The following is a 72,089-nucleotide window of genomic DNA, read 5'->3' as shown; positions in this document are numbered from 1 at the left end:
TTGAGGACGGAAATTTTATAAGAACAGGAGTTTGTAACAACCGGGCCCAATAATGCTAAGGTCGAAATAGTGATTGGGTGTAAATTTGATATAATGGGTTATATTGGATAGGCTTACGAGCTATAAATTTTTAAGGTTGATTAGGAATTTTTAATTAAGTTCAATAACTAGGTTAAATTTTATTTATTATTTATTAAATGAGATAGGCTTCTTTTAGAATTTAAAGACAGCAATTAGAAATTTATTTCAATTTAAAATATCACTGTTTGAAGTTCCCTATATAGTCTCAGTCACTCCCAATCCTACATTAAATGAATTAGAGTATGTTTTTAATTTCAAGCACACTAGGATTACAATTATAAAATCCTTTAAACCTCATATATCCTAAACTCAACCCATACCATCACTCGCATGGTATAAAATCCTATAAATAGAGTCTCATGCACTATACGTGCACCTACCTCTTCAACCTTAGGCTTTTTTGTCTTTAGCTCTCTTTTTACCTTCAGCATGCTGCAACCTCATCTCCCTCACCATGAAACATAGCAAGGCCACCATCATCTCTTCCTTCCTCCTACTCACAGCCACCGTCGTCCCTCCATCGCACTGTGAGCGATTTTATGTCAAAAATTTTAGAAAACAACACTACAAGATAAGTAGCTTAATCATAAATTAGGATTAATATACGTCAGCTAATTATATATATTATTATTAAAGCTAGTTATTTGAAAGCCAATATTAATATACCAAGCATGTCATGATGTTTGCATGCACGTCATTCATCATGTTTTGTTTTGTATAATATAGTCATATATGTATTATGTATCTCATGCAGCTTAGGTTACGTAAGAAACAGAAGTTTTCATAAGATCAAATGTAAGATAAGTTCTGAGTAATTAATAAGATGATCATTTAGATGTATAGTACCAATGTAAATTATGGGTGGATGTGCAAGCCACGGATCTAAGCGTGGTCCATCGTAGTATGCTAGAATATTATTAGTAGTTTCCCTTGTGGCTACATGATGTAGGGTCAGTGCACAACCTTACACACATGGTTAAGTGTGTGGGCTAGTATGATAAGTAAGATAAGTTAGATAAGCCAAGATAAGTTATGCATGTCATAAACATACGTATGAATGATCAATTATTTCAATTCTGAGGATGAAATATTTTATGAAAAACCTTATATTAAGTATGTTAACGTTATAATGGGTTTCTTACTAAATTTTTTATTCATTATAGTTATTTTTATATTTTTAAACTACCTCGGATCAGAATATTATGAAGGTAGAGTTGAAGGACGAGACTTGGTCAAGGAAGGCGTGACCTAGATCATGTGCAGAGATTTTAAGTTATGATTTTTATGGAACGAACTTTGAGAAACTTTTAATAAATACTTCAGTGCACTCTCACTTATGCTTTTAGTATTTTAATACAAAACGACTCTATTTATTATAAGGAATCTTTGTACTTGACGCTTCCTTTAAAATAAAAGAAAATAAGTTTAAGTCTGGTTCAGTGGTAGCCCTCTAACTTCCATGATTTTCTAAAAAATGACGTCTTTGTTAACTGTGGGGAGCAGGGTGTTACAATTGCTCGACGAGTTCCAAGTTGTCCAGGTGTACGCTGGATTGAGGGAAGTGACATTTAAGCCCAGTTTGGAACTTGGACTGAACTAAGATCAATCTAATTTTAAGCTGAGTCTAACATTCAAACACTCATCTCTCAAATTACTAAATTTATCTCAACTCAAAACTTCTTTACACGTGGGACCTACAACCTTTTTCAACTTAACACCTCTTTACACTCATGATCCACAACCTTTTTCAATTTTTCATAAATACATCTAAACTCATCTAAATATTCAAACACATATAAACTCATCTTAGGTGGGCCCAATAAAAATACTCAACCATCTTAGCTCACTACTATACATAAAGAACTCAACTCATTTGAACTCAACTTAACTCTTTAGTGTAATGATGTGTCCTGCCGTGTTCCAAAAGCTCAACCAAGGAGAGAGGGGCACCTCAAGTGGGGTTGGTTCTTTAGTCTGCCACTTGTGAATGTAGCACACGTGGCAAAAAAGTCTCTGCATATGGTTGGACATAATGTGAGTCTAAGATCTTGCCTGCAACAGTGTCGTATTTGCAGAATTAAGGAATGCATGAAAGCATTTGATTGGGAGGTCAGTTCTGAGCACTCATATGGTTTTCGAGCATTCCAATAATTTTGGTACGCTTCACTTGACTCATATCTAAGCATGAGGAAGATGTGTGAATACTAGCTCAAACTTGCAATCAAGCGGGGAAACCATTTCTAAGAATTGATCGAACTCGTTCCACTTTGCTCAATTGATATCACCCGACTTAACTAAATCCTTTGCCTACCCATCTTACCGTGCATTGCTTGCCCAGTGTCCTGTCCCCCCATTCTTCATTCGTACCACAATATGTTCGTCCATTCTTTGCTCGCCCTTGTTGGTTCTCACCCAAATGCAATATTGCTTACTCCTCTTGCCCAATGCTTTGTCTGCCTACCTTTGCTCACCTTATCTGCCCAATACGACTTTCATGAGATTACAATGTTAGGCAGGGTCCTTACAATTTTCATAATTTTGAATTTCCCTAGGCTATTTAAGTCTTGCTTGTGGGCTTAATTTCATAACTTTGATTAAGAGAACTAAACAATATTTTAGAGTTATTTCTATGTTCTTTGGGTTGTCTAGATCATTCTCAGTTCTATTTGTAATTTTTCTGCTTGAAGTTTATTGAGTTATGGAACATCATGCACACAAACTGTTTGACAAAGGTCTAAAAAGAAAATCTTTAAAATATATTTCTCTGCACTGCACTATCGTGACTTTACAATCTGTTTATATAGAAGAAATTACAACAACTTATTCCATGAGTTTCGAATCTCTTGCCATCTATCCTTCTAGATTCTATTTCTTGTTACTCAAATATTCTCTAGTGCTCTGCTATGTATTTCTAGAGTCTTGTGACACTGTTGTGGCCCTTGCCTTGCTATTACTATTCTCCCCTTGTATAACAGACTGATTCCATGAGGATTCTTTATCCTTAACAGCCTCCCCTGCGATTCAAGCAGCACCTGATTAATGGTGAGGCTTGAACGAAGAAAAGTGAAGCGTGCAGTGGATAGTGGTTTTGTTAAAATGTATGCCAACTGATCTTTGCTAGACAAAAATGAAACATTAAGTGTTTTGGCTGCAACTTGATCCCTTACAAAATGATAATCTAATTCTATATGCTTTGTACAAGTATGTAGAATTGGATTTACAGTCAAATATGTCGTCCCTAAGTTGTCACACCATAATTTTGGTGGATCTTTTAAAAAAAATTTCAATTCACTCAAAAGGGATTGAATCCACAACACCCCACAAATAGTGTTAGCAATGGCTTTATATTCAGCCTTAATTGAAGATGACTTAGAGAAAAATAGAATAAAGTTGGAAGTGAGTCTAAGATACCTAAGGATTCTTTTGATTGCTTGCCAGTGTGAAATTTTGGAATTGTGCATATATTGACACATTTTGTTAATAGCAAAGGATATGTCACGACGAGTAAATGAGAAATACTATAAGATACCAACTATACTTCTATATGTAAAAGGATCCTCAAATGAAGAACTATCAAAGGCAAAAATTTTAGTGGAGACAAACATTGGAGTAGACACAGATTTCTCATGATGCATATTTGTTCTATGAGGCGGATCTGAAATGTATTTGGATTGACAAAGAAACAGACCCTCATTACTTTGACAAATTTCAATACCTAGGAAATAATGTAACTGACCTAGGTGCTTAACAGGAAAGTATGTGCTAAATGTAGAAATAAATTCTGAAATTAAACTTGAATTGGAACCAGTAATTATAATGTCATCTACATAAATGAATACAAAAATTACATGGGAAGCATTTCTATAAATGAACAATGATGTATCAGATTTAGACTCTTGAAGACCTAAAGAAAAAAGCTTGTTGCTAAGTTTTGAAACTAGGCTTGTGGGGCCTAGTTTAGGCCATAAATAGCATTTTTCAGCTTACACATATATGAAGGATACTTGGGACACACAAACCGAGTGGGTTGTTGCATATAAACGACTTCTTCGAGATCACCATACAGGAAGGTGTTTTGTATGTCCAATTGCTGTAAAGACCAATTAGATGAAACTGCTAGAGAGATGAGCATTCGGATCGTGGTGGGTTTGACCATTGGAGAGAAAGTCCAGTGTAGTCAACCCCAGGTTGTTGGTGAAATCATTTGGCTACAACGCGAGCCTTGAGCCTTTCAAGGGTTCCATCAGCCATCCTCTTAGTTTTGAGTATCCATTTGGGACCCAAAACATTGAAGGAGTCAAATGGAGGTACAAGGTCCCACGTGTGATTATGTAACAAGGCTTGGAACTCAGTTTGCATAGGCTCATGCCACTTAGGAAATTTCGTGGCTTCTGTGTACGAGGTGGGTTCCTCAAGAACCAATGTGGCTGCTAAAGTGGTAACTGAAAGTGAGGGATTTTTAGCAGCAGGCCAACGTAATATGCCATCCATACGAATGAGAGGTTTGTGAGTATTTACCTTGCTCCGAGTGATCATGGGATGGACAGAGCACGAGGAGGGAGCAACTGGTGGAAACGACTCCAGCTGCGCTGAGGAAGACATGGGTTCAACATAGGATGAATCAAGAAGCTGTGTAGAGACATCTGGAGCCCTAGAGTAAGAAGAGGAGTGAATGTGAAATGAGTTGGGTTTGACGTGTGGCTGAGAATGTGTAGAGTTAATGGTTGAGCTAAAGAGAAGCGGGCTTGAGCTAGAGTCATTAGAAATTGATTGCATTGGGGCCGTGTATGTTGTGCGCGAAGAGTGAGATGGACTGAGTGTATTGAGCAGAGATGAGTGAATGGAGGGAATTTTAGAAAGGGAATTGGAAAGGTGTAGGCCCGAGGAGTTGAGGGCCAAAATAGGTGACTTAGAATCTTTAATGGGCTGAGTGGCAAACGGAAAATGGGTTTCGTTGAATTAAACATCTCTAGAAATATAGGTTCAGCTTGAGGATGGATGAAGACAAATATATCCCTTATGATCTGGGCTATAGCCCATGAAGACACAAAGTTTGGATCGAAGATCCATTTTATGTCTATTAAATGGACATAAATTGGGTTAACACGTGGATCCAAAAATACGAAGAAATTTGTAATCTGGAACTTTTTGAAATAAAGCTTGAAAGGGGTAAATGTTTTGTAAAACTGGTGTAGGCATTCTATTGATAAAAAAAATCGAGGTTTGAAAAGCCTCTGACCAATATTTAAAAGACATGGAAGAGTCCACAAGCAGGGAAAGACCTGTTTCAACTATGTGCTTATGACGTCGCTTAACTGTTCCATTTTGAGCATGCAAATAGGGACAAGTAATGTGGTGAATAATTCTATGAGCATGAATAAGTTTTTGAAGTGATCTAAATTCACCCCCAAATTGGGATTGGACAGCTTTAATTTTAGTTGAAAAATCATTGTGAATAAACTGAATGATTGCAAGAAAAATGGAGGACACATCAGATTTAGACTGACTTGGAAACAACCAAATATATTTTGTATGATCATCTATAATAGAAAAGTAAAATTACAATCATTGGAAGATAACATTGGGGCCGGACCCCATACATCAAGAAACATTAACTCAAACGATTGCTTAGACTTAAAGAGTGAAGAGGGGTACAAAAGAACATGTAACTTGGATTGAAAACATGCAGAGCATGGCTGGACAGAGTTATTGGAATTTACTGGAAGCTGGAAACGCCTAAAGATGAGGATGGTGATGTGGGGTGAGGGGTGGCCTAGACGGTGGTGCCAGTGATTAGTGGATGTGCGCTCACCAATATATACTTGAAGAGGAACTGAGTGAGAGGCGAGGCTTGTCGAGCAGCCAAGACATACAATATGGCTCTAACAATGCCCCGAAGAAGAACAGCCCGAGTGTAAGAATCCTTCAAAGAAAAAAAAAAGAAATGGAATGAAATTCAAAGAATACACTATTATCTTCACAAAACTGATGACTGAGAGTAAATTTCTAGTAAGAGAAGGAACATGTAAAAGTTGAGAGAGTAAGAAGTTTCCAGAAGAAGTATGAAGATGAGCAGAACCTGTGTTGAATCGGCATGGTGGAGCCATCTCTAATGCTTACTTGATTGAAGCCCTGATAAGATATAGAATCCAAATTGTGTTATGGAAGATCGTGCACACAAACTGTTTGACAAAAGTCTAAAAAGAAAACCTTCAAAACATATTTCTCTGCATTGCACTACCATGACTTTACAATCTGTTTATATAGAAGAAATTACAACAACTTATTCCATGAACTTCGGATCGCTTACCATCTGTCCTTCTAGATTCCATTTCTTGTTACTTAAATATTCTCTAGTGCTCTGCTATGTATTTCTAGAGTCTTCTGGCACTGTTGTGGTCCTTGCCTTGCTGTTATCCTCCCCTTGTATAATAGACTGATTCCATGAGGATTCTCTATCCTTGACAAAGTTCGACCTTATTGTTTCAATCATATGTTTTCTATTATTAACTTGCCATCAAAATAACTCTATTTCTACATTGCCTATAGTCACTAAAACATTGGCTGACATTATGTGGTACAAAAATAGTTTATCCTATATATTCACTGATCATAAGGCACTAATTAATACATCAACAGTCACCAAACATACCAAGTGGTTTGCTTATCTGTAAGAGATGAAGCTGACTAAGGATGCGAAATGATATTTGAAGAAATGCTTCACTTGCTAGAGGTCGAGGGCAGACTCTACAGTTTGTTACTTGTACTTGATGCCCCATCTTCACTCCTTCCTTGCAAAAATGTTTGTCTCATGTGGTCTTTATAATAACTAGAATAGGGAGAGCCAGCTAGAATAAAAAGAAAAGAAGTGTCATCTGGATGGAGTATAAAATGATCTTTAATTTCTTCATCCAGATGGAGTATGCATGCATCCTCGGTTCAAGGAAGTAGTCATGTCCTTGCCTACAATAGTGGTGCTTAAGAAACATTACCAAAAATGGGAAAAAATAGAGTGGGAAAAAAAAAATACCTTGCACCAGCGGCCTGAAACTGATATTGAATTTGCAATGTACTGATACTCAAACTATATCTTAAAGTACCTACGTTAAGTTATATATATATATATATATATATATCGCGCCCGGCCCCCAACCACCACTTTTTGTCAAATGTTATTCTTCTTATATCATACCCAATAATTCATTGATGATCATCTTCTATTTGCAACTAGTTTTCATTGCAAAACACTACTGATCATTATTAAAACAATAATTAGTATTTGCGGCAAATTCATGTCGTCCCAAATAATAGTCAACCATAATTATGTCTACATAAATAATTCATCTAAATTATGGGACTTTTAGATTCAATCAAATATTCATAGGCACGTATATATATGTAATTAGAAGCCCCAACTGTTGACGCCTTAATTTGAAGAATTAAATAACGCATGATATATATATATATATATATATATATATATATATATATATATATTGCATGCAGTACTAAGACCAGCCATATATGCATGTAATCTGCAGATCGAGTTTCGATCCGCCAAGTTTGCATGTGCATGGTAGCTTATGATCTAAGTGAAAATCAAACTAATTCGAATCTGAAAAATATGATCTCGATCTGCATATATAAATCCAAATATTTCAATATTAAGAGAGTACTCAATAATATTAACTAAACGAGTTACAATTAATAAGCTGTCATGCACTAATAGTATCAAAACATCCTTAAATGATCAATTGTCGAATTGGGAGCCAGTAATATATGGTAGGTAAATTAAACTCGACAAAGCCTCTTGAAGCCAGTCGTCCTCATGATCAGCTTTTATCTGCAAAATAATACGTCCAAAAATAGATTAAAAAAATATAGTATGAAATGGTCAACAACATTTAATTTCTCCAGATTATAGTATCAAGCATAAAACTCAGTACTATTCGACAGATTATATATATATATATATATATATATATATATATATATATATATATATAGTACAAGCTGTACCTGGATAGCATCACTATAACACAACTCCTCGTCCATGTAAGAATTGTTGGTATTTTTCATTGCCCTTTCTTCTTCACCTAGTTTCCTGTTCCTTGCAAATCTCCCCCGTACTCTAACTCTCCTGTCAGCTAGGGTCTTCCGACATGCGTACTGCAATAAATGATTACAATATATTAAAATGTGCCAAAAAAAAATCCAGAGGGTCTCTCAAGGAACATGAATTGATAAATTTACATTTATCTTGTCACACATGCACAGGTCTAGCTAGAGAGAGAGAGAGACCTTGATGGTTTTGTTGAAGTTCCTTTGGTTTCTCTTATGCAAATATCTTAGAATCCTTTCCTTCTTTTCTTCCTTGGAGTACCGGCCAACCTTGATATTGGATTCTTGATCAATTGCATGTTGATTACCTTGGATTAATGATCCCTATATGATGAAAAGTTCACAACAATGAATCGAGATCAATTAGAATATTTCTTGAGACAGTAACTAGCTAGCTATCTAAATCATTTCCCGGCAACATTTAACCTTAATAAATCAAAATAATGTGCTCAGAATTAAGTTTCAAGTTCTAATATAATTATCTTGTTGCTGGTTACCATCTGATCATTTTTCTAGTCAAGTACTAGCTGCTTATCCTCGATTCTTAAGCAAAATTGTGGCTTTAATTAAGACTGATGCTATGACAGAAATCAGATCTTTCTCAAACTGTTCAGCATTTTAGCTTATTTTTTCCATAAATATATATTTTGTTCGGATTATTCACAGTACATATACGTATGCATGATAATGTCGGAGAGAACAGACCCTATTTTCTCTGAATAAAAACACAATGTGTTAATTTTACAGAAGCATACCCGATTTTCTCTAGCGGCTGGATAAACAGATAATCCATAATCATCCGAAAATCCACAGCATTCATCCCTAAAAGAGCACATGACATCCGGCAGCTGGTACCCGACACCAAAATTCTGATCAATCCCAACCAGGTGGCCACACAAATCCATTTTAGAGTCGAACAATGTTGGAATGGCTAATTCCGACGTCTGATCTAGCTGTCCGGGGAACGATGACATGCCATCCGATGATGAGATGTTAGATTGTGACAAGACATCATCAGGAAAACCTTTCTGATCAAATACTGGATTAATAATGCTTTCTTGACTACTCCACATTGGACCACAATAAATTGTATCAGTAGTACCACTTACACCAGCCAGGAATGGGGCGTTAGTGAAGTCAGAAAGGTCAGAAGGAAATGTAGAGTCGGAGTAGAATTGAGGAAAGGACGCCATTGCAGAGGTAGAATGGAGCTTGGTGATGATGACGGATATGGGGTACGTAGATGTTTTCGCCTGTATTAATTGTGACATTCAACCTTTTCACTTATGAGCCTTAAATATATAGCATTAATGTTGTGGTAGTGCGCGCACTAGGCTTGGGCATGCAAGTTGGTCTGCAGCTTATCATACATTCTTTGTAAGGTCAATAAACCATGCATCAATACCTTGACGTTTTGAATCTATGCCAGTCTAGATCATTAATCCACTTGTATGTTGAAGATCAGCCGGAAATTAAAAAGGTACATTAATATTACTAAAGTAATACTCTTTGTTTTGTTAATGAGACTACGATTCATTCCTATCATGATACTACGGTTATAACTTTTTTTTGTTTTTTTCCTCGTTTAGTTTTTATCTCCCCAGCTTTCAATTAATTCTGAGGGAATATTTACAACGAAAACATATTTATTTTAACAGAAAATAGTCATTTTAACAAGAAATAATTGACCACAAATAATAAATAATTTTCTTGTAGTGTAAATACTCGGGGTAATTTTTTTTCCAAATCTCTATTGAATTTTGTGATCTACCCTTTTCAAAATCAAAATGATCAAGAAAATTAATAGATATTTTAGTAAATTCATGTCTTTATATATAGGGTTTGTGTGTGTAGAACTAATTGCATGTGATAATGATTGTACTTTATTGAACAAATATTGAGCCCTATATTCAAGTAATAGCAATATTATTCGATCTTTTGCAATATTATTCTTTTTCATCAGTACTGAATGATTTCAGATGAACGAGATCCATAAGATGCCATGATAGTGCTATGATAATGCTCTACTGTTGATATGATTGATTTGATTTGAAGACGTAGTTAGAGATAATTTGTTGCGTTTTCCCGGCAGGCATGTAAACCCGGCCCTTTTTTATAATCTACGCGGTCCTGTTTCACGTACAGTCCGCGACTCGTATATAATTAGAAGGAGGAAAATGATTTACGCTTAATAGTTTTTATAATATTTTACATAATTATGCTTTAAATGAAAGTATAAAAATATTCTTATTTTATAATATTATTATATAATATGTTATGTATATATCATTACTCTTAGAAGAACTCGATCGATGATTTTTTTTTTCATATAATTTCAATATTTTCCTTTATAATTATCTTTCATGTATGTATGGTATGGCCCACATTATACATATCCATGCTCCAACAAGGTCACGTTGCAGGTACGTTGCAAGAGTCTTGCATGTTGGCTAGAGTGAATCTAGGCGAGTTTGAGCTTTTCCTCATTTATGCCATCATTTGCCATATAAGATGGAATTATTCTTATTCTTATATATGTAGTACGCTGTGCCTCCTTTTGCTTTTACCAGTAATCTGAAGAGATAGACTTGTTTCGATTTTTATGATCTACATATACATGATGATCATCTTCCCTATTGTCCTAACGCGATCAGTTCGCAATCTTTTGAAGGACGATATATATATATATATATATATATATATATATATATATATATATATTATAGGCATTTACAAGAAGGACAATGCTAAGTTGCAGATCAAATGTGCACTCTAAATATGCACGTACACTAGTGTAAATATGCACATCCTTAATCATTAAGAAAATAAATAAATAAATATATAAATTCACTAATAGTCATTTCCTCATTAGCCATTAAAAAAATAAAAATAAAAATAAAATATATAAGTTGGCACATTTTGAAGTCATATGAACATTTTTTTTTATAAGAATCTAAAGGCGAGATCGAGGCTCAACTTGAGGCCGATTCTTCGCTTAATTTGTGGATATGATCTTTCAACCCTGGCCCTCCCTCTAAAATGAATTATTTTTTGTTTTTATAAAAAAATATTAATTACTTTCCTCAACTGATCAGATAATTAAGGAAAACAATGTTATCGTACAAGTGTCGATCCAGAGAAATGCTAAGTAGTCTGTCTCTATAAAGAAAATTAGTATTTTATTATAAAATAGATCTAACATCTCATATCATCAAATTACGTTAGGTTATAAATTTACTTTTATAAAATCTCTATGCACATAGACCTAGCATGATTTCTAGTGACCCAAATGACTTAAAAGCGCAAGCTTGCGCTTAACATGTGTCATGTAAACTCTCGGCCACAGAAAATGATACCAAATGATCAGATGCAAACCCTCAATAAAGAACTGATCGTCTTTGAAAATTGACTTGCTCTTAATATATAACACATACATATTAGGCTCCGTTTAGGTAGTGAATGTGTTTCATCTTATTATTACAGTTTTTTCTAATTTTTACACAAAATATAATAAACAATTCACTTTTTTCAAATCCCAAAATAATAAAAATATTAAAAAATAATATTCTAATAATATTTTATTCAACTTTCATATCAACTCATCTTATCTCAATTCACTATCCAAACCTCTCCTTAAGTTATATATTATTGAAACCCAAATAATTAAATGAGACTAGCTAGATAGCTAAGAAAATCGCACATGCACGTACATGCATGTAAGCATGCAAACAAATATTACATCTACTAGCTAGATATATAGTGAATGACTGGAAAGATTAAAAAGGTGTAATTAATGGACATGAAAGAAGCTAACACAATATCCATGCAGGAGAATTATTTCCGTTACAGCATTATTATATAATATATATATATAGGAATTAATTAATCTTATTATAATTTCTCTTTCTTATTATTCTTAATTTCATATCTCTATTTCTCTATCATTTGTCTTTCTATATGATCTTTTCATTTCTCTATTTCAATAACCAAATAGAAAGAAGATTGGGATAAGTTTTTGCATGGATGGTAACATTTAAAAAAAAAATTAATTAATTAATTAATTAATTAGCTATTTTAGATGGAAATATAGATAAATTAACCAACGTGGAATGTTGTGCTGTAAAAAGCAAATGTTTCGGGGGTGATGTTGCACATCTAGCTGGTCTGGTACTACTGGTGTATAAGTAGTACCGAAGAATTACTAGCAAGCTAAGGCAATGTCTAAACTCACAAGGAAAAGCTGAAGATAAAGGGAAAATATACATGAGGGCCGGGACGCCTGATCATGTGAATATTATTCTCTTTTACTTTTCAAAGCTGTAAATTGACCCATATATAAGTACTACTTTGCAAAGATCTGACCTACTTATAGACCAAGAATCTAACACATGCATGAGCTTGTTTTTAAGATTTATTCATCCACAAAATCATCAAGTTCTACTAGTACTACTACATGCAACATGCAGTTTACATGTATATATCCCGCAGAAATTTCTATTCCTTTCACATTTCTCATACCAATCCCACTGTGATATATATATATAGGAAAATTCTATACATCACACCACCATCTGATCACTTTTATCTCACTATACATGATGTGGCACATTTATCACCATTAAATGATCATTTATTAGATGATTCTTTATCATCTAATAGTGATAAATATGACTCATCTTATATATATAGTAGGATGAAAGTAAGATGGTGGTGTGGTGTATAACATTATTTATTTATATATATATATGCCACCTCCTAATTAATATATATATATATATATATATATATATATATATATATATATATACACGACCAATATTGACATTTGTACCCTCCAACAAAGTGCCCTCGTGAAAATGGAACACATATAGTACTGCATGATGATCTGTTATCCATTCCTCTTACCAGCTAATTAAACATGATGAACATGATCAGCTCATTAAACATGCTGTATTACTACGTTAATTTTTGGTCCGCGAGCTAGCATGTGTGCGTGCCTGTGATTCCGGAATAAAGCTGGTCAATATATATATATGAGATTTTATGATGATCAGGAAGCAGATTCTAATAGGTTCAGTACGTAGCATTAATGTTTTTATCTTTATCGAAGCTAGCTAGCTAGCTAGCAGCTTTCTTCAGATCATGATCTGATCAATGGGTATCTGGTACCTCAGGGTAAAAAGCGAAGATATTAACATATTTGGTACCATCTTTTCTTATCACGAAAGATTCCTAGGTTTCTGCATGGTCTCACCAAATACACAGCGTGGTTTGTTTTCTCAAAACTTTTCAATTTATTATATTTCATCTTATTTTATGTTATCTTATTTAATTTTTATAATTTTTTTAAAATTTATATATAAAATAAAATAATTAATTCAATTTTTTCAAATCTTAAAATAAAAATAATATTAAAAAAATATATTCTAACAATATTTTATTTAATTTTCAACTTTTATTTCATCTGATCTACGAAAAGAAACTGAATTTCTAACCACAAAATATGCATATATATTTAGATCAGTACTTCCCAATTCTTGGCAATATTGCTCGCAGTTAAAAGTTATTCTTGGTCAGTGATTTAATTATCATATTTTAAGTAATTTTCATGTAGGTCATCGATCCACTTAAATAAAAAAATAATTTAATATATATATTTATATATACATAGCATCGTACATAAGCTAATGTGACTAAAAGGGACAAAAATTGAGAGGAATAAAGCATTTCTCAAAGCTATTTTGATATGCATGGCCGGGAAGCTTCTGGCGCAAATTTAAAACATTCTGATCTGGCTATTTGCCACAAAAAGCAAAATAAAAGATCATGGGCGAGAGACTTGAAGATTTCTTTTGTCTTGCAGACAGTGAATAGTATCAGGTCCTTCTGGTTTAGGCTTTCCATCCCATCAAGCAACCTAACCATATGTGCATATAGATAGCTATAGGCCGGCAGCCAGCCTGACATTAATACCCACTTGCACGCATGCATGCCTCCCAAACCTCAAGTACTCTTCTTGTTAAAAATATGCATGGGCCATGCTTGTCGTATTCCAGCCAACTATTGGTAACATCAAGCTTTGCCAAGCTAAATTAGAAGGGTCTTCGATCTTTAACATCACTTACAAAGTCTAGTCAGATCGATATTAATATATATACCTCCAAATTAAAGAAATTAATTAATAGTCAGTCAAGTTGAAGCTTCAACTTGTAATAATTAACTCCATTATCACCTATAAGTAGTAAAGTAACCAATGTGGAATTCAACACCCATCAATATCATGATTATTTTGATTATTATTTTATTTGTTTTGTCAATATATATGGCTAGGAGCGTTAATAATACGATAAAAAATAACATATTTAATTTAAAAATTACAAAAGTACTTCGACTTTGATTTGTTTTGGTGGATCAGCTTGATAGTTTTTTTTTTTTTTTTTCTTTCTTCTTTTTAAAAGTATATATGATTTACTTCATGAGTACTGATCACCAGTGGTTGAGGAAAACCCTATACACCCAAAGATTAGTAGTGGAGCCAGGCTGAGAATTGATGCACTGGCGATCATGATCAGACTGCTACACATGATCATTGTTGTTGACTTAGCTAGATAGATATTCCAAGACCTGGGATTCTTGGAAAATGAAAGTACATTTTCTAGAGGTGAGGTTAAAAAGACTTTTATTATCTTCCTACCTCATGTGATGATTGATCCGCATTTTGGGACCTGTTTTTTACTAGTCATGTACTGCATGGCTAATTAATTTCAACGCACATATATAAGTTAATTAATTAGTATCTATATATAGTACTGATCTATATAAAAAGATCAGAGAATTGATCCATGGCCGCTATGAATATATATACATATATTAGTAGTAAATTTTGTCGCTTTTATTCTTCCTAAGGACTTGAATTTTATGCCTTTCATTGATAACAACCACTTGCAACAGCATAAAAAGAATCTCTCATTAATCCTTTTTCATTTGAATTAAGTTCCACAAAACATGTATATAGAACCGGTCTAGTTTTCAAGGGTATCTCAGGACAATCTTGCTTTGCAATTAAGTTTCTTATCTTGATCTTTTTTCCTTTTCGCTATCTTTGTTTTTTTAATTGGTCAAATCTTAGTCAAACGATTCTTAAGCCTTTTCCCCAAAAAATACCATTCTCGTCTCAAAAGAGTTTTAGAGAAGAAATTTATTCGTCTCTAACTTGTCTTAAAAAAAATTTTGTAGATAAAATACTCTATTGATCCTAAAAAATTACTTTTAGGGACGAAGTCTAGTCGACATGTTTGAACCTTTTCAAATGAAAATTCCTTTTGAGAATAAAACGTTTTCGTCCCAAAATACTGTTTGAACCGAAGAAATACTAATGGAACGGTTGGGTAGCTTTTTGGATGTTATGGAAATTTTATTCGAATGATACGAATTTATTTAATCCTGTTCAAATGAAGCCAGTGTTCGAACTCTTTATTTGTGATCGAACACATCGATTAGTGTTCGAACAAAAAGAATCTGATTGAACATCCTTGAAAAATGTTCGAATTAAAAAAATATGTTCAAATGTTTAGTCTGATAATCTTTGTTTGAACAGTTTATTGTTCATTCGAATGATGACAAATTGGTTCGAACATAATATTATGTGTTCGAATGATCAAACATGCAGAGTGTTCAAACCGATTATTAATCTATTCAAACCGGAGTGACAACTATCATTTTCATACGATTGGTTTTTTATTGATCTTTCAAATGGCGATGAAAGTGTGCTCGAAGGATAATGATTCGTAATTTACCATTTGAACTGAACATGTTACAATCAAACGGTAATCATGATACAATAAACTATAAATTTAAAATAAGAAAATTACTTTTAAATATTATAATTAAAACATCACAATTGTTCAAATGTTGTATCAAGCTGTCAAAATAAGTCAAAAGACATAACTTAAGAAAATAAGTTCAAGATGGTGATGGCATAGAGTTCTGAGACATCATTAACTACATATGTTCAAACATTTTTTGGGATTGAATTTCTAACTTCTTCTGCATGTTTTGTTTTAATCACACCTCCATATCCGCGGCCTAATGTAATTGAGCCTCTAACTCTCGTTGCTTGGACATCAATTGTTCAATTTTGAGCCTTACTTCCTCTAAGTCTTGAGAATTGTTATTCGATCTGACTTAAGAAGAGGATGATGTTGAAGAAGACTTCATGCAATGTTCTTGTAACACCCCGTATTTTAGTGTATTTTTATTGAATGATTATTTTTATTAATTTGAAAATTTATTCTCTTGTTTTAAAATTATCGGATATTTTTAAATGGTTCATTTTATAATCTTTAAATTGTGAAAATTAATTTGTTATGTTTTCTTAATATTTATTATTGTGATGCATTTAAATTGTTCTTTATTTTAAATTAATTGATTGTTGGATTTAATTATTTTATTTTCATTGTATCATTACGTTTAAATTATTTTAATTGATTTGTTATTTTAAAATCATTTCCGTTGGATCATTTTTGTGACCCAAGATGTGAGGATTGGACCTCATTTCTTGCCCTCCATTTTCTATTTCCTCTCTTTTCTCTTTTCTTCTTTTCCTTTCTTTTTTCTTTCTTCCCCTGCTTCCTCTCCCGTGTGCTACCAGCCCTCCCTCTCTTCTCCGTCCGTTTCTCCTCTTCTCCTAGCCCACTGCCGCCGCGCCGCCTTGGCCCTCACCGCCCCTCTCGTTCGCTCCCCCACCGGTCGGTGACCACTTCCCGTCAATCCCAGCCCCTATCTCGCCGGCATTCTCCTCCACGCACGGCTTGAAGCTGCGGCGTTCCTTGAGCCCGCGCGCCACCGTCGCGCCACCTCCGGCTACCATTTCTTCACCACTTCATCCTCGACCTCATAGCAACCCAATGGACCCAACCCCAGTTCCGATCCGTCACCGGTGAAGCCTATCTATCTCCATTTTCGATTTGGACATCTTTGGCCTAAAACCACCCTTGGTGCCGCCACCCACGGCAAACCACCACCACCACTAGCTTCACCGACATCTCTAAGCCCTACCCTATCAATTTCGGGTCTTGGATTGTCTCCGTTTAAAAGTGGATTTTTGAGACCCACGGCCACAGTGTATTTTACATTATTACGTTACTGTGTCGCCACCATTTGCAGCTCCATGATCCTTCAGAAATTACTATATAGTACTGTAAGTATTTTTCCAAAGAACTATCGTGATTTAAATATATTTTTGCACTAACTCATATCATTGTGATCTGGTTGGACATGCCGGACTGAGTTTGAGGAGTTCGAGGGTCGGATTGATTGTGGATGGAGTTGTGTGTTTGGTTGGTATTGTGAAATGTTGGTTGCTAGTATGGTGTTGTTCATGTACATGGCATATTGCACGCATGATCATGTTTGTAAAGAAAACTGGATTTTCGTGTACATGCATTCATGTTCATGCGTTTCATGAAAACTGGGTTTTCATGTGTTAAAGGATTTTGGGTGCGTGTGTATCACGACCCCAAGCTGAGATGGGGTATTATCTCGGTGGAGCTCCTCTGGTCACTCGGGAGCAGAATATACTGAGTGATGTCCCATGGGTTATCGTTGGGCGACAACGGGATCAGACGAGATGGTCTCGTGCCGACTCCGTGGCCCCTCTGCTGGCGGGGGCTAGAGGATGCTTGGCCACGTACGCGCTGGGCGCAGAACTGGGCATCGCTCGTTACGTAGTGGGTGCTTGGCCATGAAAGCGCTGGGCGCGAAACTGAGCATCGCTACGAAGCCAAGAAGTACGGATCATCCCTAGGGGAGATCATGGTGCATTGGTTAATGGATTGATGAGCTATTTTCTGGGAAAATAGCGTGTGTTGAATAAAAGAATTTTATGTGAATCATTTTCTGGGAAAATGATGTTTTATTGACTTGGGTCATTTTCTGGGAAAATGACGGATTATTGTTTTTGAGCCAAAATGAGATTTTGGCGTATGTTGGAAAATATCCAATTTCGGGGAAAATGATATTTTGGATTTGATGCATATTTTATCATATGCATGCATGTTGGTTGCATCAATATGTTTTTATCTCGTGGTTGTTTGGTTTATACTTACCTGTGGTACCATTTTATGGTATTGCAAATTTTGATACAGATGAGGATGACGAGCCTTAAGCTTGGCTCCGTTGGCGGAGTGATCTGGGATTGCTCCTGTTTATCGAGATTTATTTTTATCAGTTATTTATGTATTTGTCTTGTAATATATTTTGGGATGACTGTATAACTTTTTAAGGATGATTTGTTTTGAATATTTGTATTTAAAAATTTTGGTACTTAGTAAACTTATTTATATTATCCGCTGCGTTGTTTATTGTACACTGTTGCATGTACACACACTTGGCACTATCGTTGGGATGTGTGACCGTGTTGTCATCATCCTGACGTCACGATTCCCGTGTTTTTTTGTACATGAGAATCGGGGCATCACAGGTGGTATCAGACCAGTTCGGCTCTGGGTAAATCCACATGTCCCTTAAGTGAAGTACCAGAAATTTTTATTTTTTTTTAAGTTGCAAGTTAAATTATTTAATTTAAAGTATGTTGTTTTTATTGGTTTTATTTACTTTATTATATACTGCCTTGTTTGTTTGTTTGTTTATTTTATTGTATGTTATTTACTTTATTTGTTTTATTTTGTTGTAGGTTATTTTATTTATTTTTTTAATTATTTTATTGTGCACTACTTCATTTATTTTATTCATTTTGTCTTATGATATTTTATTGTTGGTTTTATCCTATTTTATTTTATGTTGTATTGTCGTATTTTAATTTATTTTGCTATAGTGGTATTTTAATTTGCTTGAGTTGAAAGTGAGGTTAAGGTTACGCTATGTCAGGAAGATGATGCGATTGAGAATGTTATTGCTAGGCTTGAACATTTAGTGTAGTAGGCCTGAACTCTTGGCGATTGATTTGTTCTTAATATCGAGACTTGAAGGGAATGACATGGTCTGGATGATCTCTGGGGAATAGGATAATTGAGGTTTTAGATTTTGTGGAGATGACATGAAGCTTTAGAATAGGAGGTTGTAAGTTCAACGAACTTCAATGTTAGATTTATGAGCAGTTCATCTAAGGTTTGAGGTCCTATAATTTTTAGCAAATAAGTTTATTGTATTTAAGGTGGTAGGTTCAACAAGCATTTGAAGGAATACTCAGATTAGAAGTTTTTGATCTTGCCGACTTTGTTAAGCAGTTTGATAATATTTGGGACTTTAGAAATTTTCAAGTTTTATAAGATGAATGTTTTAGATTTAAGGTCATCGATCTTGAGGATTTCGGGAAATGATTCTCATCTGGTTTAAGGTTTTAGAATTGTAGAGTTGAAGGGTTGAATTATAATAAGATTTGAGTTATTAGTTTTGTAGACTTGGTATGCTAGCTTGGTCTATTCCATCAATTGATTAGTTGGCAACCATTAAATTGGGATTGATCAGAGTTGAGTTACTGATATGAGAATTTTTAGGAGAGAACTTCTTTGGGAGATGGAAGGTAATGATCTTGTTTGTGTATGTTCTGAGGATTGAAGATGTTCTAGTTCAGAAAATGATTGTTTTTAGCTCGAGGTTAGTGATAGGTTGATGATTTAATCCATATCAATTTTAAGGATAATAGATGGTGCGAACATAGGAAATGATTCTTGTTGATTTCGAGATGATGGAAATGGTAGTGACGGATCACTTGCACGTTTGGAGGATTATTGGTTCTGGCTAAGGGTGCATGAGATCGATGCGTAGTAGTGGTGAGTGTGTATGCATTTCGGAGAGTACAGGGGTCCTTGTCTCATTTTTGGCTTGGAAGAAGTGTCTTAGGTAGGTGTTGAAGATGAATAAATACAATAGTATTAAACTCAAGTGATTTTGGCTTAGATTTTTTTTTTTTTATGGGTCGATCGGAGTGTGCAGTCGAAGTGGGTTACTCAATGGAATGATGGTTGGCAATAATTATTGTGATTATCTACAAGAATTAATTGTGACTTGAGGTTACTTAGGAATTTAAATTTTGAGGTTATACTTTCTTTGGAGATTGAGCATCCAGTTGGTTGAATTAAGGATATTGTTATTTGAATTGAAGAGAGATTGATGGGTCGTCATGTAAGGTGTATGATAAGATTTTAGGAGTTGAAGCTTAGGCATCAACAGTGGATAGCATAATCAAGTAGGTGAGTTAGTAAAGCATTAGGATCCTTGGGTGATTTGCATTGGCTTTTGGTGGATTGATGATTTAAGTAGTATGGCTTGCCTTGAGGTTTAGTAGTGATGTACTATTGAAAGAACTAGTCATAATGATACTAGCTCATAGGAGTAGAAGTAGGTGGGCGAGTTACTGAGAAGGTTTCGATAATGTTTTGGTGAAGTCAATGATGGTTCGTAGTGAATTTAGTCACCGCTAGATTATATGTTATTAAGAATGTAAGTAGTGAATTTTTGGGTTTAGGTTGTTGGGTAGGAGTTTATAGACGCTCTTATTGGTTGACCGGGTTGGAATCAAGCCTTTTAAGGTATGCTCCTTATCTTAGATGAGATGGGCGTATTTTGGGGTGATGTTACTTATTTTCAATTTGGGATGCAGAGGTTGGTTGATATTGGTTTTCTATTTGTGATAGTGGATGTATTTTGCGGAATATTGATTTTGATCAAGGCAGTGGGAGTTAATTGAGGAATATGAGTGATAACTCGTGGTTTTGAGAAAGAGTATTTTTTACCAAAAGGTGGTAAGAGTTTTCTGGTTAGTAGGTATAGAGCCACCTTGTACTCGATGATGTTAGTTTTATGAGGACATAAATTTTATGCATGTGGCGAATTATCATAGTGCGCAGCAGAAGAGTGATATTTGTGGTTGTAGTTAGGAGTTCGGATCTTGTGCTGATCTTGAGGAATTAGTGGTGACTTGAATTTTTTTAGATGATGCTTGTAGTTGGAGATTAATCATTTGATTGTGCAAAATTTGTTATTGATGGTTGACTTTGGAAGTGGCCATTAGGTTACCAAATGTAGAATTCAATGGAGGTTTAAAAGTTGTAGCATATGAGTTGATTGAGGTTAGCATGGATTATTGTATGGAGCTTTTAATCATTGGAATTTATTGGATGTTGTATTAAGGTTCGTGAGGAAATAAGATTTTGGATAACATAGCCATCTTAGGAATACTGGACGTGAGATGCCATTGGAAGTCTAATGCGAGTATGATGGAATTGCCCATGGGAGTAGACTTGAGAGAGCATTACTTACGCTTTTGGGCGTTGGTGATGATATGTTGTCTCAAGCGTGTTCTGGTTGTATTCTGTATCCCGTTTTAGCGTAATGTATGGCCTTACAATTTTCGAAGACGAAATTTTTTTAAGGGGAAGAATGTAACACCCCATATTTTAGTGTATTTTAGTATATTTTTATTGAATGATTATTTTTATTAATTCAAAAATTTATTCTCTTGTTTTAAAATTATCGGATATTTTTAAATGGTTCATTTTATAATCTTTAAATTGTGAAAATTAATTTGTTATGTTTTCTTAATATTTATTATTGTGATACATTTAAATTGTTCTTTATTTTAAATTAATTGATTGTTGGATTTAATTATTTTATTTTTATTGTATCATTACGTTTAAATTATTTTAATTGATTTGTTGTTTTAAAATCGTTTCCGTTGGATCATTTTTGTGACCCAAGATGTGAGGATTGGACCTCATTTCTTTTCCTTCATTTTCTCTTTCCTCTCTTTTTTTCTTTTCTTCTTTTCCTTTCTTTTTTCTTTCTTCCCCTACTTCCTCTCCTGCGAGCGACCAGCCCTCCCTCTCTTCTCCGTCTGATTCTCCTATTCTCCCAACCCACTGCCGCCGCGCCGCCGTGGCCCTCACAGCCCCTCTCGTTCGCTCCCCCACCTGCCGGCGACCACTTCCCATCAATCCCAGCCCCTATCTCGCCGGCATTCTCCTCCACTCACAGCTTGAAGCCGCGGCGTTCCTTGAGCCCGCGCGCCGCCGTCGCGCCACCTCCGGATACCATTTCTTCACCACTTCATCCCCGACCTCATAGCAACCCAATGGACCCAACCCCAGCTCCGATCCATCACCGGTGAAGCCTATCTATCTCCATTTTCGATTTGGACATCTTTGGCCTAAAACCACCCTTTGCGCCGCCACCCACTGCAAACCACCACCACTAGCTTCACCGACATCTCCAAGCCCTACCCTATCAATTTCGGGTCTTGGATTCTCTCCGTTCAAAAGTAGATTTTTGAGACCCACGGCCACAGTGTATTTTACACTATTACGTTGTTATGTCGCCACCTTTTATAGCTCTATGATCCTTCGAAAATTACTATATAGCACTGTAAGTATTGTTTTAAAGAACTATCATGATTTAAATATATTTTTACACTAATTCATATTATTGTGATCTGGTTGGACATGCCGGACTGAGTCCGAGGAGTTCGAGGGTCGGATTGATTGTGGATGGAGTTGTATGTTTGGTTGGTATTATGAAATGTTGGTTGTTGGTATGGTGTTGTTCATGTACATGGCATATTGCACGCATGATCATGTTTGTAAAGGAAACTGGGTTTTCGTGTACATGCATTCATGTTCATGTATTTCATGAAAACTGGATTTTCATGTGTTAAAGGATTTTTGGTGCATGTGTATCACGACCCCAAGCCGAGATTGGGTATTATCTCGGTGGAGCTCCTCTGGTCACTCGGGCGCGGAATATACTGAGTGACGTCCTTGGGTTGTCGCTGGGCGACAACGGGATCGGACGAGATGGTCTCGTGCCGACTCCGTTACCCCTCTGCTGGCGGGGGCTAGAGGATGCTTAGTCACGTACGCGCTGGGCGTGGAACTGGGCATTGCTCGTTGCGTAGTGGGTGCTTGGCCACGAATGCGCTGGGCGCAGAACTGAGCATCGCTACGAAGCCAGGACATGCGGATGATCCCTAGGGGAGATCATGGTGCATTGGTTAATGGATTAATGGGCTATTTTCTGGAAAAATAGCGTGTGTTGAATAAAAGGATTTTATGTGATTCGTTTTCTGGGAAAATGATATTTTATTGACTTGGGTCATTTTTTTGGAAAATGACGGATTATTGTTTTTGGGCTGAAATGGGATTTTGGCGTGTGTTGGAAAATATCCAATTTTGGAGAAATTGATATTTTGGATTTGATGCATATTTCATCATATGCATGCATGTTGGTTGCATCAATATGTTTTTATCTCATCGTTGTTTGGTTTATACTTACCTGTGGTACCATTTTATGGTATCTCAGATTTTGATGCAGATGAGGATGACAAGCCTTAAGCTTGGCTCCGTTGGCGTAGTGATCTGGGATTGCTCCTGTTTATTGAGATTTATTTTTATCAGTTATTTATGTATTTGTCTTGTAATATATTTTGGGATGACTGTATAACTTTTTAAGGATGATTTGTTTTGAATATTTGTATTTAAAAATTCTGGTACTTAGTAAACTTATTTATATTATCCGCTGCATTGTTTATTGTACACTGTTACATGTACACACATTTGACACTATTGTTGGGATGCGTGACCTTGTTGTCATCATCCTGACGTCACAATTCTCGTATTTTTTTGTACGTTGGAATCGGGGCGTCACAGTTCTAAACCCTTCAAATATCTAGAACGGGGTCCAAGAACCTGAGAAAAGATCTGCACATTGTTCATAGAGGATTCATCAGATGCAGTAGTAGCAATTTCCCGAAGTGAAACCATCTTTTCCTACAAAAATCAAAAAAAAAAAAAAAAAAAGAAAGAAAGAAAAAAAGAAAAAAGAAAAGAGAAATCATCAGAGATAGTATAAATAACAAAAAAATTATCATGCAATACAAATAAAAAATTAAACTTACATAATTTTCTTCTACTTCGGGATTGGCCCAAACACCATCACGATTTGTATGCGATTTAGCATACAATTGGGTCAAATTATAATCAGGACTATCTTGGTCATACTAAAGGAAAATATATATCATAACTTCAATCACAAATGTCAATACGTTAATATTTAACGGGGACTAATATAACGTTACTAATTTTTTTGATAGTCAATGAAAATATCTAGAACTCACATGATGGTGTATTGTTAAATTCGCTCTATTTGCTTTGTTGACAGTACTCTATTGCTACAAGAAAAGAAACAACATTATTACTATATTTGTTTAATGCATCTAGCATATAACATAAAAAAAGATAGCAGTGAAATTACTTGATATGCAGGACTTTCAAACATATCACAAACTTTCTCCCATTCGTTTGGTGGCATGTTGTGGAATGGGTTTTGATGCGTCTCTGTTGCACTATTAAACTTTTGATAGTATGCATGTCTTCTACCTTTGTAATTCTAGAATACATTGTTCATCAGCTCATCAACTATTACTTGATCCTCTCGTCGTCAAAATTAAGTTCAAACTCATCATTGAAATAATTATGAACGATTAGTCCAAATAAAAAATAATTATAAATTAAGTAACAATTTAATAAAATTATTTTCTAAGTAACTTATTACCAGGCAACAATTTTTGATGTAGTCTTTCACATCTTGGGTAACCTTAACCCAAGATGATGTAGCCATGGGTGTATATGTGTAGTAAGGGTGGCAACATAGGAAGCAAGCCAAGCTACCGGATCGCTAGAGCCACCAATGTGATCAACTGGAATATCAATTTTAATTTTTCCTACTTTCTACACTTTCTTTATGCAGGCACCTCTAGTAACACCTCAACGTCGGCAATGGCTTACAGTAGCTATCCAATAATTAAAGCATATAATATTAATAAATTATTTAAGTTTTAAAACACTATTACTTAAATCATTATATAAACTTAAGTTTCTATATAACATACCTTATTCTGAGTTTGGTGATGTTGGCCCACCATCAATGGCAGATGACTAATTGGAGAGTCGATAATGGATGGAGATGGTAAATGAGTTAATTTGCGTTTGGGAGGCATGGTTGTTTCAAATTGTAATAAAATATTATTCACAAAAATATTGTTATTTTTACAACAACTATACTTATACATAAATAGCTATCATTCACTATCAATTTTACTCAACCAATCACCTTCATCCTTACTAGAGACTTCAGTTGACTCATTTTCTTCTGACAAGCCACCCTCAATTACTTTTAGTTCAATATCTTCTCTATGCAATGGAACCATGTCATATTAGCTGAGATCAACAAATAAATTGACGTCTGATTCATTTTCTTGATATGTTTCTTCATTTGTTGGACCATCAAATTCTTCCTCTTGTCCATCTACCTCTAGAATGCAATCATATACATTTGTTAGTGCAAACTTCTATACTACTCGCCATGAGTTTCCGTACTCCGGATCATCTAAGTAAAAAACTTGATTTGCTTGGTAAGTGAGAATGAAAGGATCCTCTTCATACCATGTGCAAGATGTATTGACACCCATAAAATATTCATCATTTTGCACTCCCAACCTAAGATTTGAGACATCTCACCAACTACACTTAACAATAAGACCATATGTTTCCCTAAGTACTTTAATCCAATGATATCTTGGACGACTTCATAAAAGTTAATATTCTCATCTCCATGGCTTCCTTCGACAATGACTAACAAGTTTGAGTTTTTTTATATCGTTCTCTATCAACCATGTGGAATCTATATCCACGCACCAAACATGCTGAGTATTGAATGGCCTGCCTGGATGGACCACGTGCCAAAACATACAGTTTCCTTAAAATGCCTTCTAAGCTATCACCATATCTCGATACAACCTACATTAATAAATTTTAAAATAAATTATATTAACGTTAAATAGGAAAAAATATATATTATGAATTGAAATTCATATTGAGTAAGACATTGTTTAGTAATACTGCCTGTTCAAACTAAGTGGTAAACTTTTCTTCGTGCTTCTTTTCTACACCAGTTACACCATCCCTTTGAAGTAATTGAATATGTTCGCTGCACATTTTAAAATTAACAATTAATCCATATCAGTTATATTATCTTCTGAAAATTTAAGTTATTTTTATACGCACAGATCACTTACCTCAAGTACTTATCAATCTCTGCACAGTTATTCAATACATATCATCGAGCTCTATCAAACTCTCGTTCACATAAGTTATAGCCCCCTTGTGCATTTATGGGATGTACGCTTTGAGAAAACACAGAGAATGATGATGTAACTCTCAAATGTCCACCTTCATAATTTCGGTCTGATAGCGAGAATCTAGCATCAATCCCACGGAAATACATAGAACAAAATGTATGTTCATTCATTGTCAATGTATAACTCTGTAATCGAACCTTCCAGACGAGCCTTATTCTCCACAGATCGCTTAAGTTTTCCCATAAACTATAATGCTCATAGATTCTGCTTGGGATCGGACGGACATTTGAAGCGTCGGGACATGCAACACAAGGTTACCTGTCCTTATTTATGACATATAAGATACAATATTCCTAACATGCATCTAGTATTAACCAATATTCGCAGCAGATATTTTTTTTTTTTTTAGCAATACTATGCACCAAACTTATAATATCCAAATAGTTAAAACATAATCCATGCATACTTAACAAAATAAACATCCACGATTACAGTACGGATCTCAGAAGATTGTAATCTCAAAACAACGAAGATCTGGCTCCATAATTACATTGCCAAAATACACTATTGGGCTAGTTCGTTGAGTAACTCGTGTAACTTGACTAACGATGCCGGAATACTATCCAAAGACCTAACTATGGAGGCTGCAAGTTCTGTGTTGCGTCTACAACATCTAGTCAACCTCCTCTAATCTACCAGTGTCTGCTTCCTGCTCTGATCCTGACACATCGCCTACCATTCAAAGGGAATGGTAGTTGGGATTACCACAGTGAGATTTTATTACAAATCTCAACAAGTTAATAAAAAACTTCCACACAGGTTAATGATGCATGCATAGCAGTAAAAGTATGAATGCATAATCAAAGTCATGAGTAAGCATAGCATAACTTGACATATAGCATGACATAAATGACATAACTTGAACTGAACTGAAACTTAGCTTGACGTGACATGACATGTACGTGAACTTAAAACATAACATGGACTTGAAACATAGCATGAAAGCGAACATACATAATTTAAACATGAACTTGAACATAAGATGAACCTGAGCATAACATAACATAAATGTAAACTTGAAACATAACGTGAACGTGGACATGACATAACATGAACGTGAACTTGAACATAATATGAACGTGAACATAACATAACATAAACATGAACTTGTAGACTTATCTCATGGGGTTACCATGATTGCGTAATCTTGTCTCATGTGGTAACCATGATTGCGTGATCTTATTTCATGGGGTTACCATGATTGCGTGATCTTATCTCATGGAGTTATCATAATTGACATGAACTTGAAACTTGACATGAACGTAAACTTGAACATAACATAATGTGAAATATAACTTGAACGTGAAATACATGAACTTGAAATCTTATTCAGTAGACTTAATTAATAAAGTGACCATACGAGTGCTACACTGGTCCCATTGAGCCGTGTGTACCTGACGATTACCGCATTACAACACAGGTGTCTATACCAGCTGTGAGTACGTTAATACGTATTCCACAGTTGTTGTGGCCCCACGTATTCTACGTGTCAGAATTGCTGTGTCTTAAGTAGTGTATGCTCCACAGTTGTTGTGGCCTCATACTTCATGCTCCACAGTTATTGTGGCTCCATGTATTCTACGTGTCACAATTATTGTGTCTCACATAGTGTATGCTCCACAGTTGTTGTGGCCCCATACTTTATGCTCCACAGTTGTTATGGCCCCATGAATTGTTTGTGCCACATTTGTTGTGTACACACATAAAATAAAGTGCGGTTTCATTGGCGTTAGTGCCTGACGTGCTCCGATGATCAGCTAATTAGGCCTCATTCGCAACCTGTTGATCGTATTTTGTCAACCCAGAGAATTTCACACCTATTTAGACACTCCGGCATAAACAAAGGAGTTTCACTATGATATTATCTCATCCTAGTACTTAGGGTCGTGATTGACATGAATAACTTAGCAAGACTATTCTCGAGCTACACAAATTGTATTTGAGATGGAAAAACATGACTATGAAAAGACAGAAGTCTTGACGTAGTGTAACATGACATGAACGTAAGAAGACAATCATGACATACTTTGGAACATAAATGTAACAAATAACATTTCATAACATAGCATACATGTAACCGACAATATTTTGTAACATGGCACAACATGTCATAGACAACATTTTGTAACATGGCATAACATATGACAGTGAATAATACGTGACATGAAATACATGTAATAGATGGCATACATAATGTGACATACTTGCAATAGATAGTAACATGAGGCAGAATATATTATGTAACAGATAAGTATTTCGTGATAGAATAATTCATGTAATAGAGAAACATGTGATGATATGGCATGGCATGTATAAAAACATATGAACATAAACTGTAGTTCTCTTACCCATCACACATACACAGTAAACTGATAGTTAATTAAGAGCTAACTTATCTTGATAATCGCATTCTACAATAATAAAATGTGAAACACGAAGAACTGTAAGATGGTATTCTAAAAGTTAGAAATTAATTTACTAAAAATTATAAATGAGAAAAGAGACAACTTAGAGTAAAATTACCATTTCATCTCTAACTTAAAGTATTTCACATCCTAACTCTAATAATTACTAAAATTTACATTACTTATGTAAATTTTGTCCTAAACTCACATATCAACTCAAAAAAATTTAAAATCATTCACAACTATAGAAAACTCACTATGGCTGAAACGTTCATAGGTCATTTCTCTTATTTTGATTTGCAATTTCTTTCATCTTCAAAATCCATGATTAAACCAAAATTTTTTAACAAAAATCTTCCTATCCTAACTTAAAAACACACTTAAAATATCCATTAAGAAAAAGCTAATCATCAACACCAAACTTTTTGTAAAAAGACCCAAACTTTTTAACAAAAAGTAAACACATTAAGTCACAAGTTTTGACCTTAATATAAACATCTCCAAGAATTTCAAAAAAATCAAATCTTACTTCTAACATATTCATAACATCATTGAAAGATCAACCATGCTTTAAATCATCAAAAAAAGTCACCAAAAATCTCAAAACAACACTTGGAGTTTTTGGTTTTATACTTAGTCCAAAACATAAACTTTTCTCTCAACTAACTTTGATCAATCTCTTGATCCATGGCTTAAAGACATTTGATCTTCAAACTGAAACATGACATGGTTTAAAAATGTGTCCTAAAGAAGATCCAACCATCAAACTTAAAATCACATAGCTAAAATTCAATAAAACATGGATCTAACTCAGAAACATCAAATCTTAGGCCTAACCGAAATCATCTTGCATAGAAAATCATATATTTAAAACTAATACTAAATATCTTCGAAATAACATCATAACATGTATATAAGAGGCTTAAAATCATCATATAAAAATATCAAAGCCCTTGGAATAAGATTAAACCACAAAATATTCAAACTTTCACAAAAAAAAAAAAAAAAAATTGTTTTTCCACTTCCACTTTTCAAGTTTCTATATCTAAGGAAATCTATCATCATAAGTTTTATTCATGCAACAAAACCTCAATGAAAATTCATAAACACATGCTAACAACACTCCAAAAACTTGTCAGACCAAGATAGGTCCATTAGCTTGGTCAAAAATTCCAAAACATATCATACTCTCAAGTTTCATGTCCAGAATGACCTTTTCATGGTTAAAAATACTTTTTGACCAATCAAATGAGCATGTAATGAGACTAATAATATATCCACATAAACTAGACTCAAATAAGAAAAACTTTTTTGAAGGAATTTTCGTGAGAAAATACTTACAAAGAGTCGAAAATGGCCACGCAAAAAGACCCAAAAATCTATCCGAGAGAGCTCTTTTGGTTTTCTCTCTAAGAACGGGGGAGAAGAAGTGATAAAATGGAGAGAAGTGTGTCTTGCATGACTTTAGACTCTTGGAGGGTGAAGTTATGGGCTTGAAAGACCCTTGATTGGACTAGGCTATGTGACATAAAGTGGAGAGTAGTGAGGGCAAAGAACTGCTTACAGCAGCTGTGAGAGATGAAGGTTGATGGAGTGGACTTCTCCTTCACATCAAGGCACTATTGGGTGCAACCAATGGCAGTAGATGGTCTGCCATGTGGGGGAGGAAACTTCTTCAAGAAGATTTGCCAAGGTGGGCCCCAACCAAGTGGGCCTCAATTTGGGGTTTAAAAAGGGTTTGGTTAGGGTTTGAAATGTTATCAAGTCCAAATCCAATTTTTCTTGGCCTAATCAAATTTCTAAAGCTTAAAAGGTTGGATAATGATGTCATAATAAGGATTTAATTAATTTATAGCATGTGGAATTGATTTAATCAAGTGATTAAACACAATGCTAGAAATCGGGTTAGAAAGGGTTTGGAGGTCAACTTTTGGGTTTGGGAAACCATTTAGAGTTTCTGTTTTAACCAAGATTTTGGGGTTTTAATTAGATCCCAACTATATAAGGTTTTGCTAGGGTTGAAATCCTCTTTGATCTGGCACAATTTGGTTGATTAGATAAAACAAGGTTTTGATTAGGTGGCATGATCTCACACCTTGATTTCCTTCACAAATCTATCTAATGGTTTCTCTTTGTGCTAAGTGTCTAATATTATTCACTATGTGTGGTTAAAATCTTGCCAAGTGTCCAAATAAAACTTTTCTAACCTAATTCGGACATTCCTCACTGTGATTTTGAAAACATGCACTAGGTGCGCTTATCGAGACTATTATTCACTCCAAAAAAATGCATAATAAACTTAGTACTGAAAAATTTTAAATATTCATATTAACTTATAGTAAAAATCGTTTATCGAAATTCAACCCCGAAATGCCCCTAAAAATAATTTCACAATTTCGAACAGCCGTTTCGTCCGGAATTATGAAAATTGGCTATTGCGTCATAAAATCCTAAATAATCAACTGAGTCTAATGGCGTAGATCAAAACATATTCTGACACTTCTAACTACCTCAAATAATTATACTCATATTTCTAGCATCATAGTGTGTGATAACACTGACTATGTTGACAGACTAAAACCTGCATGATTGGTCGATTCGTAAAAACTTATGAGATTTTCATGAGGTTCCTAAAGTCAATAGAAATTCTACCAGTGAATTTCTAGCGGGCTGTTACATCCTCTCCTCCTAAAAAAAGATTTTGTCCTCGAAATCGACGCAAGTACAAACATAAAACACGCTTAAAAGAAGAAGTTGCTTACCAACCTACTGTCCATCACTGGATGCCTCATCATGCTCAAGGGAAAAGTAACGTTCTTCCTGAGGTAATGCCTTCCTCTCGTAGTCAACACTATTCTTATCTATAACCATCACAAGGTTATACAAAATAACTACCACTATAACATAAGGGTATAACACTCCCAAAGATTACTGCCTAAACTTAATGACTTCTAGGCTGACCTTCTAGGATACTGAATCATTGCTTAAATGAAATCACTATTCTCCTTACTATTCAAAGAATTATCCACAATATATATATATATTATATATATATCTACCATTCTTAACTCTCTCTCTCAAATCATATCAATTTGTATTGGAATCCTTCCACACAGTAGGTCAAGTCGTACTAGCATACTTTCTAAATCTAAAACTTCAAGTATTTACGTAGTTCAATTTGGAAGAATTTAATCCATACACAACTGAATTCACTTTCTCTATTTCCTCAAGGAATTATATCTGCTTAGGACTAGCTTACTCTTTCATAATCACAACGAATCGTTCCTCCTCCTAGGTGGTACCCTGATAAATGGTCAGCTATTAACTTCAATTCAAGACTTTCTCTCTTATGATTGGCATAGCTCTTCTATCCATCATAAGCTGCCTATTATTCTGACTCTAATCAAAAGAATATGTTCCTACAGTTCACGTAAATCCTCAAGACCAAGATTTACTACCCATATAAAAGTCTCCAATATAATGGCGATTTACGTTTTCCACAAACACAATACTTTGCCAAGAACACTTAATGACAGTTGAATAAAACTACCATCATAAGCGAATCCTACTACAGCCATAGCCTCTCCCAAAACACTTTACTCTTCCGAACACAAATTCATTTGGGATCCTCAAAATCAAAACAACTCCAAATATGCGGAATACTAATTTATCAACCTTTAATATCATTCCTCCAATTGCTAAAGGGTATTCTATATCTACACTAATATGAACAATAATACTTTTAATGAGAATTGTTACTCTTACCACCTGGGTAACAATTCGGTTTCCGAGCTAAACTCTAGTGTAATACCACAATCACTAAAAACAGGAACTAACTTGAAATAATATAGTACAAATTACAAACTTCAATGACTTGACATACCCCAAAATAATAACAATGCAACAATACAATCAATTGCAATCAAATCAACCTTACAAAAGCTTAACAATATATAGGTCTTAAAAAAATACCAGTGACGGTGCCAACTTCTTCAGTTCCATAGGTGTTAGCACCTGCATCTCCTTGAGTGATAGCATACACTCTCATGGGCACATGCAGCCTTGGCTTTGGTTTGTAGCCACTGTCGAGAGAAACCCATTTTCTTTCATTCCTCAAAGCAACACTAGGACAGTCTTTGATCATATGACCCAGTTGGCCACACCTGAAACAAGTTTCCAACGCGATTTTGCACTTGCCTCCATAATGTTTACCGCACTCTCCACAAGTTGGAAATGTGATCGGCATTGAGCTCCCAGTCTCAACGTCTTTCCCTTACTCAATGCCTTTCCTTTATCTGATCCAGTAAACATCTTCTTCCTTTCCGAACTTTCTTCAGCAGCATATGATGAAGTCCTCTTTCTTTCCGAAATGATCAGGGCAGTCGAACCCTTCTGCTCTGTCTCTGCTATCACGGCCACGTTTACCAATTCTTGGTAATTCTCTACTCTTAGGCAAGCTACTTGGCTACGGATCCTTGGCTGAAGTCCTGCTTGAAACTTCTGTGTCTGCATCCTTTGAGTAGAAATCAAGTGGGGTGCAAACCTTCCTAAAGCCATAAACTTAGCAGCGTACTGCTCTACGATCAAACTGCCTTGAGTTAATGTCGCGAACTCCTATGCCTTCAGATGTTTGACAGAATTTGGGAAGAATCTGTTGTCAAACTCTTCCTTAAATCTCTCCCATGACAGTGCAGCCAAACTTCCTAGTTCCCTAACTAAAAGCTATCTTTGCGTATCCCATCATATTCTAGCTTCTCCTTGGAATAGGTATCCAGTATATAGAGCCTTCTGGTCCTTAGTACATCCACAAATCTCGTAGGTCCTTTCGAGATCCATAATCCATTTCTTGGCTTTCAGTGGCTCTTCATTATAGAAAAGTTTGAATAACGATGGACCAAGAACTTCTCATACAGACAACCCCTGACTTTGGGTCCGGGTACGTGCGTTTGTTGTTGTTGCCGTTGTCTAAGCATGTCAGCTAGCAGACATACAACTTTAGCTAATCCTCCATCCATCGGGGATTCTGATTCTCCTGATTTGTGGCTCTTTCAGGGTTTCGAGGTATCCTATCGTGAGTCATGTATCACTTCCAGAAACACACGAGTACACGTATTACAACCACGTACTATCACTCATACTTCAAAAACTTCAAGCCTAATGAAGACTAAAATTTCAAGCCTAATATTTGGTGCATTTTCTAAGGACATGTGGATTTACAACCCAGAGACGTATTGCTCTGATACCATTCTGTGACCCCCACAGATTCCGCTTGGGATAAGACGGACATCTGAAGCGTCAGGACATGCAACACAAGGTTACATGTTCCCGTTCATGACATATAAGATGCAATATTCCTAACATGCATCTAGCATTATGCAATATTCGCAGCGGATGATTTTTGTCCTAACTACCATTCCATCCGAATGGTAGGCGATGTGTCAGGATCAGAGCAGGAAGCAGACACTGGCAGACTGGAGGAGGTTGACTAGATGTCGTAGACGCAACACAGAGCTTGCAACCTCCATAGTTAGGTCTTTGGATAGTATTCTGACATCGTTAGTCGAGTTACGCGAATTACTCAACGAACTAGCCCAATAGTATATTTTGGCAATGTAATTATGGAGCCAGCTCTCCGTTGTTTTGAGATTACAATCTTCTGAGACCCGTGCGGTAATCGTGGATGTTTATTTTGTTAAGTATGCATGGATTATGTTTTAACTATTTGGGATATTATAAGTTTGGTGCATAGTATTGCTAAAAAAAAAGTATCCACTGCGAATATTGAATAATAAATAATGCTATATGCATGTTAGGAATATTGCTTTTATATGCCATGAACGGGGGCAGGTAACCTTGTGTTGCATGTCCTGATGCTTCGGATGTCCGTCCGATCTCAAGCGGAATCTGTGGGGATCACAGGGGTATCGGGCGAGCCTTTGGTTAATTATAAACTACACTACAAGTTATGGGTCTTCACTAATTAAAAGTTTTGGCATATTCTTTCTCAAGCAAGAGTTGCCTTTTTTTTTTTTTTTTTTTTTTGTATTACATGTAATTATATTACAATGAAATATATTATGAATTGATCATGTTATTATAATTTTATTGTGTGATTGATAAATAGACATGTTTAAAGTAATTAACTATTTTTTATTATTAGACGAGGGGAGTCAGTTGGATGCCTTGCACATGTTCTCTGCACTAATCATTAGAAGAATATGTTATGATCTTGAATTTAATTAAAAATTCTACAAATTTGACATTAGCTATGCAATTAAATCACCAAAGCTACTAGAGAATTTTAGTGATTAGGCCTCCTCTCCTTGTTCTCTCAGAAGTTAGTCTTCAATGGAGCAAACTTTAATTAGGTATGGGAAGGAGTGACAAAATATTTATGAAAAAAATCTCCAGTCATATTTGTTGATGTAAGTTCTATATATCTTTTCTTTGAGCCTTTGGTGTTAGTATTGCTCTATTAATTCAAAAAGCCCTCTAGTTAGTGCTACAAATAAGAAGTGTATGCCAAATTGGGACTTGAACTTAGAAGCTTATATATAGCCCCTTTATAATTGTTTTTTATCTTTTGCACATTTGTTCTATGAAGATATTTTCGTTGCAAACAAAATCCAAAATCAATGAACCCCACATGTTTTTGAAATATCCTAACATTCCCCCTTGGGCAACATTGATTAATTTCTACAATCACTTTTAAGAAGTAATTTGTCTAAAGAATTAACATCATGTTTAGCTGTTTAAGTGACAACACATATACATATAGCCCAACTGATAACACCTTCATAATATAAACATGTAAGCTATATATGTGTACTTAAATTTGTTGAAAATACCTCACTCATAGTTCATTAAAATTAAATTAGTACTCATGTAAAAAATTTTAATTACATCGTATGTTTTAATATAGTGAGACTACCACATCATTCATGTTTTAAGAGTGATTAATAATTTTATTTGATAACATGTGCATTAAAAACTAATTTAGACATAAGTTGATGCAGGGGGATTTGAGTCCGAATCCGAGGTCGATGAGACTCAGCTGGCAAATACAATGTGAAAGGCACTAGACAACTTTGAGAAGGTAGACCAGCGCAAAACCGGTGGGAAGAGATAAGTATTCCTAGAGTTGGGCATGAAGACTTGACTGCATTTGGATGTTGAGCTCAGTTAAGCTTAATTGAGTTCTCTATAAAGAATAGTGAGTTGAGATGATAGAGTAAGTTCTGTGGGGTCCACCTAAGATGAGTTTAGATGTATTTATGAAAAGTTGAAAAAAGTTGTGAGTCCCACGTGTAAAGAGGTTTTGAGTTGAGATGAGTTTAATGATTTGAGAGTTGGGTCTTTAGATATTAGAAGAAGTCTAAATCTAAACCGAACTCAGCCGAGCTGAGTGCAGTCAAGGAACTAAACGAGCCCTTATTTCTCGGTTGGGCGAGGAGATTTATCCCTTGTTTGGGCAAGGAGAAGTGGCGACATCAGTATTTTAACTATAACTTTGGTTACATGTGTCAAAACTGCGCATATGACCCCAATCTGAAAAGCTCTCTTCGGCACGCATGTTGTGGTCACCATGATTTTCCTAGTAGGCCCCTTGTTGACCCCAAAATCAGCTGTTTTTCCTTCCAAATCTTCATTTTTAGTTAACTCTTTACTTCTTGGTTAATTTTCTTTTATGGTAATATTTATCTTTAGTAATAATTTTATTCTGGATTCTTAGGCTACATTTTAGTCATAGTTATCTTATTTCATATTCTATTGTTTGACTTTAATTACAGTTTTACCATTTTTTCGTTGGCTATTTAAGCCCAACTTGTGGGCCTCAGAAGGGATTTATTTGATTTTTATAGTAAAATCCTAATCTCAGAGTTTTGTTTGCGATTTTTCTCAATCAATCTCTAGCTTCTGTTATTTAGCTAGCCATCAAAATAATCTCCTATTTTGGTCCGACGTCATAAGTCCTTTGGTTTATAAGCATGCAAGCATTGACTTTATATTTACACATACCATTTGTGTATTCCCTTCTTTAATTATACCTCTAACAACCAAATTCTTGACATTGATATGCTTTTAATCTAATTGAAACCTTTATCCTTCTTTGAAAATGATATTGTTGCTTTGTTGTTACAAAAAAATTGTTATTGGACCAAAAATGGAATCAACAACTTATAGTCATTAGTTCATGGTTGGCCCAGAAATAGCAACAACTTATAGTCATTAGTTCATAGTGCTAGCCTAATAAATTGCTATTTCCCCCCCCCCCAATAAATGCTATGCTTACGCACAGAATTCACCCCTCTTCTCAAAAGATTCAAGGCCTATTTTACGATGACAAACGAAACCCTATAAATGCAAGGCCCATTTTACGATGACAAACAAAGAAAATTTGAAAGCCAATAGTGATACCTTGGTGGTGGTGTTCATAGATAATATCTTAGTATATTCCAAGGATATCGAAGAGCATAAGAGTCACCTGAGGTTAGTACTATGGAAATTGAAAGGGACATTAATTGTTCGCCAAACTTAGTAAGTGCGAGTTCTAGTTAGAAGAAGTTAAGTTCCCTGATCAAGTGATATCTAGGGAAGGAGTCATGGTGGATCCAAGTAAGATTAAGGCGGTCATAGATTAACAGTATCAATTTCTTGGGACTTACTTGTTATTATAAGAGATTCGTGAAAGGATTATCTAAGATATCGAGTCCACTCACAATGTTGACAAGGAAAAAGCCAAGTTCATATGAACTAAGTTTTAAGGAGATAAAGATAGGATTGACCACAACCCATGCATTGGCATCACCAGGGCCTCATAATTCGTTGGTGGTGTTTAGTGATGCATCAAATTATGGGTTAGGATGTGTTCAAACGCATGAAGGAATGGTATACTTACGCAACTAGGCAACTGAATTGTAACCCCACTCATTTCTTCTTACGTAAACTTCTCTCTTTCTTACGTAAGGCTCATCCTTTTTGCCGTAAGCAAATTCTGATGACGGAATTATGCAACAGTCTGCCATTCTTTCTGGCAACTGCGAGCATCGTCATGTATGCCTAACCATGACGACGTGCCTCTCGAGATATTAGGTGACTTTTAAGGCACGCCCAGTATTTTAATGTACTGGAAATATTCATATGAGGTATTTCCAGTATCGTTGAGTTAAACTTGTTTTTAAATGAGACAATTATAATATTTTGAAGAGCTCCAAAATATTATAATTGTCGAAAATCATTTTAATATTAATTATTAAAATGATTCCAGTTATTTAAAATATTAAGGGATTCAAAATATGTTGAAAGCTTTAATTAAATTAAATGGTTTCATCCTTTTAAATATATTGAATAAGACTTTATCATTTATTAATGATGAAGAAATATTATTTTATAAACTAAAGTTAGTTTAAAATAATATTTACCTTAATTCCTCTAAGTGCTTTTAATTAAGTTAACGTTTACGCATTTTCAAATCAGTATTTTAATATCTCAACGTTAGATCGTTTTGAGGACCCCCAAGACGAAGGGACTGGATTAAATACCCAGACCCCTCTCTCCTTCTCCCTCACTTTTCCCTCCCCTTTCTCTCTCCTCCCTCTCGGCTTGCACAGCACGCAGCACCCCTCTCTCTCGCCGAAGCTCCCATTGCACAGCCCGGCGTCGCCGGGCGCTGGTGAGCCTCACCTCCACCACCGACGGCACCTCCTCCCTCCGGCGAACCTCCATGTGGCCGTCCCTCCGTCTCACGCTCTCTCTTCCTCTCCCTTGGAAGTGCAAAGCCCGAACAGGCTTGATGCACGTAAAGCCGCCGTGCGCCGTCCTCCGGCGCCACCACTTCCACGGCAGCTTCCTCTGCCACCGATCACCACCCTCCAGTAAAACCAGCACCTCCCATACACCCACCTTCCCTGTAGTACGCACGCACAAGAGACCCACGCATGGCTTCACCATGCGCGACCTCTAGCGCCACCGTGCGTGACTCCCACGGCCACCAGGCACCACCGTGAGCCACCATAGCTCCTCCCCCATGTGACCCGAGGCCCATAGCTCTCCTCCATCGCACGGCCTCCCTCTCTCTTTAATGCACGGCTTTGCACTCCTCCACCGTCGTGCACCGACACCCACGGCGTATGACCACCACCTTTAGCCTCCTCAGGCCACCACCAAGCCAACCCAACCACCCACGGCCCTGATCTGTCACCCATGCATGCACACTCTCTCTCACTCTCCCACGGCTTCTCCTCCATCGTGCGGCTAGATCCGCAGCCGTGAGCCATTGTGGCGCCACCTCGACGCCACCACGAGATCCACCGCACCTCCCTTAGCTGAGCCCTAGGGTCAAACCACCACTTTATGTGGTGGATAATCACTGCATGTGATGGACAATCACTGCGCGTGACTGCCTGCCACTGTACACAGCTAGATCCGCCGTGTTACGCTCCTTGCCACCATCACAAGGCCTTCACGAGCCCTTCCAAGACCACACCTAGCTATCCAAACGCCCAAACGGTTCCCATACGTGGTGTAGCCACCCTGTACATCCTTTCCAACGTCATCGACCGTGACGGCCAACGAGCAACGCACGGGTCATCTCGTCGATGGTATAACCCTCTATCTCTCATTATTTATGTTAGATATTGATTAGTTGACTAGGTTGTGGATTGTGCTGTTAGTATAGGAGAATGACTGTGTAGTATGGAGATGTGCTGTGTAGCGAAGTGATGGGCGTTTTATGACGTGTTGTGTTGTGTTGTGAAGTGTTGGGCATTCTATGTAATGAAGTGTTGGGCTTATCTGTGTAGTGCGCTATGAAGTGTGGAGCGTAGTTGGGAATTGTGTTGTGCAGTGTTGTGGACTGTGCGGTGTAGTGTGGCTGCGAACTATGCGTTGTATTGGTGTCGTGGCATGTGGAGTGGGAACAGTACACGCTAAGTGTACTTTGTGTGTGGCGTAGTGTGATATAAAGAGAGTGTATGTAGAATATATTCTCCTGGCGTATTGTGGAATGGGAAGAGTACATGTAGAGTGTACTCTATGTGGTGGAGTGATGCATCGTATGGCGAGTATGCCATATTGATGATAGGTTGTAGCGGGTATGAAGGGAGTACTACTCCATGTAATGGAGTGACGCACCATACTGCGGGTATGCCGTAGTGGTGATGTAGCGTAACGTGTGTGAAAAGGGAGTATACGCGGAGTGTACTCCATGTAGTGGAATGATGCATCGTATGGCGGGTATGTCATATTGATGATAGGTTGTAGCATGTGAAAAGGGAGTATACGTGGAGTGTACTCCACGAGGCAGCGACACTCTGTTTGATGTGTCGCAGAGATAAGGATGGTTGTGCAGTTGATGGGCGTAGAACGTGTGAGTTGTGTCGGGAACTGTGGAACAGTGTCCCGAAGTAACTATGATGTGGCCTGTAGTCTGAGGTGACAAGTGTCACTATGATGGACTTATGGCTAGGAATATGCGTGAAGTAGCAGAACAAGTATAAGAGTGCGCAGCGGAAGCATGACTGGGCAATGTCACGAAGTGACTTGGTTACTGACAGTCGTGCTTACGATGGATAAGGAGTTAGCTTTGGAATGGCGTAACAGGATGTCGGGTGACGTGACAAAGTCACGGTATAGCTTGGGAGTAGTCTCGAGCTATATGACGTGACATAAGACGTAGTTGTAAATGAAGGCTTGTAGTGTTAAGTGTTGTGATGAACTGTCAAAAGGGACGGATAGCATGAAAAGTCATGCTAGCCGGGTTAAGAGAAGGTTGGTATCGGAGTATGACCCTTATCCCTACGAACATGTGATCAACATATTATATGTTGATCTTAAGTGATAAAGGGGTAAGGTACATGTATAATCTGGTTAGACACATGTGCCGGACGGATTCACCATATGTAATGGGTAGTCTGTCCTGAGTGTAGTTACACAATGCTTAAGCCTCAGAGTTGGCTTAGAGCCGTGTGGTTTGTATGGATGAGAATGAGGATTAGTATGGGCTAGGATGTATGGAGGTAGTGACGGGTATATTGTCTAGGATTGGGATGCATGACTTAGTTGGTCTGAGTCATGCATCAAGATGAGTTCAATAAGAAGAGTAAGACGAAGGTCTTAGTGTCTTAATCTTAAGGTGAATCATGGGTTCGCTTTAGTGGATGAGCACTCAAGGCAAGACATTGAGTTGGAAGATGTGGTGACCGTAAGTGGTCCCCAAAGGTTTTAACATAGTAAAGGGCACGTAAGTGCATGGGATAGAAGGAGAGTGTTCTAAGTATAGCATAGTTCTATTTATAGTTTAAGTTGCTTATGTACTAGATAGAGAATGACGTTCAGGTTATGTATGCATGTAGGTTTCCAGCTGACACGTGCATGAATGGACTGCATGGTATAAAAGTAGCATGGAGTCCATGTAAGTATTACGTTCATGCCCTTCTGGAGTTTTCTAGAAATTACAAAACGAAAATGAAACGCTTTTCTCTTTAAGAAATGCTTACAAAAGAAGATGCTATACTTTCAAATGTATAAGTACGTACGGCCCCTCCATGAAAGCCCCTTTTTACGCACCCAAAGTTATTAATTGTACGCATGTGAATGGATGACTATACGGCGTAACTATTGTATGCATTTTCTAAGAAAATGAACGGATGTAAATACATGAAAGACGAGCTTGAGCCGACGCCTTCATGGATCCCACGAACCGACGATGTCGCGAGCGCCACGAGGTGATGCTCGTGGACTCCGCGAAGGTCGACATTCAAGGTGATTCTCACGAATGCCGTGAAAGGCAAAGTTTAAGCCCGTGCTTTATGTTTTATGGACGGTACGAACTGATACTTTTATGAATGCCACAAGGTGATGCTCGTGGATGTCGTGAAAGAGGACGTTCAAGCCCATGCTCACGAAATGATGTTTTCTCACGAAAAGAAATGTTTTCTCATGAAAGGACTGTTAAATGAAAGAAAGAACTGAATGAAAGCTCCAGCTCTTTAGAGCTGACATGAATGAACGAAAGAATGAAAGGAAAGCATGAAATGTATGAAAATACGTAACGGCCACATGAACGAATGAAAAGGGGTACCCAATGAATGAATGGGCAGATTGCAATGTCGGGCAGTAGTACTGGTAGTGCACCCATTGCTGCACCCTAACGGAATGGGATTCCAACCCGTGGCCACAGGCGAATCCATTGGCCATAGGGCCGCTAACCCTAACACACGGGGCGTAACAGTGTGTACTGGCCTATGAAAGCGAAAGAAAGAATGTATGTATGTATGTACGTACGCATGCATGAATGCACTTTAAGAAATGAAGGCACTGACGGGGAACACGTTTTACGAAAAGAAAATTCATTTTCAAAGGAAAACCCCGTCCAGTGACATTTTCAAATGAACGCACGTATGCACGCCTGCATGTATGTATAGTATGTACGAATGATGGATGAATGAATGAAAATCTACATTGTTATATTTTAACCGTATGAAGTAATGCTTACGAGTCTTCGACTCATTTTAGTTTTTATGCATGTCTCTCCCCCCTCACAGGGACGGAATGAGAAGTACGCATCAGGACAGACGCGGCCATAGGAAAGAGCACGGAAGTCTTGGCATGGGTTTTAATCATACGAGGGACCCTTTTATTGTAAGATTAATGTTTTCCACTATAAACCTCTTTTATTGCAAAAGCACTTTTTATTTTATAAATGTAGAGTCTTGCACCCTGGGAAGAAAGTAAGAAGTTTTAAATCGAACAGTAATTCTCGTCGTCCTTTATCAAAACATTTTATAAAAAGTCCTACCACAAGGACGGGCGTTACATGAATGATCATGAAAAGAACTACCCTACCCACGATTTAGAATTGGCAATGGTGGTATTCGCCGTAAATATATGGTGACATTATCTCTGTGGGGACACTTGTGAGGTGTACACAGACCACAAGAGTTTGAAACATCTCTTCACCCAGAAGAACCTCAACATGAGACAAAGGAGATGGTTAGAGACTAAAAACGACCATTGGTGAGAAATCAAGTATCATCCAGGGAATCCCAATATGGTCGTCGATGTTTTACGTTGGGAGTTTCAAGCGGAGGATATAGGAGGATCTACAGGTGTGGACTCACTCCTCGAAGGAATGAGGAAACTATTGGCAGAAAGCTCACAACAACAAGAAGTCCTCGCCTTGATGCAGAAGTTAAGGGTGATAGACTATGATGAACTAAAGGGTCAACAGAGGAAGGACTCAAGGTTGTTGGAAATTCAGCATAGGGTTAGAAAAGCAAAGGGACCCTTGCACTTTAGTCTGGGCAAATACTTTTACAAAGGACAAATAATGGTTCCAACGAAACCCATGGGGAGCACGAAAATATACCGAGATCTGAAGAAGAATTTTTGGTGGGAAGGAATGATGCAGAACATCGCCCACTTCATTGGGAAGTGCAACACATGTAGATAGGTGAAAGCTAAGCATCAACGACCTGTCGGGGGTCTATAGCCCCTACCCATCCCATAATGGAAATTAGATGATATAGCTATAGACTTTGGACTCGGGTTACCCCGAATCCCTAGCAATGAGAATGTGATTTAAGTGATCACAAATAGACTGACCAAAAATGCCCATATTCTTCTGGTCACTACCATAGACGCTTTAGGGAAGTTAACTTGACTGCACGTTAAGAAGATAGTTAGGTTTTGTGGTGTGCCTAAAACCATAGTGTGAGATTGGTGACTCACTCAAAAATGAGCAGTACAAAAGCTATCCCAAGTGCGGGAGAGTGTCGCGTAATAATTAGAAATAAATTCCTAGATCGTCGATCCTCAAGGAAAATGCTTAAAATCAAACTCATGTGAAATGGTGAAAATATTTACAAAGAGAAAATAAAATTAAAATTAAGAGTGATGATATGTACAATAAATAGAAGAGTGCAATGGAAATGAAAAGGACACTAGTCATGGACTAAATTCATGTTTCTGGATTTTTTAGTGTAGTGATAACAAGACTGAAATGTAAAGTAGTAAATTAAAATTGCTGAAAATAATTAACCAAAATTTAAAGAAACAAGAAAATAAATGACATTAAAATAAGCAAGAATTAAAGGTGCAAGGAATTTAAATGACAGTAATTTAAAAGAGCGGGAATTAAAAGTGCAAGTAAATTAAATGACATAAATTTAAATAAGCGGGAATTAAAAGTGCAAGGAAATTAAATGACATAATTTAAATCAACTGGAATTAAAAGTGAAAGGGAAAATAAATGACAGTAATTTAAATAAACAGAAATTAAAGGTGCAAAGAGAATAAATGACATTAAACTAAAATTAAATAAAAAATGAATTGTAAGGAATAAACTTGATGTTTGGAAATGGAGACTGTGTGCTCCAACCTAAAAATCTGACCGTCAAATGAAAATTTGACTCTCACTCTAACTCTAAAAAACTAAAACTAACTGCTTCTCTCGTCCATTTCATGCCTTTTTATAGGATTCAAAAATCACTGTTGCTTGCGGTTGGTTACGTCTGTTTCCGCATTTTTAATTCTTTTCCGCATGAGTGATGCGTTTTATTGTGTTTTCCCCGTGTTTTTCCCGCATCCTTTTGCTTTTTCTTTCTTTCTTTTTTTTCTTTTTAGTTCGTCTTCTTTCTTTTGCCGCTGGCTACCCAGTCCGAACGAAATTGGCTCTTTCACTTACGTGAGTTTCTTTCCACCAAAAGCTGAATTTCTTTATTTTTCATCTCTTTGTTTTCATTTCTTGGTTCAGCTTCCTGCGTGATTTCCGTAACATGCATGCTCACCGAAATGCACTCCAATGCCGGGCCATGTAATGGAAGTGAGAGAGAGAGAGAGAGCGAGCCGAGAGGTGGCTGAGATGCTCTGTTTTAGGGTAGAAAAACAGAGGAGCTTACGGTTGTGCTGCTGTGTATGCGGTGCAGTGCAGCGGATATTTTCACGTGGAGGAGGAGTTCGCTGCAGGCAAGGTGGTTCACGGCTGGTGGAGAGGTGCAGCTGCGCTGTGCATGGAGCTTCAGGAGGTGCATAATGGTTCTCGGCCGGCAGTGGGCTGTTGGACGCGTTGCGGTAGTAGAGGGTGGGTGAGTTGCAGCTGGTGGAGGAGCTGGCGTGCGAAAGAGGAGCAGTGGAGTTGCGCAGGAGGAGGTTGCTGCGGAGGAGATGCAACTGGGCAGGGGTGCAGTGAAGTCTTGACGTGAAGGTGCTGCTTGGCTGGTGGGCAACGGGTGGAGGTTGTTGTCGTGGAGCTCAATCAATTGGGTTTGAAGATTTTACTTTCCATTTCTGGGAAAGTTTGCAATGGGCAGAAAGTTAAGATTTAGTAGGGCATGCCATCCACAGACCGGTGGACAATCGGAAAGTATGATCTAGAGTCTAAAAGATATGTTCAGGGCTTGCGTACAATAATAGTTACTAGATAACTAATCAAATGACTCCATATAAATCCTTATATGGAAGGAAGTGTAGGTCGCCTTTATAAAGATAAGATAAGATTGGAGAAAGCAAACTCATTGGGCTGGAAATAATATAAGAGATGAGAAAGCAAGTCAAGCTCACGTGAGAGAGAATGGTGATGGCAAAAAGTTGGCAGAAAAGTTATGTCAATGTAAGGAGAAGGGAATGTATACCTTATAGTGTCGCCTATGAAAGAAGTAAAAAGGTTTAGGCTGAAAGAAAATTTAGCCCTAGGTAAGTTGGACCTATCAAATATTAGAAATGGTAGGCCTAGTGGCATACCAAGTGGTGTTATCAGGATAATGCGAAGGGATGCATGATATGTTTCACATCTCCTCGCTAAGAAAGAGTTTTGGGAACTAGCAAACCTAAATAATTAGTCTAAATTAGGTTCCGTTGCTATGGTGCCCGTTCGTCTGGTAAAAGGCCTAGCAAGGATCCATGGTGTCAAAGGTACCAACCAGTTGGCAACAACCGAGGTTCGAATTGGGTTTAGCATGCAACATTCACATGGAAGTGCATGTGTAAGGATATATATATTGAATTGTAGCAGAAAAGAAATACAAGTTTAATCTGAAGGTTAACATTGTAGTACCAGAAGTCTAATTCATTTATAATTTTCCCCAATATTCACAAGTTACTCCATTTCTACAAATAAATAGTCATGTCCAAATACTAGATTCATAACCCAAAGTGAGGCATACTGAACACATATGGTAAACATGCACAATTCCCAAAAGGGGTAAACAAATTCTACAACGGAAGCAAGCTTCCACACCTATTCCTTAGGCGGGGATGGCTCTTCCTCCTTGAGTATCACTCTTGGACTTATCTCTACATCAAAGTCTATGGTAATATTAAAACCATAGGTAGGTTAGATGGCTATGACAAAACTGTTAATGAGAGACAATGCTCATGCAATGTACATTTTCATGTAACAAAATAAATGAACACATATATTAGTGCATGTGAGGCATCACCCTCTTAGTAAACCACAAGTAAGCATGGTGAGGAATCACCCTTAAGGAATTACTCTCTATGCATAACTTAGTACAAAACTATATATGTCTTCGAGGAGAAGAATCACCCTCTTTTTAGGTACCTAAAATGAATCGTATTCATCACATAATTGTTTGTCACAGAGAAACTCATTGCCTGAAATGACGACAACAGAAGCCACTTCACCATTCGAAATCGGGAAATCACTCTTACCCAACCAACGTGCAAGTCGACTCACCTATCCCATACAAGTCGACACTCACATAGAGTTACTCACACAAAGATAAACATGTTGCACTGGAGAAGCGTCTACGCTGTTAAGGCTAAGAAAAATTGGATTTGGGATTGATAGCAACCCAAACCCTAGTCAAACCATCTTTAAACCCCAAATTGAGGCACATTTGGTTAAGGCCCATTAAGGCCTACGAAATTGGGCCACCTTTGCAAGGCTTGTGGAGGAAGTTTCCCCCCTACCATGGCTGACCAAACACTACCCAAAGCAGTTCCAAGTTGTACTTGATGTGAAGGCCAAAGCCACCTCATCACCGCTCCTCGCTCGGTAGTCAAAGGACAGAAAACTATGGGGTTGGTCTTGCCCCTTGTTTTGGCTGACACAACCATCACTCAAGTGTCATTCATAGCCCTCTCATCATTCCCTAGTTGTGTGAGAAGGAATCCAAGTCCATTCCCTTTCATTTCATCCATTTCCAACACTTTTCTTGGAGAGAAACCTAAAGGTTCTCTAGGACAGTTTTCTTGAATCACTTTGCATGCCTTTTTTTGAAGCTTTTGTAAGTATTTTCTCACAAAATTACATTCACAAGCATTGTTACTATTTCATTCTAGTTTCTTGGATATCTTCTTCTTTTTTTCATAATCATTGGATCAGTCAAAAGTTGTTTTAAGCTTGGAAATGTCATTTTAAGCGGTAAACTGGATGGTGCTTGTTATTTTGGTATTTTTGACCAAGATACTGGAAAGATCTTGTTTTGATTTTTTTTATGGAGTGCAATTAACATTTTTATATGAAATTTTGATGAGGAGTCATTGCATGTTATAAGTTTTTGATGAAATATTGCCTTAAATCTAAAAGTTGGAAATTGGAAGGAGTTTAACAGTTTCTATTTTGTGAAAGCTTGGATCTTTTGTGGTAAAAGCATGCTCCAACGGCTATGATATTTTTATATGATGATCCTAAGTCTTTTATCTACATATTAGGATGTTAGTTTGAAAATTTTAGGTGTTAGTTTTAAAGATATTATTTTTTATGCATGAAGAGACTCGGTTAGGTCACAAATTTGAGGTTTCCGGATATATGGATGTTTTGATGCAAATATGACCATGTGATCTTGAGTTTAATGCTTGGATATACTCTAGGACATGATTTTTAACCATGTGGTGTTGTTGTTCTGTGATTTTTCTCATGGTATGTTTCGGATCAAAGGATTTGATCAAAAACCAAACCTTAAGGCAATCGGTTTTGAGTATAAGTGTTGGAGCCAAAAGTTTGGTGTTAGATCTTAAGATTTTGTGATGTTTGCTTGATGATTCAAAGCAGGATAATTTTTATAAGTGTGTTATGAATATATTGGAAGTGTATTTTTGAGCTTTTAGAGTTATTGGAAATATTTTAGAAAGAGACAAAACCTTGAGAATCAAATGTTATGTTTTTAGTTAAAGCTTGGAGCTTTGTTTTAAAAAGATTTTTGTAATTTTTGTAATGTGAGTTTTGTTGGTTGATCTGGTATGATTTTTAAACATAGAATGTGATCATCCATGTTGCGATATTTCGGTTTTAAGCATGAGGAATGAGGTTGATAAAATTGCAACAAAAATAAAGAGTTTTTGCCTTTGAAGGTTTTGGCCTTAGTGTGTTTGTGATAGTTGTGATTTGTTTTAAATTTTTCTATTTAGATATTTGGATTTAGGGTAAAATTTACATTCGTAATGTAAATTTTAGTGACTTTTGGAGTTAGGATGTAAAATCCTTATGTTAGGGGTAAAATGATCGTTTTCCCACATGTAGAGAGTGTAATGGTAATTTTACTCAAATATGGTATTCTCATATTTCTAAGTTATTAGTAATGAAGTTTATAACATTTAAAAATCCCTACTTACAGTTTCTCATGTTTCATGCATTTTTCTACGTAATGCGACAGTCACTGCTAGTTAGCTAATTTACTATCATATTACTATGTATGTATGTTGGTAAGGGAACTATTATTTATGTACTTATGATATCATATATGTCATGTTATGTCATGTCACTATATGTCTATCTGTAACACATATTATATTGTGTCACGAAATATTTATCTGTCATATAATATATTCAATCGCACAATATTTATTTATTAGACAATATATTATGTCACTCAATGTTTATCTGTTATATGTTATACCATGTCACGTAATGTTTTTCTATTATAAGTTATGCCATGTTATGAAACTTTTGTCTATTACACGTTATGTCATGTCACAAAATATTTGTTTGTTTCATGTTATGTCATGTCATGTAACTCACATATATGTCACGTTATTTCAAGTCATCTGTCATTTCATTTCATGTCACATTATGTCTCGAGTACAGTTTGTGTAACTCGAGAATAGTTTTTCCAAGTGAAGTCAAGTCTGTTTACGTTTATTACGACCTTAAATGCTAGGATGGGATAATATGACAATTTCAAGTTTAGTCTATGCTCAAGTTCAAGTCATATAAGTTTATGTCATGTTATATGTCAAGTCACATCATGCTTATTTGTGATTCTGATTATGCATTTCATACTTTCACTGCCAAGCATGCATCCGTAAACTCTATGTTAAAGTTTCTAGTTAACTTACTGATATTTGTAATCTCACCGTGGTAGTTCTAACTACCATTCCCTTCAAATGGTAGGCAATGTCGACGCGACGTGAAGCTCGTGGTCTCTATGATTAGGTTTATAAATAGTATGATGGCATCCCTAGTCGAATTACACGAGTTGCTCGATGAACTAGTCCAGTAATTTTATTTTGGTGAATGTACTTATGAAGCTGTATCTTAAGTACCTCAGAGAATACACGTGTTTTGGACTTGTGTTGCAATCATGCATATGTATCACTTTCATGTTTTATGTAATATCTTTTAGAATCATTTGGGATGTTATTAGTTAGGTGCATAATATTGCTAAAAAAAAATTATCCGCTACGAATATTGCATATTGCTATATGCATTATATCCTTAACTATCATGAACGGGGGTAGGTAACCTTATGTTGCATGTCCTAATGCTTCACATGTCCATCCAATCCTAAGTGGAATCTGGGAGCGTCACACACCACACGTGATACACCCTGGGTATTATCCTTCCCATCTATCAGGTGAGTCAAACACAATACTATTCCACCTTAATTATCATGGTGATTCTTTCTACCTGTATGAAACTCGTGACAACTCATTGCAGGAATGGTCCGGGGATTCTCCCTACCCATCCATGATGATTGACATATGACAAGCTTACACACAAAATTAGCTCAAACAGTCATATTCAAGATAACTAAAAACACAAAGTAAAAGTATTCATATATATAATGGCGAAATCATTTATTTATTCATGATTAGGAAGAGGGAGATTACAGAAAATGCATATGTCACTTTCATAGATTTTCACAACATTCACCCCCACATTCTCCAGCCCTGTCCTAGAAGCTAACCTACCTCATGACTTTAGAATTACAATGGTGGCACTGTGCTACTCCTCTCTTTGTTTCCTTTGAAATCTCTTGCTTCCTTCTAAGAATCCGACTCCAAGGGAACAAAGGTGTTTCGATCTCAAAAGTAAAATTTTGTCCCTTGTCTAATCCCTTTTATAAAGCATAAATATCAAATATCCTTCTGACTCCAAGCATGCTTGAAAAATAGTCATTTAATCTCAGCCATCCTACTACAGGATGACAAAGACAAACTAGCAGGACATAGTTCACACACCTTTACGACATGTCTTACCTTCAATCATCAATCTCTCCTTAAGTGAGGGTTTCTACATGGCACTAGACCATATCTCTGGGTCTAGATAGAATGGTCTACAATACTGTAGTATTTTTCCTGCAAACCCACTCCAGACATGACCTTTCAGGTAGTGTGGGCTTTAGCACAAGTCACTACCACCTTCTAAGCATTTTTGTGTTGTTTCAAGAAGCTCCCATATCTAACTCAGTCTTTTCTTAAGTGTTGCTTGTCTTGGGTGAGTAGCTGTCTTTCTCACCCAAGCTACCAACCTCTTCAGCTTCTCATTCTCGCCTTCGTGCATTAGGTTGCTTTTCTAGCTTGTCTATCATTGGGTGAAAAGTCATTTATCACCTTACGCTGGGATGTCTCAGCCATGCCTTCTACATAGTGACTTTTGCCTATATGTTGGACTAGCTACACTCTACAGCACCTGCAACTATTTTTCACCAAACCAATGGAGTGTTTCTCTTCTTTGTCTTCCACTCACACTCTATTAGTGAATTTTTCCCTTGCACTAATGCGATCCTCGTAGTTGCAACCAAATCTCACCTTTGAGGATAGATCGGTACGAATCGTAGACTGGAAAGAACAGAGACTACAGTCCAAAACTGTACTTTTGCTGAAAATGCAATGGGGAAGCTTAGGGAGCAAAGAATTGGCTTGGGAAAGTGAGAAGGTCACACGGGAGCAATTTTCCTATTTATTTGAGCCACAATTACTAATCTGGAATGCATTAAGTATAGGTAATTTGGCCATTTCGAAGGCAGGGACGTGGTTATAAATAACCTTTGAACTCCTTACTCTAATCACAACACTTAGACTTCGAAACATTCTTTATGGTGTGAAAGAAGAAGACTGTGAGAAAGGCAACCATACTACCAAAAATAATCCAACGCTTATGGAAGAACAGCATGAAGCAGCAGGGTTGGCAGAGGAACGTCTGTGAGACGTGGAGGAACATCGCTAGGATGAAGAGGATCATTGGAGGCTAGAGCCCTGATCATGGAGATGTTGCATCACACTGATGAAGATCTGAGACAACGTGGAGAGAAATGAACAGTCCAAGAACATGATGGTCAAGAGAAGGAAAAAGGTGAAGTCTCACCAATATCTCATGATGTCGAATCTAGCGGAAGAGCTAGAACACATTATATCAGTAGAGACGGGTCCTATAAAAGCAGTTGACGAAGAATACAAGGGGAGGAAACCCTTGATCCAGTGGCGGGTGATGAGGGTCGACCGGTGGATGAATGATTAAGGTTGCTACCACCCTAACTTGCAGTGTGGAGGACAGATCTGGTACTAAACAACTTTGGGGAAGTGGAGGCTAATTTGATCTTGAAAACTCCTATTAGCTCTATGAATACTATGGATAGAATTATATGGCATGGAACCAAGGATGGATTCTTCTCAGTAAGGAGTGCATACCACATGGAGAAATCAAGGGAGGTGGCAAGCCAAGGCCAAGCTTCAACAAGCAACAAGTTTAAGGCTGTGTGAAGCAAAGTTTGGCAACTTCATGTAACACCTAGTGACAAAGTATTCCTATGGAGAGCCTGCCAGGAGGCTCTCCCTACCCAATCCAACCTATTTAAAAAGAGAGTGGTTGGTGATCCACTATGCCCCATTTGCTGCAGGGAAGAAGACAGTGTCCTTCATGCATTGTGGAGCTATGAGGCTGCAAATGATGTATGGAGTCAATGCTCAAAACGACTTCAGAAATGTACTCTTCCTCAAGCCCTTATGTTTTTTGAGTCCTTAGCCATGGCTTTAAATGCAGAAGATTTGCTAGAGTTTGTGGTGGTGGCAAGGAAACTGTGGTGGAGAATGAACTCTTTCATTTTTAACAAGGAATTCACTCATCCAAATTCCATTGTTAAAGAGGCTAGAATTCTGCGAGAGTTAATGGCTGAGGTAAAAACTGATCCTCAAGACAACAACAGAGCAGAACAGGTCTGCTCTCTTACTTTGTGGAAGGCTCCCCCCATTGAATTGGTTTAAAATTAATTGAGATGGGGTAGTGGATAAGGCCAATGGAGTGATTGGTATAGGAGTTGTCATTAGGGACTGTTTTGGTCATATCATTGCCACCTTGAGGCAGAGGAAACAACTTAATCCTGACCCCCTATTAGTTGAAGCATATGGAGCTCTACAAGCAGCAAAATTGGGACTAGATCTTGGTTTGCACCAGATTGTTATTAAGGGTGATGCACTGCAAGTAACAAAGGCCTTACAAGAAGCTAAGGAGATTTGTAGCAGCTCAAGCATGTTTATTAGTGAAACAAGATATTATCTTAATTGTTTTGCAAAGTGAGAAATTTCTCATGTTAGGACAAATGACAACTATATAGTCCAACTTACTTGCAAAAGATGTTCTTTCCATTTCAGATTTAATTATAACATTGGAGAAAACTCCTCCTTATATCTCTTCTCATTTATAATGGAATGACATAAGGGTTTTTGTTAAAAAAAAAAAAAATCTCTAATAAAATTTTTCCATCACATAATTTAATTTAATAAAAATATTTAAAAATTTAAATCTTACAAATAAAATAAAATAAAATGTTTCATACACTTCGTAATAAAAATCACTCGTTACGGAACTAACCTGCTTATATCCTCTGCCTTACCCTCACGAACCACTCCGCGCGGCAGCCACCACCCGACGCACTCTGGCGCTCTCTCTCTCTCTCTCTCTCTCTCTCTCTCTCTCTCTTTCTGCTCGTCTCCTCCTTCCCGTTACGGGCTCCAGCCTCCTTCCCTTCATTCTGGTAAGTGTAGCCGAATCTCTCTGTTTCTCTCTCTGTCCATATCCCAATATAACAGAATCCTTCTCGTCGCCGGGTCGAAATGCTCGTGGTCCGGGCGAATACCAGGCCCAGCGTGGGGTGCCTACATAATCCCCCGCCCTCTTGTAACGCCAGTTTTATCTCACTCTCCCTCCCATTTTCTCTCGCTTATCTATTTCACGCACGAACGGAAGACCGAATCTAAGGACAACAAGAGAAGCGAGGAGCTCTGCTTAACTGGTTGTGGATTTTTCCATGTTCCGTTCGTGTTCTTTCATTATTTAACCTTTTGTTTGCTTGCTTAGAAAATGGGGAATAGCCACGAAACCTCATGAGTTAAAAAAAAAAGGGGGTGAAAACTGGGTCTTTAAAAGCCTGGCGATTCGGAGAAGGGCCCTTTCTTTCTTCTACACAGGCATTCTTAACGGGTTTAAACTGGGTCCAGATTTATTTACTTTTAATGAGGGCAGCTTAGGAATTAATGGATGATAATGCTAATGTTTTTGTCTTTTTATCAGGGTTGAAGCATGGGATTATAGAATTGAGATACCCGAGTTTTCTGCCATTTTCATTGCCCAAAAATGAAGCTAAACTTCACACGTGCATGTTGTCCCTCTAATTTCTCGACTTTTATTAAACCCTCTCTTTGTACCAATCTCCATCGGCCCCTCTGCTCTTCTTCATTGTCATCCTCGCATACATCTTTAAAACCTCAAATTCCGCTCTTTCTAAGACCACCAATGCATTCAGCGACCGTTTCTGACCTCCAAAAGTGGCATGATTGGGCCAAAGGCCTTGCTTCTTCAGTTGGGACAACGTTCCTGGACAGTGACAATGGCCCTGATTCCAGCCTGTTGTGCAGGGAGCTTAAGTGGCTCGTGGAAGATACAATTGAAGATAACTCAGTACTTTCGCAAATGAGTATTGAAAACGGTAAAAGAAGTGTAAGATTAAGGGCCTGCGTAGAGGATCTTTACAATATGTGGAAGCAGCGGATTGAAGAGAGGAAGCCTTTTCAGTACATAGTTGGGTGTGAGCATTGGAGGGACTTGGTGTTAAGCGTCCAAGAAGGGGTTTTGATTCCAAGACCTGAGACTGAACTCATTGTTGACTTGGTGGCTGATGTGGTTTCAGAAAATGAAGATTTAAGAGAAGGGTTGTGGGCAGATTTGGGTACTGGAAGTGGTGCACTTGCTGTTGGAATTGGAAGGATTCTGGGGAGTCGTGGGATGGTTATTGCAACAGATTTGAACCCGATCGCCCTGTCAGTGGCGGCTTTTAATTTGCAGAGGTATGGTTTGCAGGTTAGTAAATTTATCATTCTAATAAACGGTTATCAAGTCCAACAATTTCACATGAAAACTCCCTATCAAAATGCTGGCATTCATCCCACATATTGTTCCTTGTTCTGCATGGAGATCAAATTCCTTAAGTTACTAATTTTCTTCTATTAGATTATTTATACAACATAGAAGGTGAAATATGGCCTCAATTTCAGATCATTAAGTAATCTAGTTGATGCAAAACTGTCACGATTGTTTCTTTTGAAGGTATTGGTATTGCATCTTGTGAGATCTCCTAAAAGATTACACTTTAATGATAGTGAGTTGCTATTTAAACAGCACTTCCTCCTCCCATTAGAGTGGGGTGGAGGGTAAGCTCATGAATTCAACCTCAAAAATTATGCTTTAATGGAAGTGAGGCAATACTTTTATCTACATTCCCAATTCTCTGTTTTACCATACCTTCACCACCAATCGATCTTGCTGTATCAAACCACAGCCTTAATTTAGTTATCATGCTGTAATGTGAATTCTTTTGAGCGTTCACGTAGTATTGGAGGGTCTTGCATCACAAATGCGAGGGAAGTCTTTTTGGACTAGATAATCCTTAAATTAAATATACTAGCATACGACCTCATAATCTATTTTTTTATATAAGTAATAAGAGTTTTATTGAGGCAAGAAAATAGGCATAGCCCAAGTACTCAGGAAGAATACAAATGGAAACACCTAAATACAAGCTAAGGACAAAGGATAATGAGTCATTTTAAGATTATGAGGTTATAATCTTGAATCGATAAGTACATTGACAGGTCAGTGTCCAAAGTGCCTAAATACAAAAAGAACTTTGGAGAACAATATGCAGGCTAACCTCAGACATTGTCCTAGCAAACGCTTTTGGGAGAATCTGTTAGGTACTGAATTAACTAGTGGAAACAATTTAGATATTGTTAAAGACATTAATGTTCAAAGTTTTGGACTCTGTAATAAATGATCAATAATGTTCCTTCAGTAGTTATAAATAATGCTTCCTTTTCAAGCTATATTTTTTTGCAGGGACCTGCAACTATCGAGTGTAATCCTAGAGGGTGATTCCATAGAGGTAGTTAATGGAATTAATAATCAGGCAGAAAACATGAGTATTATATTTAATAACCGCTGGGAGTTGGCTCAAGTGGTAAAGGTCTTGGTCTTGGTAGCATGCTCCCTCGAGGTCTAAGGTTTGAATCCTCTTAGGTGCAAACAATTTCCAGAGCCATCGGACTGGTGGAACTTTCTCTTGAATTACCAGAAGTGCACTTGCAGGAAACTCATTGCCGAGGGCCTATGCACCCTCGGGATTAGTCATGACTATGTTCTCAGACACCCAGTGCCAATAAAAAAAAATGAGTATGTATATTTAATAGAGGAAGCAAAGCAGATTCTTCAACACTACAAGTGGCAGGCTGTACATGTGCCTATGGATGCTAATAGAGTTGCTTATAATTTAGCTAAGAATCTATTGCAATGTATAGATGCAATTGTTGACATGGAGCAGGTGCCTGTGAGTACCAGGGTTGATGTATTAGCAGAACTTGCTTCTAGTTAATGAAAGTATTTTTCATCCAAAAAAATGCGCCCTTTCTCCTCTTCCTCCCCAAGATGGAATATAAAGTGGCTAAGCTATAGTGTTTCTCCATTTTCTTGAAAGGCATTGTGTTGAGACTTGAGACAATTAAAATATATCTCCAATTATAAATTAGATTACAACAATATTGAGATTAAAGAGATATTTGCTTTTAAAAGGTTTGTGAAGAATGTATTGTCGGTATAGATGCTTTTTATACATGGAAGAAAGCCTCTTGGTGAAATAAATTTTATTTTATCATGAGAAGTTGGAAGTATGTTGGTTACAAATTAAAGTTTCATAATTTTATTAGCTCTTCCTTTCTCCTCCTCTTTCCCAAAGAATAATGCTCTACTTTGTAACAAACCACTCAGGATATAATTGAATTAAGGCAAGGATCATGGTTTGAACCATTGAAGGATGTGGAAGGAAACATTGCAGGTATTGTAAGTAATCCACCGTACATACCAAGTGACAATATTTCTGGGCTACAAGCTGAAGTTTGTAGACATGAACCGAAGCTTGCATTAGATGGTGGTCTCACTGGCATGGATTATCTTTTTCATCTTTGCAACGGGGCTGCTTCAATGTTGAAACCTGGTGGATTTTTCATTTTCGAGGTATGGATCTTCTAATACCTAGAATTCAAATTGCAGAAGTCAGATGATCGTGATACCAAATTGTTTTATTTTTTATTTTTGGTAATAATTGAGGCTTCAAAATCTACAAATTAGATTGGGTATTGCCTTCTCAGGTGCTGGAACTCATAACATGTGGGAAATGGTAGTTTGGCAACAATCAATGTACAATGTACACTTTGTGTAGAATTATCCCATCATGCTAATTATGGTGTTTGTGAAGTGAAAGAAACAAACATTGCGTCGGTGATTGTAAAATGGCGGTGTCAGAGCTCATGTCTTTCATTCATTTTTTTTTTTTTTTCTCTCTCTCTCTCTCAGCTCAAGTCTTTCCTACTTATACCCTTTTATCATTGGATAATGACCCAATATAGTGTTGCTTTTTCAATTTCTTCTTTCCTAGAATTTCTCGCACTCCCTCGTTTTGCTAGCTTGATGGTGCTCTTGTATATTTCCTGCATGCTAGGGTAAGACTTTTTTCGTCAGCAACTACCGATCAAAAGAATTTTTATATGTTGATTGATGGAAAACCCTCGGGGTTAGCTCAAGTGATAAGAGCCTTGGTCTTGGGGGTATGCTCTACTCTTTAGGAGCCATGTTCCATCGGTGAAAAATGATGATTTATTTGGGGACCCATCAAGTAATGGGTAATCCCTAATCCCATGAGACCATATGTAAAGGGAAAAACTGTGGTCGCTTGAGATAAAGGCTTGCTTCTTGTTATGAAATTAGCTAAACATCACATTATCTCTTTACAGGTAGAAACTTGAGTACAAAGTTGAGTGTCTTATGTATTGATCTCTTCCTTTCATTCAGTAAGATTGATGTTTGTTTCCCTTAGATTTCCATATACTTGCACATTGGATTTGATTTATATACATTTTTTTCTATGACGTATGCTACATACTAGTCACCAGTTAAACAAATAATTTAAAGATTTCCATGAAGAAAGAATACGGTTCTCATAGCAATTTTGACTTTGTTTTTCAATTTACAGGAATGTATGAGCTAAAGTGATTCCTCAGCATTAACACAAACTTGTTAATAGTTTGGAGGTCATTAAGTTCAACTGGGAGGAAAATATTACAATGTTTCTTCTGGGTTATGCGTGTTATTCTTGATTTAACTAGTTAATTTGTCTTTGTTTCTTTCTTTCCCATTCTTTCCGTAGACAAATGGTGAGCAGCAGTGCAGGTGTCTGATAAAGTACTTGGAAAGTGATCTCAGAGGCAGCTTCTGCAATGTGGATATAGTATCCGATTTTGCTGGCATTCAACGATTTCTAATCGGATTCCGTCAACAACAAACTTGATTGGTAATAATCTTGTATTGTATGTTTGCCATGGAGTAGGTAGAAACAAGAAGTAAAAAAAAAATATGGTAGCTGTACTCCATGGCAATAAGCCATCTCACACCTATGAAATTTGGAGGCTTATCGTTGTGAACTTTACATGACTCCCTTTCTCACTCTCTTGGGTTCCACTGACTCTGTAGAGGGTCCTCATCTGAATTGTGCTGTGTTGAAGGTTGAAATCGTGAAACTTCTAACGCCCAAACACACCACATGCACAGGGTGTTGGCTTAAAAAGTAAAATGGCTAGGGCGATGCTTGTGTGTGATAATTTTACACCTGCTCTTTATAGTTTATTCTCTCGCCCCCAGAAAAATTTCACTCATGTCCCCCTCTTCATGAGTGAAATTTTATACTAGGGCACATATCTACACATGGCAAGATTTCCTATTCTGGACAGCCGTGATACTAATCCTACCCTTCCTATGGAAAAATTTCACTCATGTCCCCCTCCTCATGAGACAAATAGACATTTAATACGTAGAACTGAGCTTGATCCAAATAAATTAATACCACTAATTCCAACAATTTATTAACCAGAAATTGAATATAATTGAGCCATGATCATATGAAGAAATACCAATAATGCAGCATTTATAAACAGGCTCATTTTTCATCTTTATATTGCATTATCCCAAATTTTTCAGATTTATCACTATTCACGATATCTTGTAACCTGGACATATGGTTTTACCCCCCAAGTGGGTTGTGTGCCCTTTACTCCCCTTCATTATCTAGGGTTGTCCTCACAGGACTTATTGGTCTCCTGTAGGGATGTTAAAAAAAAAAAAAAAAAAAGAAGAAGAAGAACCAGTAAAACCAGAAAATTGGTAGAACTAGACCGGACCGAACTAGTGGGTTCAATCCGGTGCGGTACCGGTTCTTAACATCTGAAATCAGTATAGTATCGGTTTTCATAGTTTAAACTTTGATTTAAACCGAACCAGACTGATATATATATGTATATATATATATATATTATAGGCTAAATTGTCAATTAATATAACATGAAATTCTAATCTTATTATTCAAGTCTATTAATTTTATAACATAAAATTAATATAACATTTTATGTAAGTTAGACACTACTTATACTATACTAGTATAATTGAATATTAATGAATTAATAATTGTTAATAATAAAAACTAAATTCTAACAATTAAGTTTAGTATTGAAAAAATTATAATACTAAACTTACATAGTGTTACACATGTAACCAGTAAACCGGACCGGACCGTAACCAAGAAGACCAAAAGTTTCCTTATCTATCCCCACATATGCCATGAGTAGGGGTGTAAATTTAAACCGAAAAATCGGTTCGGACTGAACCGGACCGGTTGGACCGGTTTTGAACCAGTCCGGTCCGGAACCGATTTTTGAATTATGCAAACCGGCCGGAACCGGTCCGGTTCCGGTTCCGGTTCTACGATTTTTGGAACCGGACTGGACCTGTTGGAGAAAAAAATATAAAAATTAATATTTTATATATAAGTTTTATATATAATATATAATTATATGTAAATTTTTTATATATAATATATATAATTATATATCATATATGAAATAATTTCATATTATAATTTATAAATTATAATATAAAATGTTAATCTTAAATATGAACATTTGTAATTTGTTTGATTATATGTTATTAATATAATTATATATAAGATGATGTTATTATAATTTATAAAATAAAAGTTTAATCTTGAAGATGAAAATTTAATTGATCATATGCTTTAAACATAATATATATATATATATATATTAAATTATATTATATATAGTCTAATATATTATATAGCTATACTAATATGTAAGTTTATGACTAATACTAATATATATCTATACTAATAGTATAATATTAATACTATTATATAGTCTAATATATTATATAGCTGTACTAATATATAAGTTTATAACTAATATAATATATAACTATTCTAATAGTATAATATTAATACTATTATATAGTCTAATATATTATATAGCTATATTAATATATAAGTTTATAACTAATACTAAATTTTTACTAAAACAGATTTTTTTAGTAGTGCAGATTTTGTAATAGGAATAGATTTTTATAACAGATTTTTTAAAGCAACTTTTTTTTTTGTTAATAGATTTTTATTTTTTAATGATAAACTTACATTTTAAAAAATCGGAAAACCGGACCGGATCGGACCGGACCGAAAATCGGTAAAACCAGAGATACCGGTTTAGGAAGATAACTGGTGCGTAATCGGTTTTGGAAAATACAAAACCGGTACATACCGGTTCGGTCCTAAATTTTGTCCAAAACCGGACCGGACCGGACCGGACCGGTTACACCCCTAGCCATGAGTTACTTCAAGCTACCAGCTAGGTTTTGTAAGGAGCTTGAGAGGATGATGGCAAGGTTCTGGTGGGGACAAAAAAGTAATGAGAAAAAACTACATTGGATGGGGTGGAATAGAATGTGTCAATCTAAGTTTAGAGGAGGGATGGGTTTTAAGAATTTACAGCTTTTTAATATGGCACTCCTGGTTAAGCAAGGTTGGAAAATTTTACAAACTGAGGGCTCCCTTTTACACAGAATCTTTAAAGCAAGATACTTTCCATAAGGGGATTTTTTTTACTCCAAGCTAGGACCAAACCCCTCTTATATATGGAGAGGGATATGGGAAGCCAAAAAGTGGTTGGTGCAAGGTTGTAGATGGAGAGTGGGATCGAGAGAAAATATCCATATCTAGGAGGATGCTTGGATTCCTGGTCACAAGCCTTTGGTGGATGAATTGATCTTGAGGGAAGGTATTGATATGGATGAGACAGTGGACATCCTAATTGATCCAGAAACAAGAGGATGGATGATGGATCATATTAGAGCTCTCTTTAATCCAATTGTAGTAGCTGACATCTTGAAAATAAGGCTGTCATCCAACCAGTATGAAGATAAATGGATCTGGACAGAAAAAAAGAATGGGGTTTTTAGTGTCAAAAGTGCTTATAGACTTATTCAAAACCTGCGGAGCAGTAGTGAGGGGGAGAGCTCAAATGCTACAGACCAAAGGAAGTTGTGGAAAATGTTGTGGAAGATGCAGGTGCCAAAGAGAATTCAAATTTTTGCATGGCGAGCTTGTAAAGACATATTGCCTACTCTGCATAACCTGAAAAAGAAGAAAGTAGAGGTGGAAGATAGGTGTTGTTTCTGCAAGGCAGCCCCTGAGGATGTTCATCATGCCCTAGTGTATTGTCCATCTTTCAAAGGTTTATGGAAGAATTATGTACCTGTTATGCAGCAATTACCTCTAGATTTGGACCTCTTGGCTGTTATAAATTTTATTCTTGATAGAGGAACAATGTTAGAGTTCACACTGTTTTTTCTTATAACCTGGGGCTTGTGGTTTAGACGCAATAAAATGCAGATGGAACAACTCTTGCTTCAGCCCGAGCAAGTTATTAACCACTCCCTGTCTATGCATAAAACTTTTACTGACTTAAGAAGTTCTTCAACTCAGAGTGCCAATAGAGCATGTAGATGGAATCCTCCTCCAAGAGGTTTTGTAAAATTGAATGTGGATGGAGCTGTGTTTTCAGATGTGAGAAAGGCTGGTGTGGGGGTGGTACTTCGCGATAACAAAGGTAAACTAGTGATGGCTGCAACCAAGATTGAAAATGAGGTAGAAAATCCATCTACCATTGAACTGTTGGCACTATTAAGAGGTTTACAACTGATTGTCTACTTGGGGTTTTCAAAACTTGTTGTTGAGAGTGACTGTATGTTGCTGATTCAAGAACTTAATAAAGAACAAGATTCCTTGTCTGCAGATGGCAATCTTATTATGGAAGCTAAGAGTTTGCTTAAACATTTTCAAGAGGTTGAAGTCCAACATGTGCATCGAATGGAGAATGAGGTAGCTCATAGATTAGCACGTTATGCTTGAAATGTCGATAATATTTCTATGTGGTGGGAGCATGTTCCTACTTTTATTGATCATCCTCTTTGGATTGATCAAAACAATATGCTCTAAGGTTTTTTATGAATGAATGAATGGTTTGTTTTATCAAAAAAAAAAAAAAAAAGACCAAAAGTTTCAATTTTAGTGATGAATTGTACCGTATCGGTTCTTAAATTTTCAAAACTAGTGTATACCGATTCGGTTTCAAAATTTGTCCAAAATCGAAATAAACCAGACCGGTTACACCTCTAGTCTCCTACAACAAGGTATGCATCCTCCAAGGACTATATCCACCATCATTGGATGTATTGTGTTGTCCCATAATTGTACCAGTTTCAGGACTAGAATATTTTTGATTGAGCCTTTTAATTATAAAAATTGATCAACATTGTCTCTATAATTCCATCAGCTCGTTATAAAGACATGATTAAAACAATTTTGTCTGTGCAAGCATGGAGGTTGTTATGGGGACATGCTTAAAGTAATGTCATTTAAACGAGCTTGCACAACTTAATGAGTGATGAGAAAAGGACACAAGTTTGCCATTTTTAATCATTTCTAGTTATATGTATAATTAGCAAACAGATGCAATAATGACAAGTAATAAATAATTAAACATCAAAGAAACAATTATTATTTCAACAATTAGTTATGAATCCACAACAAAATCAGTAAGTAAATGGTTAGTTAGATCTATAATATAATAACCAATAATAAATAAATAATTCACAAATTTGTTCATAAGATTGACATAATTTTCACTTACATTCATCAAAAAATTTTAACATCATTGAAATATGTTGTACTTTTAATTGGCGCTTCTTCTATTTTCACCTTTCTATTTTTCTCTCCTCGCACTTCTAACTATTTCTCTCTTGCACACACCTATATCTCGCCCACTCCGTACCTCACTATTCTTTTCATTTCTTACCTATTTCGCACCTCACTACTCGAGTTAGAAGTCCTGAAGTAAAAAAGTAAAATCGGTTTAAGTAGGGTTTATCAACAGGCACCCCTAGTGCGTAGTCCTGATGTCCTAGGGTTTAGGTTGGTGGCATTTCAACCGATGACCTTTTCTGTTATTCTGTCCAAACTCTCTCGAACGTGCTCCATCACTCTTAACATATCTTTTACGTCTACACACCACATCTATAAAAGCAAATTCACACTAATGTGTTGCTAATTATTTCAACAGAACTGCTACGTGTACGTCGTTGGTGGGAGTCGCCGTGCAATTGGCATCTGACATGGTGTGTTAGTGAAAACTAAAAAAAAAAAAAAGACAGCGTTTTACTATTGTTTTGTTTCACTGAATCACTGCAGAAAAGTTCCAATTTCAATACCTGAGCAACTCTCCCAAACCAATCTGCAGTGAAACCAAGTATATCTCCTCTCTCCCTCCCGTAGTTCGCAAACCAATCTACAGTGAACCCAAGGATATCTCCTCTCTCCTTCCCTCAGTTTGCAAACCCATATGCAGTGACGGCAGTTTATTTTCATTTCCATCAAATTTACTTGTTCAAAACTCTTGGAAGCTGTTCCAAAAACAGAGATTGGGAATGGGAAGGGGAGCAAATTAAGTGCGTTGTTAATGTGATTATCTCATTTCGATTTCTTTTGCTGCCAGATCGTCATTCCCCTAGTTCCTTGTTCCTTTCTAGATCTGCAGTCACTGAAGAACCCGGTTGCCGCATAGTGAGCACGACTTTGTTTTCCCCGGCTGTCGTCGCACCTCGACTCGTCTTCATCCCCAATGCCCTAGAATAGTCTGTTCTCCTGCACCCAAAATAGAGCACGGCTCTTCCCTTCGCAAGCTGCCCAGTCGTGAGCCACTGCCACCCCCATAGCAGCCGTAGCCAACCACCATCGTGCATGACCCGCTCCACTGCACCTCCACCCCACCCGACAAAGAACCACATCACCGAAATATCTTTGTTTTGACCCCCAAAAGCAGAGCCCAGCTCTTCCGTTTGGCACGACTCCTCCTCAAACAGCTAGCTCCTCCAGGCCACTACCACCTGCACACAGATCATCGCCGAACACCCCAAGCTACCCCAGCCCATCGCTACTCCTCTCAGTGAGTCCCTCTCTTGGCTTACTTCTTTTCTCCGCTCACTCTCTCGCTCATCACCCTCTCTTCCGCTCTCAACCAGTGTCTAGTCGCACACCCTCAGCCAACTTCAGCCGTGCCACCATGGTTCATCCAGCCCAACCCCGTCACGCCTTGCCCCCACCACGGGAAGGGTCTTGCTGTCTTGTAGCGTGGGTCTAAGGAGAGAGAGGGAAAGTCTTGCAGCGTGATTTGGGATGGAGGAGAGGGAGGGGTCTTGTAGCGGGACAAACGAAAAGTTGGCAAAAATAAAATGCAGCATTTTTTTTTTGCCAACTCAGCAGTCGTTTACACGGCACTTGTGGTAGGCGACTATCTTAAGTATTTCACTTATTTCAAATTTCAAACAAGTATACTCGACATTTCCGAGCCAGTATGCTCGGTATTTTTGAGCCAATATTCTCGATATTTCTAAGCACTTCTCGAGCCTGAGCTTCGATGTGGAGTTATATATATATATATATATATATATATATATATATATAAAAGACACTAAATTCCAGCAATTAAAATTTATAGAGTAACTGGATATATTATTATATATCTATATATTTTATTAATTTCAAAATAATTTTTTTAAGATGTAGATCTAAATTTTAATTAGGGTACTTATTTCATAACTTGTATTTATTAATTTAGTGATTAATTTACAAGGTATTACATGTTCAATGTTGAAGTTTATTATTTTACATTAGCCTTGTCTGCACGTGAAGAACAATGCCTAATTTGTAAGTACATGTAGCATTATTTAATTTATTTACCTTGTATCATATTCTGGTTGATTTTGGATAATTTTAAGGGTCCCCATCTACTACATTTATTCCTTGTGTGAATGTCGTGTTTCGCATGCCTTTGGCCAGGTTCTAGCAGCTTAGGTCTTTCGAACTAGGCCTTGATTGATGATGTGTGGAGCCCCCGATAGTGGTCCAGTGCGGCTGTACAATATTGGTGCATACATCCTTGGCGATGAACAGTATTTCAATGCAGAGAAATTAAGAAGATTTGAACACACAGATTTACGTGGTTCGGCACTAGGCCTACGTCCACAGGGGTTCGGGGAGGAGAGATTCCACTGTAATAAGCTTGTTTACAGTCTCTCATTTCTTACTATACAATTCGAGTTTTAGATCTATTTGCTAGAGAAGATGTTCTCTCTAGAGCTTTTAGGTTGAAGAAGAAGTCCTAAAAGTGGGAAGAAGCTGAAGAGTCTGAAGTCCCAACCGAAAAGAAGTCCTTGAAGCCGTAGGCACCCTGCCTCTTTTATCTGTCTTCACGCGTGCACCTTGGTGGTGATGAGGGATGTTTGTTTTGCGTGTTTGACCCCCTCTCCATTTCCCACTTTCTCTTGACACCTCTATGCCTCCTTACACCCTCGCCCTTTAGTCTCTTCTTTTCCCCTCTCACTCTCACTCATTTTGTCTTCTAGTGATGGTTCCCTTTTATGGGCTGGGTCTCGAAAGCCATTTTGGGTCTGGTGTATTTTACCCCCTTACAGTTGCCCTTGATTCTTAAAGCCATTGTAAGAAGGCATTGAGTATCTTCAAAGATAAAACATGTAATCGACCTGATTCGCCTCCGTCCGTAGACAAATAAATTCTGGGAGCTAGCCCTGGTCATCTGTTCCTCTTGCATTAAGCAATAAAGATTTATAAGCATGGGATTATGCAAGAGATAGGCTCGACCATGTGGAGTGCGAGTGTAAAGCTCATCTTGGCGAGATAAGCGAGAGGTAGACTCGAGTGCATAGGGTGCGAGCATGTAGCTCGGCTATGGCAGGAGATGGGCTCGACAGTGCGAAACACGTAGGGTGAAAGCACGTAACTCGGCTAGATAAGCAGGAAGTAGGCTCGACCACATAAGATGCGTACGAAAGTTGGTCGGGCAGTCAAGCAACTTGCCCGCCTATTCAAACGCCTGGAAGGCCCTGCGGTCCCTAACCTTTCCCGCCTATTCAAGCACCTAGGAGGTCGGGCTGTCCCTGACCTTTCCAGCTTGTTGACTTTTATAAAAAATGGTAAAAAGGGGCGAGCAGTTTGTAAGACTGGACTCAACCTAAATCTTGCTGAAAGACGAATGTTCTTCCGGTGTATTTGTTTTCGATGACGTTGGTGATTTTTCCTTTTCTGATGTGAATTGCGGTTAGTGTTAGAGTATGTTTGTTGTAACTCGTGTGAAGTGGTCAAGGAGCCCATCGACCCTCTAGGTCCACTTCAGGTTGTTGTGGAGCTCGGAGGCACATTAACTCTTTAAGCTGGTTCCTGAAGGTAACCTACTGGTAACAGTTATGGCACGAGCGTGAACACCCGGCATTTGCTGGTGAAGATGCTTTCTCAAAAGTAATGTTGGGCAGTCAAAAAACTGGACCCGCTCTTCGCTATGAGGTAGGCCTGGCCGCCTTAAAACTGGACCTGCCTGTTAACCCTCACGGGAAGGTAAGTAGAAGATGTTGCAAATGTCAAACCTGTTAACGCAAATATTTTCCAATCACAAGTGCGAAATTCGCAAACCTGAGTTGTCCTGCCAAGGTGTGGTGAGGGTCTGAAGTGTTATCCGTTTTGCATTCTGTTGCCGGAGATGACATGCTGTTGTTGGAGATTCCGTTGGTGGAGATTTCGCTGATGGAGATTTCATTGGTAGAGATTTCGTTGGTGGAGATTTCGTTGATGGAGATTTCGTTGGTGATGTCCGTGTCTTCTCTTCATTATTCGAGCAGTCCATAGACTCAGCCCGCTCTCATTTGGGGAGAGGTCGGAATGCCTCATGCCAAATTGCCTATTTCTCTCTCGGGGAGGTAATTCGGACAGCAATGTGGCTGGTCTGCTCCTTCGCCGCGGTGGGGGTCGAGGTAAGTATTCGAGCAGCCTCGGGGCTGAACCTGCTCTCCTTCATAGGAGGAACTAGACAGCCTTTGGCTGATCTCATCTCATCTCTTTGTTCCCCACGGGAGGTATGTTGTTTAGGTAGTCTGTTCTAGACCCGCTCCCGCCTATTGACACCGTAGGAAAGGATAAGTTTGGGTCAGGTTGGCGTTGATCCCACATTTCGTTGAAGGGCTGGGATAAGTTATTCGAGTAGCCGTGAGGCTGATCCTGCTTTTCACTGTGGAAAGGATAAGGCAACCTTAAGCAGGGGTGTAACCGGTCTGGTCCGGTCCTGTTTTGGATAAAATCTTGGATCGAACCGGTATGTACCGATTTTTCATTTTTCAAAACTGATTACATCCCAGTTACCCTGTAAAACCGGGATGTCCGGTTTTACCGATTTCCAATCCGGTCCGGTCCGGTCCGGTTTTCTATTTTTTTAAAATATAAAAAATATATAATAAAGTGTTACTTCTTATGATAAAATGTTATTAATAATTTAATATATATATATATTATGTTTAAAGCATATGATCAATTAAATTTTCATCTTTAAGATTATACTTTTATTTTATAAATTATAATAACATTATCTTATATATAATTATATTAATAACATATGATCAAACAAATTACAAATATTCATATTTAAGATTAACATTTTATATTATAATTTATAAATTATAATATGAAATTATTTCATATATGATATATAATTATATATTATATATAAAAATTTAATATATAATTATATATTATATATAAAACTTATATATATATATATTTTGTATAATATATAAAATTAATTTTTATATATATATTTTTTCCAACCGGTACGGTTCAGTCCGGTCCGGTCCCGGAAACTACGGAACCAAAATTGGACCGGTTCCGACCGATTTTCATAATATAGGAACCGGTTCCAGACCAACCGGTTTGGTTCTATCTGGTCCAGACCAGTTTTCCGATTTAAATTTACACCCACAACCTTAAAACCTACATTTTCCTATAGTATCCCATAGAAAGATAAGTCGTTCAGGCAATCTGTTACTAAGCCCGCTTCCGCCCATTGACGCTTACAAGGAAGGTAAAAGTTTTTTCCTTCGGGTAGCTGAGGACTAACCCGCACTCTGCCGTAAGAAGGATAAAGCAACCTTTAGGCCTACATTTCCTTCTATTGCCCCGCGGGGAGGTAATTCGGACAGCAATGTGGCTGATCCGCTCCTTCGCCGTGATGGGGGTAGGGGTAAGCTATTCAAGCCATCGTGGAGGCTGGTCCTGCTCTCCCGGACGAGGAGGTTGAGCCACCCGCTCACCTATCATCCTTCGTGGGGAGTTTATTCTAGTAGTTTGTTCTGAACCCGCTCCCACTTGTTGACATTATAGGGAAGGGTAGGTTTGGGTCAGGCTGGTGTTAACCACACTTCGTCGCAGTGGAGAACGGGTTAATTCATTCAGGGAGCTATAGGGCTGATCCTGCTTTTCGCTACGGGAGGGACAAGGCAACCTTTACGCCTACCTTTCCCTATGGTATCCTACAAGGAGGTAACTCATTCGGACAGTCTGTTACTAGACTTACTCTCGCCTGTTGATGTTTAACAAGGAAGACAAGTTTTTGTTTTCAGGTGGCCAAGGACCGACCCGCACTCTTCCGCTAGAGAGATAAGGCAACCTTTTAGGCCTACCTTTTCCTTTTTGCCTCACAAGGAGGTAAGTTGTTGATGAAGATCTTGCTGATGTAGAGTTTGTTGGTGGAGATTCAGTCTTCTGGTGGCCAAGGGCCAACCCGCAGTCCTCCGCGAGAGGGACAAGGCAACCTTTTAGGCTTGCCTTTCCATTTTTGCCTAGCGGGAAGGTAAGTTGCTGATGGAGATTTCGCTGATGTAGATCCCTTGATGGAAATTCCGCCTTCAGGTAGCCGAAAGCCATACTCCGCCGCAGGAGGGATAAGGCAACATTTAGGCCTACATTTCCTTTTGTTATCCCGTGGAGAGGTAAGTTGCTACAGGGATCAATCATGTTAGTGAAAACAAAATCCACATAAATTGTGAAGGAGACAAACCGGAGTATTTAACTGTTACGACTGATTTTTTTTGTTTGCCTGTTGCTTAACTAGAATTGCCCGCAGTTGTTTTGTCATTTCTTCTCTTCCTTGCTCCTAATTTTTTTTTATATTTCCATTTCTCCCCCCCCTTTTTTTCCTGTTGTTGTCGCCTGCTATTTGACCGAAATTGTCCGCTACTCTTTGTCCTTGCTCCTTATTGCTATTTGTCATTTCTCTCTTTTTCTCTTTTTTTTTTGGCAACCCGTACAGATGAGATTAGTCCAAGCAGATGAGGAGCAAGCGGTTGACGAGTTGTTGGTGACAAGTGCTCTGGCTGTGGGGTTTGGACGTCTTTGGTCGATGAGTTGTTGGCGACAAACGCACAAGCCGGGGAGTCTAGTGTACATGGCCGCTCTCCGTGATTCACATGGTCGAGGAGTACATCCACTGGCCGTGGTGCACATGGCTGAGGAAAGAAGGTCGTTGAGTCCTTCCTGTTGCTGCATGGCCGTGGGCGAGGAGGCAGTGGAGTGCTTGGCTGCAATGCATGGCCGACGAGAATACCATCCATGTGCAGTTTCGCACATGGGGTCAGCATGGTCGTGGGCCACCTCTGCCCGTTGTGGTGGTTGAGGACCACCTCGAGGGTGGCAAAAGATGTTAGTGATTCAGGTGGTGACCACTAGCGAGGACATGGGGCTCACGGCAAAGCCGTGAGCCTACCATGTGCTTTGAGGCATGCTTGGTGTACTGCGCATGGCCCATTGTTACCATCCATGGCTGAGGTGGTCAAGAACCACACCTGTGGGGGCAGACAATGCTGGTGGGCCATTGGGTGGCCGCTGGTGGCTCTGTCATGCCGTGACAGGACTAGGCCGAGGAGATCTCTGCCACATGCTGCCCCGTGCACGTGGTCATGCAGCCCCGTGCACGTGGTCATGCAGCAAGGTCTCCATCACCGGGCGATGCTCGTGGGCCATCTCCGAGGAGGCTCAAATGACGCCGATGGCCCGTGGGGTGGTTGCCGATGAGTCCTCGTAGCTCGCGGTGTGCTTCCGCTAGCACGCTGGGAGTCTTGGTTCATAGCCGTGGGCCACCATCAGCCCACCGTGGTAGTCGGCGACCACCAATGGGCCGGCAGACTACGTCGGTGGCCACTTTCTTCCACTTCCGGTGCAAAAAAATCTCGATCCCACATTTTTACACTGCTTCTCCTATGCTCGTTATCGCTGGGCTCTGCTTTCTTGTCCTGCACTCATTAAGGCTTTCTGAGCTCCTCATTTTAGTTGCGAAGCGTTTGCACCTCGTCGGTTAGCTTCGTCACTCATTCCTCCATGGTTTTCAGTCTTGACTCCATGGCTTCCTCTGTGTCTCTTCTTAGCTGTCCGAAATAGGTTGTTGCAGGCATATGAAGTACACATAAGATCTATAACAATCTCACAGACGGCGCCACTATTAACATCATGTTTCGCACGCCTTTGAGACAGGTTCCAATAGCTCAAGTCTTCCGAACTAGGCCTCAATTGGTGATGTGTGAAGTTCCCGGCAGTGGTCTGGTGTGGCTGTACGGTGTCAATTGCGTCTATCCATGGCAATGAACAGTATTTAAATGTCGAGAAAATAACAAGAGATGAACATATAGATTTACATGGTTCGGCACTAGGCCTACGTCCACTGGGGTTTGAAGAGGGGAGATTCTACTGTAATAAGCTTGTTTACAGTCTCTCATAGCCTTTCATTTCTTCCTGTACAATGCGAGCTATAGATCTATTTGCTGGAGAAGATGTTCTCTCTAGAGCTTTCAGGTTGAAGAAGAAGTCCCAAAAGTCGGAAGAAGTCGAAGAGTCCGAAGTCTCAACCCAAAAGAAGTCTCTGAAGCCGTAGGCACCCTGCCCCTTTTATTTGACTCTCTTCACACGTGCACCTCGATGGTGGTGAGGGATGTATGCTTTGCGTGTCTGACCCCCTCTCCCTTTCCCACTTTCTCTTGGCACCTCCATGCTTCCAGACACCTTCACCCCTTAGTCCTTTCTTGTCCCCTCTCTCTCACACTCATTTTGTCTTCTAGTGATGGCCCCCCTTTGATGGGCTGGGCCTTGAAAACCATTTTGGGCCTCGTGTATTTTGCCCCCTCACACCTTAAATTGAATATCCAATAAATGTATCTTGCTTAGAAAGAAAGGGGGGAAAGGCCATAATCCTTTCTTCTTCTTGTCTTATTGTTATGATATATAGTTGTAGACCATGGCATAAATATAGAACAATTGCATAAAGTCATCCTCCTTTCCATCTTTCTTTATCAAATTTGATATGAAAAAGGTCTATGACAGAGTCAATTATAAATTCTTGCTTTATATGCTCGAGGGATGTAGCTTTTTGTTACAAAATGGTGTTCATAGATCAACCATTGTATTTCAACCACTTGCTTCTTTATCTTGATGAATTGCACACCAATGGGGTTCTTTGAAAGTCCACGAGGCTTGAGATAAGGTGATTCTCTTTCCCCACTACTATTTAGTTTTGTAATATAAGACTTTAGCAAGATGATTTCAAGTCACATGGAGGGCGGTTTTTGTTTTGGATTCTCAGTGGGGGAGACAAATATAGGTTCACTAATCACTCTAATGTTTGTTTGGCCAGAAATGATCATATTCAAGCCCTGAGGGTTCTTCTACTATGCTTCGAAGCTGTTTCAAAATTAAAAGTGAACTATGTCAAATCATGAGTAGTTCCAATGGGGGATGTTCCTAGAGTGGAAAGTATGACTTCCATTTTGGAATGCAAGATATTTTATTTGCCGAAATATTTTGGCCACCCTTTGGTGCTCCATTCAAATGGAAATCAATTTGGGATGTTGTTAGACAAAATAGAGTGAAATTGGCTAGTTGGAAGATGATCTAGTTATCCTAAAGTGGCAGGGTCACTTTAATTAAAAGTGTTGTTTCCAACTTGCCGACCTACTTCCTATCATTGTTCCCACTCCCCACCAAGGTTGCTCATTGCATGGAGAAACTTCAGGAGAATTTCTTATGGGGGGATGAATGATGGGTCACTATATGCTCTCCTGTTTCAGAAGGAGGAATATTTGGTATCAGGAATTTGCAAAATTTTAATAAATATTTGTTAGGAAAATGTTGGGGGGGGGGGGGGGGGTTTTGTGGATAGAACTAAAGTATGGTGAAGTATGGGGAGGATGGCGCTCAAATGAGGTG

At 37.6% G+C, this 72,089-nt stretch overlaps 2 protein-coding genes across 5 annotated transcripts; one reads left to right on the top strand and one right to left on the bottom strand.

The window, feature by feature from the left end:
• Positions 1-7,714: 7,714 nt before the first annotated feature.
• LOC121234099 lies at positions 7,715-9,570 on the bottom strand. Its single transcript, XM_041129912.1, has 4 exons — positions 8,958-9,570; positions 8,383-8,526; positions 8,101-8,250; positions 7,715-7,924 (listed from the first exon to the last, which is right to left on the bottom strand). The coding sequence occupies exons 1-4, from the start codon at positions 9,471-9,473 to the stop codon at positions 7,832-7,834; spliced, it is 903 nt and encodes a 300-aa protein (XP_040985846.1). The 5' UTR covers positions 9,474-9,570; the 3' UTR covers positions 7,715-7,831.
• A 43,293-nt stretch (positions 9,571-52,863) lies between these two features.
• LOC121235768 (release factor glutamine methyltransferase) lies at positions 52,864-58,200 on the top strand. Of its 4 annotated transcripts, XM_041132164.1 has the most exons (5): positions 52,864-52,950; positions 52,984-53,033; positions 53,570-54,355; positions 56,315-56,560; positions 57,750-58,200. In XM_041132164.1, the coding sequence occupies exons 3-5, from the start codon at positions 53,633-53,635 to the stop codon at positions 57,888-57,890; spliced, it is 1,110 nt and encodes a 369-aa protein (XP_040988098.1). In that variant the 5' UTR covers positions 52,864-52,950; positions 52,984-53,033; positions 53,570-53,632; the 3' UTR covers positions 57,891-58,200. The 4 variants fall into 4 exon arrangements, with proteins under 4 accessions (XP_040988098.1, XP_040988096.1, XP_040988099.1 ...); XM_041132162.1 differs by lacking the exon at positions 52,864-52,950 and having other exon boundaries at positions 52,953-53,033; XM_041132165.1 differs by lacking the exon at positions 52,864-52,950 and having other exon boundaries at positions 52,953-53,033; positions 57,576-57,932.
• The last annotated feature ends 13,889 nt before the right edge of the window (positions 58,201-72,089 follow it).

This window comes from Juglans microcarpa x Juglans regia, chromosome 6D, assembly GCF_004785595.1.
Source record: "Juglans microcarpa x Juglans regia isolate MS1-56 chromosome 6D, Jm3101_v1.0, whole genome shotgun sequence".
NCBI lineage: Eukaryota > Viridiplantae > Streptophyta > Magnoliopsida > Fagales > Juglandaceae > Juglans > Juglans microcarpa x Juglans regia.
The sequence above is the reverse complement of the archived record's forward strand: the minus strand, read 5'-3'. Positions and strand labels throughout refer to the sequence as shown.

Excerpts from the sequence above, each read along its gene's own strand:
- LOC121235768 (XM_041132164.1), top strand. The coding sequence starts at position 53,633 with ATGAAGCTAAACTTCACACGTGCATGTTGTCCCTCTAATTTCTCGACT. Across the intron at positions 54,356-56,314 it reads TGCAGAGGTATGGTTTGCAG|GATATAATTGAATTAAGGCA; the intron begins GTTAGTAAATTT and ends CAAACCACTCAG. Across the intron at positions 56,561-57,749 it reads GTGGATTTTTCATTTTCGAG|ACAAATGGTGAGCAGCAGTG; the intron begins GTATGGATCTTC and ends TTCTTTCCGTAG.
- LOC121234099 (XM_041129912.1), bottom strand. The coding sequence starts at position 9,473 with ATGTCACAATTAATACAGGCGAAAACATCTACGTACCCCATATCCGTC. Across the intron at positions 8,527-8,957 it reads CAGCCGCTAGAGAAAATCGG|GGATCATTAATCCAAGGTAA; the intron begins GTATGCTTCTGT and ends TTCATCATATAG. Across the intron at positions 7,925-8,100 it reads GTTATAGTGATGCTATCCAG|ATAAAAGCTGATCATGAGGA; the intron begins GTACAGCTTGTA and ends ATTATTTTGCAG.